This window comes from Myodes glareolus, chromosome 6 (assembly GCF_982192425.1).
Source record: "Myodes glareolus chromosome 6, mMyoGla1.1, whole genome shotgun sequence".
Classification (NCBI taxonomy): Eukaryota; Metazoa; Chordata; class Mammalia; order Rodentia; family Cricetidae; genus Myodes; species Myodes glareolus.
The window spans coordinates 39,133,838-39,204,120 of NC_142031.1; the positions used below are offsets into that span (position 1 = coordinate 39,133,838).

At 46.8% G+C, this 70,283-nt stretch overlaps 3 protein-coding genes, 1 long non-coding RNA gene and 1 pseudogene across 5 annotated transcripts in view; 2 read left to right on the forward strand and 3 right to left on the reverse strand.

Annotated features, from left to right (window-relative positions):
- Nucleotides 1–1,155: 1,155 nt before the first annotated feature.
- LOC146894186 (all-trans-retinol 13,14-reductase) lies at nt 1,156–11,336 on the reverse strand. The gene is given in 12 exon segments (XM_087907125.1): nt 1,156–1,961; nt 2,209–2,368; nt 2,529–2,615; nt 2,617–2,696; nt 2,773–2,882; nt 3,156–3,294; nt 4,285–4,404; nt 6,024–6,221; nt 7,043–7,244; nt 8,202–8,443; nt 8,769–8,951; nt 11,117–11,336. Coding segments are annotated over 12 exon segments (1,833 nt in total). The 5' UTR covers nt 11,286–11,336; the 3' UTR covers nt 1,156–1,818.
- Nucleotides 11,337–11,411: 75 nt separating this feature from the next.
- On the forward strand, nt 11,412–20,742 carry LOC148121709 (ornithine decarboxylase pseudogene; annotated as a pseudogene). The gene is made up of 2 exons (XR_015738091.1): nt 11,412–11,562; nt 14,429–20,742. The product of XR_015738091.1 is annotated as an ornithine decarboxylase pseudogene (transcript).
- Nucleotides 20,743–22,011: 1,269 nt separating this feature from the next.
- On the reverse strand, nt 22,012–31,882 carry LOC146894189 (all-trans-retinol 13,14-reductase-like). The gene is made up of 11 exons (XM_087907126.1): nt 31,690–31,882; nt 29,094–29,276; nt 28,527–28,768; nt 27,331–27,532; nt 26,315–26,512; nt 24,602–24,721; nt 23,465–23,606; nt 23,081–23,190; nt 22,836–23,002; nt 22,517–22,676; nt 22,012–22,269 (listed from the first exon to the last, which is right to left on the reverse strand). Exons 1-11 carry the CDS (start codon nt 31,856–31,858, stop codon nt 22,130–22,132), a joined length of 1,833 nt encoding a protein of 610 aa, XP_087763252.1. The 5' UTR covers nt 31,859–31,882; the 3' UTR covers nt 22,012–22,129.
- A 3,852-nt stretch (nt 31,883–35,734) lies between these two features.
- On the forward strand, nt 35,735–39,194 carry LOC146894191 (uncharacterized). The gene is made up of 3 exons (XR_015737976.1): nt 35,735–35,785; nt 38,075–38,149; nt 39,124–39,194. It is a non-coding gene; the product is annotated as an uncharacterized LOC146894191 (long non-coding RNA).
- A 20,322-nt stretch (nt 39,195–59,516) lies between these two features.
- LOC146894190 (all-trans-retinol 13,14-reductase-like) overlaps nt 59,517–70,283 on the reverse strand; it is an 11,707-nt gene continuing 940 nt past the window's right edge. The window contains exons 2-11 of the mRNA XM_087907139.1: nt 68,403–68,585; nt 67,831–68,072; nt 66,714–66,915; nt 65,698–65,895; nt 62,653–62,772; nt 61,518–61,656; nt 61,136–61,245; nt 60,891–61,057; nt 60,570–60,729; nt 59,517–60,322 (exon numbers count right to left, since the gene is read on the reverse strand). Coding sequence (XP_087763265.1) covers nt 60,180–60,322; nt 60,570–60,729; nt 60,891–61,057; nt 61,136–61,245; nt 61,518–61,656; nt 62,653–62,772; nt 65,698–65,895; nt 66,714–66,915; nt 67,831–68,072; nt 68,403–68,585 — 1,664 coding nt within the window. The 3' untranslated portion in view covers nt 59,517–60,179. The remainder of the gene's footprint in view (nt 60,323–60,569; nt 60,730–60,890; nt 61,058–61,135; nt 61,246–61,517; nt 61,657–62,652; nt 62,773–65,697; nt 65,896–66,713; nt 66,916–67,830; nt 68,073–68,402; nt 68,586–70,283) is intronic.

The following is a 70,283-nucleotide window of genomic DNA, read 5'->3' on the forward strand; positions in this document are numbered from 1 at the left end:
AAACGTGCTAAGGTGTTTTCCATGGAGACGAAGCTCTGTGCTCTGGAGAACTCCCCTGGTGGTGACGCTCACTCTTCTGTCTTCTCCAGGGCCTGGCGTGCTCTGCACATGTTCTGAGCCATTCCAACGAGGAAGGGTTTTACCGGGTCCCCGCTCTGATTAAGTTTCCTCTTAAAGTCTTGCTAGGAAGGTTCAGTTTGGCATTTCCCTAAGACAGCTGTAGAGTCAGGCATGGTGAAGGAAGCCTTTAAACTCAGCACTCAGGAGGCAGAGGCAGGAGGATCTCTGAGTTTGAGGCCAGCCTGGTCTAGAATACCAAGTTCTAGGGAGCCAGCCTTACACAGTGAGAGCATCTCTCAAAAAACAAGGGAAAGCGGCAGAGATGTTGAGGTTTAATCTAAGTCCATCGTGGTGACTCTCAGTTCATTTAGTTCCCTGCTCAGCTGTGACTCTAAGGATTTTAGCTGAGAAAAGCAGGTTTGAGAAACTCCTCAGCATGCAGAATTCAGGAATCTACCATGAAGGGGGCCTCCTCACACTGTAATAGGAATTTAATTCAAACTACCATGTGAAATAAATGACTGAATATTGTAATTATATTTTCATCGTTTTCTTTACCCAATGAGTAGATTGCCACTGTTAGTCATGGTTTGTATTTTCCCATTTTATGTAACTTAACTTAATGGCTTAATTTTTATTTTTTTAAAGCTAACTGTGGTATAATAAGTATTTTCCTGTTTATTTTACTGAGCTACAAGTGCATCTCAGTGTAGTTTCATGTCATTATTGAACAGAAACCAAAATAAACGTCAGATATCAACGCACTGAAACACTGCATGTAGTAATATGATACTTAAATGAACTAAAATTGGTGCCTGTTAGCCTGAGTGAAAGGTTTTGAACTTTCACCCACTTCTCACTGATTCATGAAGGTGGAGAATCCCTATTCTAGACCCCAATGCAGCTTTTTAATAGCAGGAACTCACGAGACAGATCATACAATGCTCACAAGTTTAAAAATATTACATAAGTTGTTGTACTTCAACAATGTATATGAAACACATGAATTGGACGTTTAGTCTGGGAAACCATTCCCCAAGTTTTCTCATGTGTATTCAAATATTACAGAACCTGAGGGAATACGGATTCCAAGCATTTTGGAAAACAATACTCAGTCTTTAATATGTGCCAGCAACTACAAATGTCAACATTAGGCTCAGTACACATTGGGCTTCCTGTATTCAGACCCAACGTCTCCACTCTCATCCCTGCCCTACAGGCTGGCCATTCTGTAGTCAAGATCTCAGCGGGCTGATGTATGGGACATTTTGCTGGTGCAGTGGTGTCTCTTGGTCTGTCTTGGATTGGAATGCTCCTCCTGGCTGCTTCATCAGAGGACAAAGCTTAAGGCCGAGAGCCCCTCGGTTCACTTAGTGAGCTGCCACCCCTAACCCACGCTAGTGACCCTTCCCTTTGACAGAGGGAGCAGCACAATACTAGAGTGGGGAGAGCAGAAAGCTTCAGGCAGAACTGCACCAACCTACTCCAATAGCCAACACCCTCAGGGGTTCTGAGTGTTTGACCCTTGCTCAGTGCTGGGTGTGGGGAAGGCATGGGAGCATTCTTCATCCTGAGACAGCAAGGCTGTGCAGCCCACACTAGGCCTTAAGTAGAAATGCAAGGTGCAGACGAGAACTCGATTTGCAGCAGGTATCAGAAGCAAAGCGGTTTGGAATCTATGCACAAGGAATTACTGCAGAAGGACACCATGAGAAAGAAGTTGGGGAGGTGCCATTCTCTGGCTTAGCTCTGAATGGGCTACTTCATCTTCTTCTTTTGTGCCTGGACCTTCGAGCCAAGAGCCTGCAGATCTGAGTACAGGTTCCTCTTCAGGATGGCACTGCTGCACAGCAAGGCCCCTTGTAGGGCCCCTACCAGCCCACACGTGAAGATATCTTGACCTAGAAAGGGAAAGCAGTGGCCCATGAATGTCCACCCACATGAGAATGGGTAAGCCACGGTTCTTGTGTTCATCCCTCCATTTCAGGGCCACCCAAAGATAGACAGCTTCAGATAGACCCCAGGACTGTAGTCAGCCAAGGTAGCCCAGCTCCCGGAATGGGAGCCGAAGGGGACAGCGGGGTCTGAGGATGGGAACCAAAGATTGTGTGAGGGAAGCCCAGATTCTGGCAAAGGGAGGCAATGTACCTGTCAGGTAGAGGTTGGGGATGGGGGTTTGGGCTCTTAGGGAAGCCATCGTATAAGGATGCAGACGAGCCAGGTCATGGTCAGCCCCATAAGGAGCACCTCGGGGAGCAACCAGATAGTACTGGTTGGTGAGTGGGGATCCTCCAATCACGCTGTCCACCTGAGGAGGCAAAAGGGCAGGGCAAAGGTGAACAAGGGAATTTGACAGGACCTGACCCTTTCTCGGGACTCTGTTACCGCTGCTTTACCCTGAACCTAGGAAAAGACAAACAGTCAAGAGGTGTGTCTTCATCTCCAGCATTGTGAATGTCAGCCCCTACCTTGCCCTCCAGCTGTGGGAACAGTTTCATGACCACGGACATAGAGGCTTCCACGAAGGCGTTTTTGAGGGTCTCATAGTCAGCACCCCCGCTTGCCCTTTGGTTCCTCCTGCCACTCCTCAAACCACTCGAAGGCCATGGGTACCAGCACAGTCATTGAGGATCGATCTGCAGGTATAAGGCCATGTTCCTGCTGCCTGGTCCTGTTCACCCACACCCAGCTCCCCTGGACCTAAAGCCCTACCTGGAAATCGGTCCTCCCAGGTTGGGTCCTTGGTTGATGGGAAGGCAATGAAAAGAAGGGGAATGTGCTCTGGAGCCTTTTCCTTGGGCATAGAAATGTAGCGGTCCATCCTGTAAATGAGGTGGTGTGACTGCCAATCTCTAGGCCGTTTTCCTCTGAAGCCACCAGCAGCACCCAGAAGATGGTTCACTTCCAGAAACTCCCCACGGGGTGGAAGAGACACAGCTTTGGCATCAAAAGCCTTTCTGGAAGTTCACTGGGGACCGTGCACCTGCTCCCTCAACACACATCCTACTGCGACTCCTACAACCATGTCAAGGGTGAAGCCTGGTCCCGAGGGTGGAGGCCCAGAGTCATCAGTCTTCCCGCCCCTCCCATCTTACGCTTTATCAATGTCCGTGTCAAAATAAACATAGTAGTTGGTGGACTGAAGCTTCAGGTCCTCCTTGGTTCCTCTCAGGCAGATGAAAACTGAGAGCATGCTCATGCCAGGCCTTATCATCGCCAGCTGCTTCTTCACATCTGTAGAGGGAGCCAGTGAGCACTGCATTGCAGGAGCTGTGGCCAGACAGCTCCTCCTGCCAGGACAGCCTCAGGATACTCCCTTTCTGACCTGCAGCTTGCTGCTCAGCTGCCAGCATCCACAGAGACCTAGCCATTTTACAGCTCTTTCTACAGGATCCTGGCAGGGGCCTGCTCTTCCTGGCGGTGGCAATCAGTCTCAGATTCTCCTATGTCTGCTCTGCTCCATGCACCATTGTCCATAGGTGCTGCCTCCCACACAGCTAATTCACAGCACCTCTGGACAATCAGACTGTCTCAGTCCTCCCCTTTAGAAACTGTAGGTGCACATGGACTAGTGTTTGTGCGGATGTGCAGGGAGGAGTCAGAGGACAACTTGGTTGTCTTCTTCCACCTGGAGATCTAACTCAGATCACCAGATTTAGCAGCAAGTACTTTTATTTTTGTTTTCCCTTTGCAATAACAGCGGCCCTTGTTACTCCCTGAGGCAGGGTCTCACATAGCTAAGGATGAACTTGAATATTCATCTTCTTGCCTCCACTTGCCTGGTGCAGGTTTAACGCCAAATCCCACACAGCTATCCTGCCTGTTTGTGAGGATCAAACCCAGGGCTTGATGCATGCTAGGCAAGCTCACTAATCAGCTGAGTTTCATCCCCAGCCCTCTCCTGCCCTTTGAGAGTCCTTTCCTATTAGAGTCCCAGTTTCTCAGGCAGGGGAAGGCAAATATACAGGCATTGGATCCTCAGCCTGATTAACAAAGTTTAGACATTTACATAAGACATAACTGGGTCCTCAGAGCTCTGCCATTGCCTCTGTGAAGGGCCCTTCACCTGTGCGGTCCTGGGTTCCCCAAATGTAAATGTGATGGTGCTGGTTACAGAGAGCAGAGATAGACAGCCAGAGGGGTGCCCAACAAGAGGACGAGCATCACTTATACCCAGTTATAAGCTCCAGAGTTGAACACCCGTTCAGAGCACCAGCCTTTTACCTGGCAGACAGCGGACACTCTCTGGCACTAAGTGCTGGTAGGTATTGAACACTCCTGCATTGGAGATGACGACGGGGCAATAGATGTTCACCAGCTCGTGTCCCTTCTTCACACTGACACCTGTAGACACAAGAATATGGCTGAGCTTCTGTGAGCTCCTGAAGAAGAGAAGGATAGGGGTGCAGTGAACCTAGGGGCTCACACATGCCAGACAAGTGCTGTACCAGTGAGTTACATCCCAGCCCTTCAGTGAGTTCTTTTTCCACTGGCACAGAGGCTGCGCTTCAATCTGCTTCTCCATATCTCTTTTAAGTGGTGTAAAATTTATTCACACTGAACCCCAAGTTTGAATTTGCACTATTTAAATAAAATCAGCCTTGGGTCTGGAGGTCAAATTAGTTGACAGAAAGTAATCCCAGAGTCATGGGTGTCTGTAAGATGATAGGCGCATGGAGAGGAGAAGGGAGGGACTAGTGTAGCACTGGTTATTTTGTTTTGACAGAGCAGAAGGACCTTCTCTTTTGGAGAGGCCAGCAGAGAGTAGGCCAGCTAGCGGCTACTCAGCCTCTCTGAGCTAGCACGTTTTCACCCTAGCCTTTGACTCCAGAGTCTCGTTAAAAGTGGACCAATAGAGATTTAATTAAAAGCTTATTTGTCAGCAATGACATAGCCAGTACCTGCGGGAATGGAATTCCCACAGGCCATGGACTGTGGAGCTGGGCCACTGTCAGCGACGGGGACCAGTAACTGTGGAGCCACGTTTGCTGGCTAAAACAGCAGCAGATTAAAGCGCAGCCTGTGTTCCAACAGTAAAACAACTCACCTAAGGGTTGGGATATAACTCAGTGGTACCCCACTTGTCTGGCGTGTGTGAGCCCCTAGGTTGACTGCACCCCAATCCTCCATAAAAAAAATACAGGAAAGCGTGAAATACATTTGTCTCAGAGCTGTACCTGTAGCCATGGCATGGTGACATATGCCTGTAATCCTAGCATTTAGGAGGAAAAAGCAGGACAACCAGGAAAAGGACAGCCTCCACTATATAGCAAATTGAGGACTTCCCTGACCACTTAACCCCCCCTCAAAATATTAGATTCTGTCTATAGCCACACTACAGACAGATGTCTCCTAGGCCCTCCTTTCTCAAACCTAGAAGTTCCTCTGAGCAAAGGAGGCCCCAGGCATCCACACTCAGCCCATCCCTCAAATGCTTCTGTGTTGGCCATCTCTGGCTCTTCTTACCCATTCATAAGGTCTTGCTTATCCTTAGACAAGTGTTCCCATCCCAAGAACACTGGGCCTCCTTTCACTGCTGCCAAGTTCTACATCCACAGTGCTCCGATATCAACCTTCATGAATCACAAGAGTTTCTGTGGTCTGCTGTAGCCTCTGTGTCCATCCTCATCTCTGGCCATTATCACAAAACCCTAATGTCAATACTGACCTGTTGTAACAGTTGTAAATCTTCCTTTATTCTTTGTGGTGGTCAGGGTGCTGCAGCCCACATGTGGAATGCCCTGGACAACTTATAGGGTCAATTCTCTCCTTCTAACATGTAGGCTGTGGGAATCCAACTGAGGTCATCAGGCATAGTGCCTGGAATATTTATCCACTGAGCTGTTCACCAGCCTAGACCTCACAATCTTACCTTGAATGTACAGGCTGATTCACCTATAGAGAGACATCAGGTCCCTTTCATCCCAGTCCAGTGACCCCACAGCTCAGTTCAGGTCTCTTACCACAGGCTCTCCCAGCAGAGTCCAGCAGCACACCCTGCACGGTGGCCCTGGTGAGGACAGCGCCTCCAGCACGCTGAATCAATGGGATGGTATGGAAGGCAATCTCACTGGAACCTCCTCGGGGGTAATATGCGCCTTGTATGTAGTGGTCAACCAGCAGAGCATGCATTGAAAAGGTGGTGTGGCTGGGGGTTGTTCCTACAGAATAAAGAAAGAAAGAAAAGATGTGCATGCGAGAGTGGCCATTTGGCACCATTCTGGAAGAAACAGGGCTTCCTGTGAAGGACCACGAGAGTGCATCCCAGGATCCAATGCTCCTGGCCCAGTGCAGATTTTGGGCTTAGTGGGAAAATAAATACACTCCCTGGAAACACTATCCTGCAGAGACCAAGGAAGTCCCTGACACTGATGGCTACAGGGAACACTCGCCCTTGAGCAGTGTCACCGTCTCAGCCTCACAGCTAAAATGGAAGGATGACTGAAGCAAAGCCAGACTAGCCCACAGAGAGTTCCAGACAGCCTGAACAAAGTCAGAACCTGTCTCAGAGAGGGAGCGATGTGGAGGAGAAAATGCACTGGGGATGTAGCTCAATTAGTAGGGTGCTTTCCTAGCATGCAGGAAGGCATGGGTGTGCTCTCCAGCACCACAAAACCAGGCTTAGCGGCATATAGCTATAATTCTAGCACTAGAGAGGTGGAGGCAGAAGGATCGGGATTTAAGGGCACCCTTCACTACAAGAGTTCAAAGCTTGCCTGGAAGACTCTGCCTCCAAAAAAGAAGAGAAAAGAAAAAGAAGGAGAGAAGAAGAAAAGATAAAGGGAGAAGAAGAAAAAGAAATCTCGAGTTTATAAAAAGGAATTTCTACCAGTTTTCAGTAGGGGGGCAGACTTCTCAGCCCTTATTGACAAACTCCATCAGGCCTGGGTCTATTCTGGCTTGTCAGCCAGGCAGATGGGGAAGAAAGACCAAAAGCTGAGAGACCAGCAGCTTAGAAGAGCCTGGGCCAGTAGCCACCCACCGTAAGTGGGGAAGATGTAGCTGAGAACAGCCTGGAGCTCAGGGGAAGCCCCGAGCTGCTGCAGGACCTCGGCCAGACTCTGGGTAGATGCTCGGCAGAAGGGAGAGAAACGAGTCAGCAGCCCGAACTTGTTGAGGAGCTGAGTCAAGGGCAACGGGAGGAACTTCAGTAGGATGGCATGGGAGGCTCCACGGGCCACCACCTGGGAAAGAAAGGGTAGGGGGAGTCTCTGGAGCCCCTCTAGGCTGACACCACTCCTATAGACGGAAACGCATACTCATGTCTAATTTAAGCTGAGTAGCCATGGTGGCTCAGGCTTGTGATTCCAACAGTTGAGATGGTAAGGCAGGAGAATTGCTTTGAGGTCAAGGGAAACCAGAGCCATACACTGACACCCAAGTCAGGACTGTATAGCAAGACTGTCTTCCTCATCGCAAAACAACAACAATATGGCCCGGGATTTCTTTCCTTCTTCCTACTTAAATGAGAATATATTTGCTCTCCCATATCCTGCTTAAAATATTCCTTTTATACACACACACACACATATATGTGAGAGAGAGAGAGAGAGAGAGAGAGAGAGAGAGAGAGAGAGAGAGTTCAATATATCCCAGTGACAATGACTTCTTAATCCTCCTGCTCCTCCCTCCTTAGTGTTGGCATTATACAGTAGATCACCATGCTCAGTTTACGGGCATTCAGAAATTTAAGTCAGAGTGTCCTACATGCTAATAAGCACGAGCCACAATTCCTAGCACTCAAATTCCTTCCAAATATCCCAGTCCAGAAGCCAGGTGTAATGGCATACACCCAGCAGAGGCAGGTGGATCTCTGTGAGTTCCAGGCCAGCCAGTGCTACACTGTGAAACTCTACCTCAAAAATCACAAAACTACCAAGAGACTGGCTCCTCTTAGAGGACATCTAACTTCCTCAAAGCCTGACTTCCCAGGGGTGCCATCTAGAGGCCAACGTGAGGGCGGCAGCTGAAGAGCCAGGCAGGGCACAGGCATATACAAGTGTACACTGCATTCAGGACAGACATGACCAGTCCTTCCTGCCTGCCTCCCCACCTCAGTTCCTCCCAACCAGGTCCTTCACCAATGAAACAGTCAGTCTTGTTAGGAATGAACTGTGGGTGCTGATTGTGGTTCATGCTACCTTAACTAGCTCCATGTACTTGTCAATGACAGCTTCCTCCTTGGGGAACTTCTCCTTAAGGCCCTGGATGTACTGTTTGCTTCCACTGTACATGGGGAACTCCTTTCGGCCACCGGGCCCTTCTAGTATCATCAGGTCATAAGGAGAGGCCATGGGGGCCCAGTCCAGCTGCCCTTCAGTGATCTGGTCCAAGATAAAACGCCCAATGTTGCCCTCGCGCATGCGTCCAATATAATGAATTCCTGTTGGAAAACAAAAGGAGATACAGAGAGAAGTAAGTTGGTCCCTGGAAATGTGCCAAGTAAGGAGGAGGTTGCCCTGCCTGGCCAAGTTCATGCCCAGAGAGGGCTGCCCACCCGGTCTATGGGAATCTACCAGAACATATAACACCCAGTTCTTGCCAGGCCGGACAGAAGTGGAGATGCCCAGAAAGAAGCTGGGACCTCCAAAACATATAGGTGACCCCAAATTATCCCATTGTGCATACACAGTATCACCCCATAGTACCCATTCCTAGCCTCCCAAAGACAGAGCCAAGCTCCCAACCCTTTACCACACAAGCCTTACCAGTGTCAAATTCAAGGCCATTTTCCCCGAAGGTATGACAACAGCCCCCTGCCTTGGTATGTTGCTCCAGGACAAGGACTCTTTTGCCAGCTTTAGCCAGAATCGCAGCTGAGGCCAGACCCCCAATACCACTGCCAATCACCACGGCATCCAGCTTCTCTGGTACTCGGCTGGCTGAGAATGCTGGAGAAGGGAGGAGACAGAGGGTGGGCTTCTCAGACAAGAGCAGGGAGGCAGAGGAGCCAGAGGGGACCTCTCTAGCTTATACTATGTGAGAAACCTCTAAGGCAAGCTGGGCATGCTGGTGCACTGCTGCGATTCCAGCACTTGGGAGGTGGGTTAGAAGTTCAAGGTCATCCTCAGTTACACAGATGAGCTGCAGGACAGCCTGGGCTCATTAGATCCAGTGTCAAAACAGGACAGAGAGAGAGACAGACCCCTGTCTAGGGCACTTTAACAGAGAACTCTTGAATAATATGGCTCGAAATATATTACCAGAAAAGACTCAGGACCAGGCAGGCAGATTAAACAGTGATGAGATGGGTCATAACCCTACTACGTACCTGGGGATTTTCATAACTTTCAAAGAAAGTAGGAAGCAGCTGACTACTGTAGAAAAAAACGGAAAGAGGGCAAGAGCACAGGCAATGTAATCTAAGTGCAGACATTTCTGTGAATGCGAGCATGGAAAGAAAAGAACACGGGAGGGAGGAGCCTGTGCTGGGGGCTCTGGGAACTGGGCTTCTCTGGAAGAGCAAGGTCTATGAATGCTAATGGAGCTGGGGCAGGCAGGGCTGCTCACGGCTATTACTCTGAGAGTCACAGCACAACCTCACAAAGACCACTGGTGTGGCAGTCACCTGACAGAACCAGCTAGAAAGCTTGTCCAACACAAGACCTGAGTTTGTTTTCTCCTGCTCTCGTCCTTCATTTCCCCTTTCTTTCTTTCCTTTCCGTGACTCGTTGATGTGGGTTTTCTTGAGACAGGGTTTCACTGTGTAAGCCTAAAGGGCCTGAACTCCCTGTGTAGAGATCCACCTGTCTTTCCTCCCCAGCATGGGATTCCAGGAATGTGCCACTAGGTCCAGAAACATCTGTTCATTAAAAATCACTGCCCAGGGCAGATGCAGGGGCGCACACTTCAGCCCAGGCACTCAGAGGTAGAGGAAGAAGACTCTCAGTGAGTGCAATACTAGCCTAGTCTTTACAGAAAGGTCCAGTACAGCCAGAACTTCATAGAGAGACAGTGTCATCACCCTTCTCCCCCAAAATCACTGATCAGGCCATGGTGGCTCACATCTGTAATCCTACCATCTGTAATCTCTTTCTTATGTCAGGAGAATCATTGTTAATTTGAGGCACAGTTGGCCTACATAGCAAGTTCTAAGCTAGCTTGGGCTACAAGAATGAGATCTTCACACCTCCCCAAATCCATAAACAATAACAATAATAATATAACTGGGGGTGATACACTTTAGAAAGTAGACACACAAGGATTAGAAATACATGGTCAGTCCCCAGTAAACATTGAATTGAGCTAGCCTAGGCTAAAGTTTGCAAATAAGAGACACCTGGAGGTCAAACAAGACATACTTGTTTGTTTTTTGAAGGTTTTAGATTTTTGTGTGTTTTGGTTATTTGGTGTTTGTTTAGGCAGGGTCTCACTGTGTAGTCCAGGCTGGAATTGCTAGTTTGCACCACTATGCCCAGCTCTAACACTTCTTTAGAATCTCGAGCGCCGGGCATGTTGGTACCTGCTTGTAATCCCATCATCCAGTAGGCAAAAGCAGAAGGTCTGCTCCGAGTTTGAGCCTGGGCTTCGTGGTGAGTCTGAAGCCAGTTCTGATCCAAAAATGAGACCTTTCACAAAAACCAAAAACCTTGGGAACAAGCAACTCTACTCATGTTTTACAGATGTCGGGTTGATGAGGAGTAGTGTTCTTATCCCGAAGCGGTAGTGAAACTTCCAAAATTTATAATCAAACTTCAATCCTATGAACTGGGACTACACTTTTCGTGTCAAAGCACTTGTTGGGAAAATTTTCTGTTTGCACAGGAGCATAGGAAAAAGTTGGTTCTCGAACCAAGTAGGTGAAAGGTCTCTTACTCTACGTCAGCTGTTATCTGAAGAGCTTCCAATTGGAAGGGCTGGGACTAGGTTATGCCAACATCTTGGCGTGCCAAGGGTAGTGCCCGCACCCAAAACTTCAGGAGCAAAGATACTAAGACGTGGAGATTCGTGTGCAAGTGAGTTTTCCCAGAACTTTCCTAATATCGAGACTGGTCCATGCCTGACATGAGCAGAAGGCCCAAGAGCAGTCCCGGAACCCACAGTCCCTCCAGCTGACCTTGTTTGAGAACCTTCTTCCTAGCCTCCTTGTCGGTCACCAGGGGTTCAGGTGGCCGCTTGACGTCCTCGGCGAAGGGGTTCGGGGAGTTTCCGCTGAAGAGACCCAAGTAAATCCTGCGGAGACCCACCAGCAGCAGCACGGCCAGCACAACCAAGGTGAGCCACATCTTGCAGCCTGAGCTTGGAATAAGGCGACCTCTCAGTCTGAGGTCGGGTTTTATGTCCGAAGCTCCGCCCAACTCGTTTGTCGTTTGAGAAACACCAAGCAAATCCAGTCCAACGAACTTTGACCAATGGCAGCGCAAAGCTAATCAAGATGGTCCATCCTCGCTCTTTGTACGACTTAATTTTCATTGCCTCCTGGGAAATGTAGTCCAGCACGGGCAAGGAAAAGCTTTAAGCCCGCGCGACCTAGCTCCAGAGGAAATGCACTGACCATTACTGGTAGGTTGGCAACGAGTTCGGTCAGCCAGGGGGGTGTGGTCAGGAAGATGTGGGTGAGCGAGACAATGTGGGAAGGAAATGGTCAACACTGAGCCGCACTAGGCTGAAAGTTGCAGGTCTGAGGGCGATCCCGCTGTTGGGTAGAGAAGACCTGGGTTCTGGTGCCAGTTCTGTGATGGATTCGCTGAAACCTCGGAGGCAACTCATTACTTTCCTTCACTTTCCCTTACAGTGAGAAGTTTCTGTCCCCGCGTCCCCACACAGCCTCCGCTGGTCTGCATTTCTTCAAATGAGAGCCCAGTTGAGAGCTGGAAAGCGTTCTCCTGAATCTGTCGCTCACTGCAGAATTCTGGTCCCTGACATTGCCCCTAATCGCAATTACTCGGAGAGGGCCTCTAAGTTCAGAGCCACCAGGGAACAAGCGTCAAGAAAGACCGTCAGGGATCATCATGCCCGTGTGTCCATTTGCATTTAAGGATAAACCAGCTTCTAAATGACCTCTTTAAGTTAGCGCCAGAGGACAGTGTAGCTATCCTACCCTCTTATCGTTGGCCTTTGAGAAGAGTAGGTCCGAGACAAGTACTTGATTTTGAGACTATTTTTTATAGGAAGCCCATTTCCTCAAATACCAACCATCAGGAGGAGGACTTCATAACTGAGAATTTTGTCCCTTTCACAGGCCCCAGCAGTGCTCCTGTCGACCATGTAAATAAAGCAGGGCATGCCTCTGTGATGCTTGCTTTGTTTCCTACATAGTGAGAGGAAAGCCTTCCTGAGCCTGCCCAGCAAAGCTACCTGTGCCCCTGCCAGGTTAGCTGGTGTGTGTGTGTGTGTGTGTGTGTGTGTGTGTGTGATCCTCTATTGTCATCCAGGCCAAGATGGGGGGAAAGGAGAGGTGGATGCTGAGGTTCCAGGGAGAGGAAGCTAGTTCCTGGGGATGCTGCAGGTAAGGGACCACATCCTTCCTAGATCACAGCCCCAAAGCTGTCAGTGATCCCAGTTTGTTCCTGGCAGCCAGTCTTTGAGGAAGGTAGATCAGATTCCTCCAGTCGAGAGCCGACTCTGTGGAGAGGCCTGTCTCCCCGCCTAGTCCTCCGAGCCTGTGAAGTTGGTGGTCAGTTGTGTGAGAACCCTCCACCCACATTTTTCTTCCCTTGGTATTAAGGATGGAATCTAGCGTCCTGCCGCTATGCTACAACCCTGGCCTTTCCACCTGACCCCTTGGTGTGGGTGTCAGCATGCCTGCCATATAGACACAGAAGGCCCAAGGAGGACTGCCAATTGTCCTGTTCTGTCTCTCTGTACCTTGTGCCTTTGAAGCTGGGTCTCTGACAGGACCTGGAACTAGGACCATCAACCGGTAGTCATTACATCTTCATCCCCATGTGCTAGGGAGCCAGACTCAGGTCTTTACTCCCGAAGTGAGCTCTCTTACCCACCGTACCATCTTCCCAGCCCCTTCTTGATTTGCTTTTTAAAATTTTATTTAGTGGGTCGGGAGGGGAGCAAGTGGAACTGTGTTTACCATGGTGCTGGTGTGGAGTCAGAAGACAACTTGTTTCTCTCCTTCTACCACGTGGGTCCCTCTGGGGATTGAACTCAGGTCATTAGGCTTGCTGACAAGCACCTCTACCCACTAAACCATTTCAACTGCCTTTGTTCTGCTTTTTTTTTTTTATTGAGACAAAGTCTTGCTATGTATCCTCAGCTGGCCTGGAACTCTATAAAGATGAGGTGACCCTGAAACTTAAAGTGATTCTCCTGACTCTGCCTCCAGGGGCATACACTACCATATTGAGGGTGATCTCTAATCTACTTTTTTCCATTGTTGGGAATTGAACCCAGGATCTCACACATGATGAACAATTGCTTTTCCTCTGATCTATGTCCCAGGCCTCATGTTTTCTTTTGACCCACATACATCAATCCCTGCCACTAAGGTCTTGGGAACTCTTGTCCACGAGAAGACTGTCTCAGGTTAACACAATCATCTGTAGTGACAGGCGTCCATGATGTCTAGTCCCTTGTGGTTGTGAGGTGACCTTTGTCCTGCCCTAGTCCTGATGACATGAGAGGAAAGGCATAAGAGCAGGGCGAGAGTCCTCAGCTTTCCACAGCGCTGTCCCAGTCCTTGAGAAGCAGAAGCAAGCCTCGGCTACATAGCGAGTCTGAGGCCAGACTGAACCGCATCTCCATGTCCTGTTTGTATATCCACATCCCTATGTTGGGGTGGAGGGGGGGCTCATCAGCTAAGAACATTTGACCTTGCATAGGACCAGGAGACCAGGATTCAGCTCTCAGCACCTGCATGGCAGCTTACAAGCATCTGTAGCTCCATCTCCAGCTGATCCAATACCCTATGGACGTCTGTACATACATAATACACACACACACACACACACACGTGCATGAATAAAAATAATAATTTCTAAAAATTGGGTGTGGTATTGTGGTAACACATTATTGCAATCGCAGCGTTAGGACTGTGAAGACACTGAGATCTCTAAAGCTCACTGACTGGCCAGCCCAGCCTGCTTGTTGTTTTCCAGGCAAATGAGAGATCCCGTCTGAAAACCTAAACTGGGTCAGTCCCTGCAGTGGCCGCCACCTTCTGCCCGCCCTCAGCCAGCAGCTCAGTGCCACCTCGGGTTGGCGTCTGTGGCGGGCTCGAAGAGGCAGGTGGCCAGTCACTCTTCGGGGTTCGGTGGCAGCGGTGTACTGCAGCGTCTCCGTGAGGCTGGCCGTGGACGTCCATGGCTGTGAGACCACTTCCACCGCTCTAAGGAGACAGACGGAATTCCTGGATAGCTCGCCTGGTGAGGAGCTGGCAATAACTTAATTCCATCTCTAGTTTTTTTTTGTGTAGGCACATCAAGAACCATGAACAGCTTTAAGAAGGAAGAGTTTGACTGCCACATCCTCGCCAAGGACATTCTGGACCAAAAAATTAACAAAGTTTCTTCCTCTGATGACAAGGATGCTTTCTATGTCGTGGACCTGGGAGACGTTCTAAAGAAACATCTAAGATGGCTAAAGGTTCTTCCCCGTGTCACTCCCTTTTATGCAGTCAAAAGTAATGACAGCAGAGCCATAGTGAACACCCTAGCGCCATTGGGACAGGTTTTGACTGTGCAAGGAGGATTGAAATCCACTGGTGCGGGGGCTCGGGTGCCTCCAGAGATGATATTCTATGCAAATCCTGGTAAACAATTGTCTCAGATCAAGTCCAGATGATGACTTTTGACAGTGGGGTTGAGCTGATTAAGGTCGCCAGAGCACCTCCAAAGGCAAAGTTGGTTTTGCGGATTGCCCCCGAGGATTCCAAAGCAGTTTGTCACCTCAGCGTTAAGTTTGGTGCAGACTTCTCTTGGAACAGGCAAAAGAACTGAATATTGATGTCATTGGTGTCAGCTTCCATGTGGGGAGTGGGTGTCCTGCTCCTGAGACCACCGTGCAAGCCCTGTCGGATGCCCGCTGTGTCTCTGGCCTGGGAGCAGAAGATGGTTTCGGCATGTATCTGCTGGATAGTGGTGATGGCTTCCCTGGATCTGAGGATACAAAGCTTAAATTTGAAGGGGTCACCAGTGTGATCAACCCAACTCTGGACAAGTACTTCCCCCAGACCCTGGGGTGAGAGTCATAGCCGAGCCAGGCAGATACTATGCTGGCTCACCTTTCACACTGGCAGTCAATATCATTGCCAAAAAAATGATATGAAAGTAACAGACCGGCTCTGACCATGAAGATGAATCAAATGAGCAAACCTTCTTGTATTATGTGAACGACGGAGTGTATGGACCATTTAACCGCATTCTGTATGATCATGCACATATGAAGGCCCTGCTGCCGAAGAGACCCAAGCCAGATGAGAAGTATTACTCGTCCAGCATCTGGGAACCAACGTGTGATGGCCTAGATTGGACCGTCGAGCACTGTAACCTGCCTGACAGGCATGTGGCTGATTGGATGCTCTGTGAGAACATGGGTGCATACACTGTTGCTGCTGCGCCTACTTTCAATGGGTTCCAGAGGCCCTCTATCTACTATGTAATGTTGAGGCCAATGTGGCAACTCATGAAGCAGATCCAGAACTTTGGCTTCCCATCAGAAGTGGAGGAGCAGGATGTTGGCACTCAGCCTATGTCTACTGCACAGGAGAGCAGGATGGACCGTCACCCAGCAGCCTGTGCTTCTGCTAGTATCAATATGTAGATGCCATTCTTGTAGCTCTTACCTGCAAGTTTAGCTTGCATTAAGGGCTTTGGAGGGACCATTTAACTTAATTCCCGCTAGCTTTGGAATGTCTTTGTAAGAGTAGGGTTGGCACAGATTCAATGTAAAAGGCTAGGAGGTGGGTCACACTTACCTGTGTTCCTATGGAAACTGAATATTTGTTTGATATGGAATTTTATCACTTTTCAGACATGATATGAACGTGAGCCCCTCAGCTGCTAAACAGGCATTTGTAGCTTGTACATTTGGCAGAATGGGCCAAACGCTAGTGTTGTAACCCATTTTGGAAATAAACTGTCTTGAGATAGTAGGGCATCAGGGAATGTGTGCAAGTGTCCCTTAAAGAAGGTGCACACTTCCTGCACACACAGGCTGCTGTAGTCACAGCACAGCAGAGAAGGAAAGGGTGGATGGGCCGGGGCCACGCCCTCTACACACAGCATCAGTCTGCTTAGCCAGCCCTGAGTGTGTGCGCCTGGCTGTGAAGTTGGTGCCCCGAGCCTTTTGGTGAGGAATGCCATCCATCGGGTGACCTGATGTCCTGGCTACATCTCAGGCTCTTGGAACCTTGCCTGCAGAAACCCAGAATGTTCCTCAACTCTTGGCTTGGCCTGCATCACTACCTAGTAATGAGTTGGAATTATCATACAGCACTTGACATCCAAACTTCCTGTAATAAATTCAACAGCAACTAAAAGAAAAAAGAAAAAAAAAAAAAGAAAACCTAAACTGAACAGACCCTGAGGTACAAGTGCTGAGCGTGTCCTTTTTTTTTTTTTTTCCTACTAATGTAATCTATACGGATCTACAAAGGGCAGTGGAAACCTGTGTGTCTTTCTGCAGGCCAGCAGAGGGAGCTTGTATTTTAATCCTGTCACATACATGGATGTACACCTGCATTCACAGGAACATGCAAGGATGTGTGCACACATAAGGTGGGCTTGAGATGTAGCTCAGTGGTAGAACACGCACTAGGCATGCATGAAGACCTGGATTTGATTCCCAGGACCACAACTACGCATGCACACACACACATACAGACACAGTCTTTCCCACACATGGTTGCTCATTTTGGTTTAGCAAGGTTTCAATACCTCTTTGCATTTTGAGTTTTTCTTTTCCTTTAGGGAACAGGCCTAGATTCCTAAGCCCCAGAGCTCCTCCTGGGTCTAGCACCTGAACAAAGCCAGAGCTCTTCAGTAAAGTGCAACCACCAGTCAGCCTCACCCCCATAAGCCAGCTAGGTCTCAGTGACGTCATGGCCAGAAACAGACCCCACTAATTAGGTTAGTGCCACTACCGTCTAGACAGTCATAGTCCATCCCCAGACCCCTCCAGTCCCCTGTTTGTCCCATCCAGACCTGCATTGTGGGCAGTAAGCAGTAGACATCTGGCTAAGCATCCTGTTTATTTAGAATAGATTCACAGTTGATAGAAGATTTTAAAGGCTTTTCCTCCTTGAATGGAGGCATAACTGAATGATGGAGCCAGTTTTTTCTTCTTTTCCCTGCCCCACCCCACCGCTGTTTTCCAGAGTGAAGCTTCACAGTCCCCAGGGCTCCATTCAGGACTCACAGAAACCTTCTGCACCTTGGTGATGGCACAAAGGGACTGTTTGCTTACTTGTAGCCTCATGGCTGCCAAGAAGGAAGGCCAAGGTAGAGCACGTGGGTCTGTGGCTCTCCTGGGAGCCTTGGAGTTCAGACCATCAAGTAAACCCTTTCCAGAGTTTATGGACAGGCTGATCTGAACGGTGATCTTGAGGCATGAATGAGAAATCTTACTCTTTTGGGACTGAGAACAAACTACGAGATGGACAGGTAAGTGCTCCTTCTCAGAAAGGAGGTGCTGTTTGGGGGCTGTACTGTTAATGAGACAGACAATATGGAGTTTTAGAAATATTTAGGGGAAATGATCATATATTTTCATCCTTGGAGATCATGGGCTGAAGCTGTAGTTCAGCAGTAAAGCAATTGCCTAGCGTGCCTGCAGCAGTAGGTTCTATTTCCAGGATCAGACAGAAAGACAGTCTCACAGACAGACAGACAGACAGACAGGTAATAGGTCAGTAAGTCAGTCAGAGAGACAGAGATAGGAGATTATTGGGAGGTAGAGAGAAAAGGTTCAGGAACTCTAGGTCATTCTCATCTACAGAATGAGTTCAAGGTCAGCCTGGGCTCCTGTGATTCTGTCTGAAAACCAGAAGTTTCTGTCCCCGTGTAGGTGGCATCTTGTTCCTGGGCGATTTAAAGATTCTTGTTTCATCTTGCTTGGTTTGGGGAATGGGGTTGGAGTCTGAAATTCCCTAAGAAATCAGTATTGCTTGGACTTCCATCAGTTAATTTAGTATTCTCCTCCTTGTCTATCTCTGGCTTTGACTCACTGTCTTACTTAGCTTTTGAAAATTTCTTTATTTATGTATGTATTTATTTAATGTGCTTTGGTGTTTGGTCTGCATGTACGTCTGTGTGAGCATGCCAGATCTTTGAGTTCCAGACAGTTGTGAGCTGCCTTGAGGGTGCTGGAAAAGCAGTCAGGGTTCTTAATCGCTGAGCCATCTCTTCAGCCTCCTTACTTAGTTTTTTTTTTTTTTTTAATTGTTGTGATAAACACCATGACCAAAAGGAACTTGGAGAGAAAGGAGTTTAGTTCACCTTAGAGCTAGCAGCCCATCCCACAGGAAAGTCAGGGAAAGAACCTGGGAGTAGGAACTGAAACAGAACCATAGAGAAGACTAATGCTACTGACTTGCTCTTCAGGCTCCCATTCAGCCTTCAGCCTGCTTTCTTATACCTCCCAGGACATCCTGCCCACAGCGACTGGGCCCTCCCTCAACAATTGTTAGTCCAGAAAGTATCAGTCCGACAGAGTGGCACCCAGGAAGCTTCCCAGGGTTCCACCTCTGCTCTATGCTAAGTAACTCAGCCACTTGTCTCCTTGTCACCAGCAGGAATTTCCCCCTTGTCCTGTCAAGCTCCTCTACCTGGTCTTCAGTTTCTTTAATCATCTGAAAACTCCACACTGCTAACTATAACATTTTTCTTGTCACACATACTCCCACCCACCTTTAAAGAAAAACTGAATATACTCTCCATTAATTTTCAGGAACCCCTGAACTGGTTCTCCTGACATTTTCCAAAACCAGGATTGGGAACACTGATCTTCCCAGAATATGTGCCCTGGTCTGAAGCTTCTGTCTGGAGTAGTATTCCTGACTAGATTCCCTGGCTTCATCATTCAGGCCACATTCCCTGTCTGCCTCTGCCTTCATCATGTCCTCTGTATTCCAGCTTCTCCTGGTGCTCTTGGTTAGTTCCCCTCCTTTCGGCTACTCAGGTCCTTGTGATTTCAAGGACTCAGCTCACAGGTTCATATTCCTTCCTAGATTCCCCAGTGGATCGGCTCTTCCCTCTCCACACTGATAGTTCCTTCTATCTCCCTCATCTTGGATCTCCAGCATGACTATTTCTGATGTCACTGTGATCTCCCCAAGAAAACTAAGCCCTGAGAGACAGCCACTGGTGTCGTATCTGCCTAGTGTGGTGAACACCCCCTCACTCGAGCAGGGACTTCAGGGGTCAAATTTCCTGTTGGAGGTGTATCTGAACCTGGGGCTCATACAGCTCTTCCTGGTCACGGATTGCTGTGATCTTACACTGGTAGACTCTTGCTCTGGAAGGGCAGGAGTTAAGATGGATTTTCAGGAACCATGATGACAAGACAGACACATGACATACTCCCAGGGTCCGCAGAGCTCTCCCTTTGGACTGCTGCCAATGTTTCCTGTGCTGCAGACACGGCGGGATTTCTCTCACTTGAAAAGCTGCACTGGAAGGACATGGCTCCCATCAGAGAAAGTCATTTCAGGTTTTCTAAAGGTAGACTACTTGAAGCATGTTTTTCTAGACTGTGTGGATGGTGCTGGCCCAGCTGTGGCGCCCACACCAGGACTGGACTCACCTATAGGAAGCACAAGGAGTCTCAAGCAGCGCTCCCGTAGACTATGCTGAGTTTGCTTTCCTGCTCAGCTTGCTGGAGGGCAGTTTCCTAATGGGAACCTGCTTGTCATAGATGCTAATAGTTTGTTTTCTGCTATGGATCATAGAAGCCGCTTCTGGACCAAACAGCTAACTAAACGTGCTAAGGTGTTTTCCCTGGAGATGGAGCTCTGTGCTCTGGAGAACTCCCCTGGTGGTGACGCTCACTCTTCTTTCTTCTCCAGGGCCTGGCGTGCTCTGCACATGTTCTGAGCCATTCCAACGAGGAAGGGTTTTACCCGGCCCCCGGCTCTGATTCAGTTTTCTCTTAAAGTCTTGCTAGGAAGGTTCAGTTTGGCATTTCCTTAAGAAAGCTGTAGAGTCAGGCGTGGTGAAGGAAGCCTTTAAACCAGTACTCAGGAGGCAGAGGCAGGAGGATCTCTGAGTTTGAGGCCAGCCTGGTCTAGAATACCAAGTTCCAGGGAGCCAGCTTTACACAGTGAGAGCCTCTCTCAAAAAACAAGGGAAAGTGGCAGAGATGTTGAGGTTTAATCTAAGTCCATCGTGGTGACTCTCAGTTCATTTAGTTCCCTGCTCAGCTGTGACTCTAAGGATTTTAGCTGAGAAAAGCAGGTTTGAGAAACTCCTCAGAATGCAGAACACAGCAAATACCCATGAAGGGGGCCTCCTCACACTGTGATAGGAATTTAATTCAGACTACCATGTTAAGTAAATGACTGAATATTGTAATTATTTTCCTTGTTTTCTTTACCCAATGAGTAGATTGCAACTTAGTCTGTTTTGTATTTTCACCTTTTTGTAACTTAATTGTAATGGCTTAATTTTTTTTAAAGCTTACTGTGGTATAATAAGTATTTTCCAGTTTATTTTACTGAGCTGCAAGTGTATCTCAGTGGAGTTTCATGTCGTTATAGAACAGAAACCAAAATAAACATCAGATATCAATGCACTGAAACACTTCATGTATTAATATGATACTTAAATGAACTAAAATTGGTGCCTGTTCGACTGAGTGAAAGGTTTTAAACTTTCACCCTCTTCCCACTGGTGCAGGAGAATTATCTGTATTCTGTCAATCATGTATTTTAATAAAACGCTGATTGGCCAGGCAGGAAGTAAAGGCGGGTCAACCAGACAGGAAGTAGAGGCGGGGCAATGAGAATAGGATAAGGCTAGGGAGGAGGAAACTCCCCTAGCCACTCCAGTGCAGACCAGGAGGAAAATAGTAAGCTGCCCCCCTGGGAAAGGTACGGAGCCATGTGCTAACATAGATCAGAATAATGGGTTAAGATAAGTCATAAGAACTAATAAGTAGCCTGACCTAATGGGCCAATCAGTTTATAATGTTAAGGAGTCCTGTGTGTGATTTTCTCTTTGGGGCATGCCGGTTGTGGGGTACTGGGCGAGACAGAACCCCAACAAGCTGACCCCTCATGTTACATCCCACTGTTTCATATAGGTGGAGAATCCCTATTCTAGAGCCCAAAGCAGCTTTGTAATAGCAGGAACTCACGTGACAGATCATACAATGCTCACAAGTTTAAAAATATTACATAAATTGTTGTTCCTCATCCAAGCATATGAATTTGACTTTACTCCAGGATCCCATTCACCAAGTTTTCTCATATATATGCAAATATTACAAAATGTGAAGGAATTCTTATTCCAAGCATTTTGGAAAACAATACTCAGCCTTTAATATGTGCCAGCAACTACAAATGTCAACATTAGGTTCAGTGCACATTGGGCTTCCTGTATTCACACCCAATGTCTCCAATCTCATCCCCTTCCTGCCAGGCTGGACACTCTGTAGTCAAGATCTCAGCGGACTGATGTATGGGACATTTTGCTGGTGCAGTGGTGTCTCTTGGTCTGTCTCAGATTGGAATGCTCCTTCTGGCTGCTTCATCAGAGGACAAAGCTGAAGGCCGAGAGCCCCTTGGCTCACTTAGAGAGTGGTCACCCCTAACCCACGCTAGTGACCCTTCCCTTTGACAGAGGGAGCAGCACAATACTAGAGGGGGTAGAGCAAAAAGCTTCAGGCAGAACTGCACCAACCTACTCCAATAGCCAACACCCTCAGGGGTTCTGAGTGTTTGACCCTTGCTCAGTGCTGGGTGTGGGGGAGGCATGGGAGCATTCTTCATCCTGAGAAAGCAAGGCTGTGCAGCCCACACTAGGCCTTAAGTAGAAATGCAAGGTGCAGACGAGAACTCGATTTGCAGCAGGTATCAGAAGCAAAGCGGTTTGGAATCTATGCACAAGGAATTACTGCAGAAGGACACCATGAGAAAGAAGTTGGGGAGGTGCCATTCTCTGGCTTAGCTCTGAATGGGCTACTTCATCTTCTTTTGTGCCTGGACCTTTGAGCCAAGAGCCTGCAGATCTGAGTACAGGTTCCTCTTCAGGATGGCACTGCTGCACAGCAAGGCCCCTTGTAGGGCCCCTACCAGCCCACACGTGAAGATATCTTGGCCTAGAAATCAAAAGCAGTGGCCCATGAATGTCTACCCACAGGAGGATGGGCAAGCCACTGTTCTTGTGTACATCCCTCCATTTCAGGGCCACCCAAAGAGAGACAGTTTCAGATAGACCCCAGGACTGTAGTCAGCCAAGGTATTCCAGTTCCTGGTATGGGAGCCGAAGGGGACAGTGGGATCTGAGGATGGGAACCAAAGATTGTGTCAGGGAAGCCCAGATTCTGGCAAAGGGAGGCAATGTACCTGTCAGGTAGAGGTTGGGGATGGGGGTTTGGGCTCTTAGGGAAGCCATCATATAAGGATGCAGACGAGCCAGATCATGGTTAGCTCCACAGGGAGCACCACGGGGAGCAGCCAGATAGTACTGGTTGGTGAGTGGGGATCCTCCAATCACGCTGTCCACCTGAGGAGGCAAAAGGGCAGGGCAAAGGTGAACAAGGGAATTTGACAGGGCCTGACCCTCCCTCTGAACTCTGTTACCTCTGCTTTACCTCTGATCCCAGGAAAAGACAAAAGTCAAGGGGTGTGTTTTCATCTCCATAATTGTGAAGTCAGCCCCTACCTTGCCCTCCAGCTGCGGGAACAGTTTCATGACCACGGACATAGAGGCTTCCACAAAGGCATTTTTGAGGGTCTCATAGTCAGCACCCCGCTTGCCCTGTGGCTCGTCCTGCCATTCCTCAAACCACTCGAAGGCCATGGGTACCAGCACAGTCATTGAGGATCGATCTGCAGGTATAAGGTCATGTTCCTGCTGCCTGGCCTTGCCCTGACCCACACCCAGCTCCCCTGGACCTAGAGCCCTACCTGGAAATCGGTCCTCCCAGGTTGGGTCCTTGGTTGATGGGAAGGCAATGAAAAGAAAGGGAATGTGTTCTGGAGCCTTTTCCTTGGGCATAGAGATGTAGCAGTCCATCCTGTAAATGAGATGGTGTGACTGCCAATCTCTAGGCCGTTTTCCTCTGAAGCCACCAGCAGCACCCAGAAGATGGTTCACTTCCAGAAACTTCCCACGGGGTGGAAGAGACACAGCTTTTGTATCAAAAGCCTTTCTGGAAGTTCACTGGGGACCGTGCACCTGCTCCCTCAACACACATCCTACTGCGACTCCTAGAACCATGTCAAGGGTGGAAGCCTGGTCCCGAGGGTGGAGGCCCAGAGCCATCAGACTTCCCACCCCTCCCATCTTACGCTCTGTCCATGTCCGTGTCAAAATAAACATAGTAGTTGGTGGACTGAAGCTTCAGGTCCTCCTTGGTTCCTCTCAGGCAGATGAATAGTGATAGTATGCTCATGATCCCAGGCCTTAACATTGCCAGCTGCTTCTTCACATCTGTAGAGGGAGCCAGTGAGGACTGCTTTGCAGCAATGTGTGACCAGACAGGTCCTCCTGCCAGAATAACCTCAGGATACTCCCATTCTGATCTGCAGCTTGCTGCTCACCTGCCAGCATCCACAGAGACCTAGCCATTTTACAGCTTTTTCTACAGGATCCTGGCAGGGACCTGCCCTTCCTGGTGGTGGCAATCAGCCTCAGATTCTTTCCTCCTCTGTCAGCTCTGCTCCATGCACCATTGGCCATAGGTGCCAGCTCCCACAGAGCTAATTCACAGCACCTCTGGACAATCAGACTGTCTCAGTCCTCCCCTTTAGAAACTGTAGGTGCACATGGACTAGTGTTTGTGCGGATGTGCAGGGAGGAGTCAGAGGACAACTTGGTTGTCTTCTTCCACCTGGAGATCTAACTCAGATCACCAGATTAGCAGCAAGTACTTTGATTTTTGTTTTCCCTTTGCAATAACAGCGGCCCTTGTTACTCCCTGAGGCAGGGTCTCACATAGGTAAGGATGAACTTGAATATTTCGTCTTCCTGCCTCCACTTGCCTGGTGCAGGCTTAACGCCAAATCCCACACAGCTATCCTGCCTGTTTGTGAGGATCAAACCCAGGGCTTGATGCATGCTAGGCAAGTTACTAATCAGCTGAGTTTCATCCCCAGTCCTCTTCTGCCCTTCGAGAGTCCTTTCCTATTAGAGTCCCAGTTTCTCAGGCAGGGTTAAGCAAATATACTTTACTTTGGATCTTCAGCCTGATTAACAAAGGTTAGACATTTACATCAGACATAACTGGGTCCTCAGAGCTCTGCCATTGCCTTGTGAAGGGCCCTTCACCTGTGCGGTCCTGGGTTCCCCAAATGTAAATGTGATGGTGCTGGTTACAGAGAGCAGAGACAGACAGCCAGAGGGGTGCCCAACAAGAGGATGAGCATCACTTATACCGAGTTATAAGCTCCAGAGTTGAACACCAGTTCAGAGGACCAGCCTTTTACCTGGCAGACAGCGGACACTCTCTGGCACTAAGTGCTGGTAGGTATTAAACACTCCTGCATTGGAGATGACGATGGGGCAATAGATGTTCACCAGCTCGTGTCCCTTCTTCACACTGACACCTGTAGACACAAGAATATGGCTGAGCTTCTGTGAGCTCCTGAAGAAGAGAAGGATAGGGGTGCAGTGAACCTAGGGGCTCACACACACCAGACAAGCGCTGTACCACTGAGTTATATCCCAGCCCTTCAGTGAGTTCTTTTTCTACTGGCACAGAAGCTGTGCTTAATCTCCTTCTCCATATCTCTTTTAAATGGTGTGGAAAATTTGATCACATTGTGAACCCCGATTTTGCATTCCCAGTAACTAAATAAATTCAAGGTTGTGTGTGGAGGCCAAATTAGTTGACAGAAAGTAATCCCAGAGTCATGGGTGTCTCTAGGATGATAGGTGCATGGAGAGGAGAAGGGAGGGACTTAGCTTAGCATTGCTTCTTTTATTTATACAGAGTAGAAGGACCTTCTCTTTTGGAGAGGCCAGCAGAGAGAAGGCCAGCTAGCTGCTGCTCAGCCTCTCTGAGCTAGTACATTTTCACCCTAGCCTTTGACACCAGAGTCTCATTAAAATTCAGCAATGACATAGCCAGTGCCTGCAGGAACAGAATTCCCACAGGCCATTGACTGAGGAGCTGGGCTACTGTCAGAGAAGTGGACCAATATCTATGGAGCCACATTTGCTGCCTAAAACAGCAGCATTTTAAAGTGCAGCCTCTGTGTCAACAGTAAAATAACTTACCTAAGGGCTGGGATCTAACTCAGTGGTACCCCACTTGTCTAGCGTATGTGAGCCCCTAGGTTCACTGCACCCCTATCCTTCATAAAAACAAAATCCAGGAAAGTGTGAAATACATTTCTCTCAGAGCTGTAGCTGTAGCCATGGCATGGTGACATATGCCTGTAATCCTAGCATTTAGGAGGAAGAAGCAGGACAACCAGGGGCTAAAAGGGCAGCCTCCACTGTATAGCTAATTGAGGACTACCCTGACCACTTAACACCGTGCCTCAAAATCTTAGTTCTGTCTATAGCCACACTATAGACAGATATCTCCTAGGTCCTCCTTTCTCAAACCTAGAAGTTTCTCTGAGCAAAGGAGGCCCCAGGCATTCACACTCAGCCCTTCCCTCAAATGCTTCTGTGTTGGCCATCTCTGGCTCTTCTTACCCATCCATAAGGTCTTGCTTATCCTTAGCCAAGTGTTCCCATCTCAAGAACACTGGGCCTCCTTCACTGCTGACAAGTTCTATGTCCACAGTGTTCCCATAATCAACCTTCAGTAATCGCAAGAGTTTCTGTGGTCTGCTGTAGCCTCTGTGTCCAACCTCAATCTCTGGCCATTCTCACAAAAACTTTCTGTCAATCATGACCTGTTGTAACAGTTGTAAATCTTCCTTTATTCTGTGTGGTGGTCAGGGTACTGCGGCCCACATGTGGAGCTCAGAGCACAACTTACAGAGCCAATTCTCTCCTTCTAACATGTAGACTGTGGGAAATCAACCGAGGTCATCAGGCATAGTGGCTGGAATATTTATCAACTGTCTCACCAGCCTAGACCCCAGGATCTTACCCTCAATGGACAGGCTGATTCACCTATAGAGAGACATCAGGTCCCTTTAACCCCAACCCAGTGACCCCACAGCTCAGTGCAGGTCTCTTACCACAGGATCTCCCAGCAGAGTCCAGCAGCACACCCTGCACGGTGGCCCTGGTGAGGACAGCGCCCCCGGCACGCTGAATCAATGGGATGGTATGGAAGGCAATCTCACTGGAACCTCCTCGGGGGTAATATGCACCTTGTATGTAGTGGTCAATTGTCAGAGCATGCATTGAAAAGGTGGTGTGGCTGAGGGTTACTCCTACAGAATGAAAGGAAAGAAAATATGAGTGCTCAAGAGTGGTCACTTGGCACCATTCTGGAAGAAACAGGGCTTCCTGTGAAGGACCATATGAGTGCACCCCAGGATCCAGTGCTCCTGGCCCAGTGCAGATTTTGAGCTTAGTAGGAATATAAATACACTCCCTGGAAACACTATCCTGCAGAGACCAAGGAAGTCACTGACACTGATGGCTACAGAGAACACTCGCCCTTGAGCAGTGTCACCGACTCAGCCTCACAGCTAAAATGGAAGGATGAGTGAAGCAAAGCCAGACGAGCCCACAGAGAGTTCCAGACCAGCGTGAACAAAGTCAGAACCTGTCTCAGAGGGTGAGTGATGTGAAGGAGAAAATGCACTGAGGATGTAGTTCAATTAGCAAGGTGCTTTCCTAGCATGCAGGAAGGCCTGGGTGTGCTCTCCAGCACCACAAAACCAGGCTTGGCAGCATATAGCTATAATCCTAGCACTGGGAGGTGGAGGCAGAAGGATCGGGATTTAAGGGCACCCTTCACTACAAGAGTTCAAAGCTTGCCTGGAAGACTCTGCCTCCAAAAAGGAAGAGAAAAGAAAAAGAAGAAGAGAAGAGAAAAAGATAAAGGGGAGAAGAGAAAAAGAAATCTCGAGTTTATAAAAAAGAATTTCTACTAGTGTCCAGCAGGGAACAGACTTCTCAACCCTTATCGACAAACACCAGCAGGCCTGGGTCTATTCTGGCTTGTCAGCCAGGCAGATGGGGAAGAAAGACCAAAAGCTGAGAGACCAGCAGCTTAGAAGAGCCTGGGCCAGTCGCCACCCACCGTAAGTGGGGAAGATGTAGCTGAGAACAGCCTGGAGCTCAGGGGAAGCCCCGAGCTGCTGCAGGACCTCGGCCAGGCTCTGGGTAGATGCTCGGCAGAAGGGAGAGAAACGAGTCAGCAGCCCGAACTTGTTGAGGAGCTGAGTCAAGGGCAACGGGAGGAACTTCAGTAGGATGGCATGGGAGGCTCCACGGGCCACCACCTGGGGAAGAAAGGGTAGGGGGAGTCTTTGGATCCCCTGTAGGCTGGACACCTCTCTTACAGCTGGCACTGACTGCAGGACTGGAAATGCTTACTCATGTCTGAATTTTTGGACATGTAAAAAAATGTAAGCTGAGCAGGCTTGGTGGCTCAGGATTGTTATCCCAACCGCTGAGATTCTAAGGCAGGAGAATTTCTCTGAGTTCAATGAAAACCAGAGCTATACACTGACAGCCAAGTCAGGACTTTATAGCAAGACTGTCTTCCTCATCGCAACACAACAACAACCACAACATGACGACAACAACAAGAACATGGCCCCGGATTTTTCTCCTTCTTCCCACTATGAGTCTGTACTTGCTCTTCCTTCTCCAGTTCAAAAAATAACTGTAGTTTTATATATATATATATATATATATATATATATATATATATATATATATATACAGTCTCAGATATCCCAGTGACCTTGAACTACAAATGACTCTGCTCATACCTCCTGAGTGCTAAGATTACCATCTTGTTTAGTTCATGCGGTGCTCAGGAACTTATTTAGAGTTTTGTACATGCGAAGCATGAGCCACATCTCCTGCCCTCAAATTCCTTCCAAATACCCCAGTCCAGAAGCCAGCTGTGATGGCATATACCCAGCAGAGGCAGGTGGATCTCTGTGAGTTCCAGGCCAGCCAGCGCTACACTAGGGACTCTATGTCAAAAATTACGAAACTACCAAGAGACTGGCTCCTCTCAGAGGACATCTAACTTCCTCAAAGCCTGACTTCCCAGAGGTGCCGCCTAGAGGCCAGCGAGAGGGCGGCAGCTGAAGAGTCAGGCAGGGCACAGGTATATACAAGTGTACACTGCATGTAGGACAGACACGACCAGTCCTTCCTGCCTGCCTCTCCACCTCAGTTCCTCCCAACCAGGTCCTTCACCAATGAAACAGTCAGTCTTGTTAGGAATGAACTGTGGGTGCTGATTGTGGTTCATGCTACCTTAACTAGCTCCATGTACTTGTCAATGACAGCTTCCTCCTTGGGGAACTTCTCCTTAAGGCCCTGGATGTACTGTTTGCTCCCACTGTACATGGGGAACTCTTTTCGGCCACCGGGCCCTTCTAGTATCATCAGGTCATAAGGAGAGGCCATGGGTGCCCAGTCCAGCTGTCCTTCAGTGATCTGGTCCAAGATAAAACGCCCAATGTTGCCCTCGCGCATGCGTCCAACATAATGGATTCCTGTTGGGAAACAAAAGGAGATACAGAGAGAAGGAAATTGGTCTCTGGAAATGTGCCAAGTAGGGAGGAGGTTGCCCTGCTTGGCCAAGTTCATGCCCGGAGAGGGCTGCCCACCCGGTCTATGAGAATCTACCAGAACATATAACACCCAATTCTTGCCAGGCCAGAAAGAAATGGAGATGACCAGAAAGAAGCTGGGACCTCCAAAACATATAGGTGACCCCAAATTATCCCAATGTGCATACCCAATATCACCCATTAGTACCCGTTCCTAGCCTCCCAAAGACAGAGCCAAGCTCCCAACCCTTTACCACACAAGCCTTACCAGTGTCAAATTCAAGGCCATTTTCTCTGAAGGTATGACAGCAGCCCCCTGCCTTGGTATGTTGCTCCAGGACAAGGACTCTTTTGCCAGCTTTAGCCAGAATCGCAGCTGAGGCCAGCCCGCCAATGCCACTGCCAATCACCACGGCATCCAGCCTCTCTGGTACTCGGCTGGCTGAGAATGCTGGAGAGGGGAGGAGACAGAGGGTGGGCTTCTCAGACAAGAGCAGGGAGGCAGAGGAGCCAGAGGGGACCTCTCTAGCTTATACTATGTGAGAAACCTCTAAGGCAAGCTGGGCATGCTGGTGCACTGCTGCGATTCCAGCACTTGGGAGGTGGGTTAGGAGTTCAAGGTCATCCTCAGTTACACAGATGAGCTGCAGGACAGCCTGGGCTCATTAGACCCAGTGTCAAAACAGGACAGAGAGAGAGACAGACCCCTGTCTAGGGCCTTTAGCAGAGAACTCTTGATTAATATGGCTCAAAATATATTACCAGAAAAGACTCAGGACCAGGCAGGCAGATTAAACAGTGATGAGATGGGTCATAACCCTACTACGTACCTGGGGATTTTCATAACTTTCAAAGAAAGTAGGAAGCAACTGACTACTGTAGAAAAAACCGGAAAGAGGGCAAGAGCACAGGCAGTGTAATCTAAGTGCAGACATTTCTGTGAATGCGAGCACGGAAAGAAAAGAACACGGGGAGGGAGGAACCTGTGCTGGGGGCTCTGGGAACTGGGCTTCTCTGGAAGAGCAAGGTCTATGAATGCCAATGGAGCTGGGGCTGGCAGGGCTGCTCACGGCTGTTACTCTGAGAGTCACAGTACAACCTCACAAAGGCCACTGGTGTGGCAGTCACCTGACCTAGAAAGCTTGTCCAACACAAGACCTGAGTTTGTTGTTTTCTCCTGCTCTCGTCCTTCATTTCCCCTTTCTTTCTTTCCTTTCCGTGACTCGTTGATGTGGGTTTTCTGGAGACAGGGTTTCAGTGTGTAGCCCTAAAGGGCCTGAACTCCCTGTGTAGAGATCCACCTGTCTTTCCTCCCCAGCATGGGATTCCAGGAATGTGCCACTAGGTCCAGAAACATCTGTTCATTAAAAATCACTGCCCAGGGCACATGTAGCGGCTCTCAACTTTAGTCCCGGCACTCAGAGGAAGAGGAAGAAGAGTCTCAGTGATTCAAGGCCAGCCTGGTCTATATAGAAAGCTTCAGTACAGCCTGGGCTACATTGAGAGACAGTGTTCCCCCGAAGAAATTCATTGCTCAGGCCATGGTGGCTCATGTTGTGATCCAGCTGCCCTCACTCCCCCTGACTGACAGTGGAACTTCCTCGTGGTCTGTAATTGACAAGGACGTTTGTGTTCTTTCTGGCCGGTGGGGCTCCTCCACAGAAGGAGCAGAGGTATAAAAGGTTGCTGGGGAAAATACAGGTTGCTGTTCCTCCACCTGAAGAGAAGTTTCCATTTCTCAATCCCCCCCTCCCCTGCCGCCAGTCTCGGCTATCCAGGCTGCGCTGGCTGCAGCAGGCTCACACCTGTAACCCCACCATTTGTAATCTCTTTCTATGGCAGGAGAATCATTGTTAATTTTAGGTTGGCCTACATAGCAAGGTCTAAATTAGCTTGGGCAACAAGTATGAGATCTTTGCCCCTCCCCAAATGCACAAACAATAACAATAATAAAATACCTGGATTAGTACACCTTAGGAAGTAGACACTCAAGGATTAGGAATACATGGTCAGTCCCCAGGAAATACTGAATTCAGGTAGCCTATGCTAAAGTTTACAAGCAAGAGTCCCCTGGAGGTGAGACAAGAGATCCTTGTTGTTTTTTTTTGAGTGTTTTCATTTGAATGTTTTGATTATTTGGTGTTTGTTTAGACAGGGTCTCCCTGTGTAGTCCAGGCTGGAATTGCTAGTTTGCACCACTATGCGCAGCCCCAACACTTCTTTAGAATCTCAAAGGCTGGGCGTGTTGTTACCTGCTTGTAATCCCATCATCCTGTAGGCAGAAGCAGAAGGGCTGCTCCAAGTTTGAGCCTGGGCTTCATGGTGAGTGTGAAGCCAGTTCTGATCCAAAAGTGAGACCTCTCACAAAAATCCAAAACCTTGGGAGCAAGCAAATCTACTCATGTTTTACAGATGTCGGGATGAATGGAGTGTATTGTTCTTATCCCAAAGCAGTAGTGAAACGCTGCAGGTTTATAAAGCTTCAGTCCTATGAACTGGTACTACACTTTGCTTGTCAAACCACTTGTTGGGAAATTTTTCTGTTCTACTTCCCATAACCCGAGTTTGCACAGAGGCTTATGAAAATTTGGTTCTAGAACCAAGTAGGTGAAAGGTCTCTTACTCTACGTCAGCTGTTATCTGAAGAGATTCTAACCGGAAGGGTTTGGACAAGGTTATGCCAACATCTTGGTGTGTCAAGGGTAGTGCCCGCACCCAAAACTTCAGGAGCAAAGAATATTAAGACGTGGAGCTTCGTATGCACGTGAGTTTTCCCAGCACTTTTCAAATGATAGGCAGGTCCGTGTCCTGCATTAGCAGAAGGCCGGAGAGCAGTCCTGGAACCCACAGTCCCTCCAGCTGACCTTGTTTGAGAACCTTCTTCCTAGCCTCCTTGTCGGTCACCAGGGGTTCAGGTGGCCGCTTGACGTCCTCGGCGAAGGGGTTCGGGGAGTTTCCACGGAAGAGACCCACATAAGCCCAGCGGAGACCCGCCAGCAGCAGTGTGGCCAGCAGCAGCAAGGTGAGCCACATCTTGCAGCCTGAGCTTGGAATAAGGCGAACTCTCTGTCTGAACTCGGCTTTTAAGTCTGAAGCTCCGCTCCAGTTGTTTGTCGTTTGAGAAACACCAAGCAAATCCAGTCCAACGAACTTTGACCAATGGCAGCGCAAAGCTAATCAAGATGGTCCATCCTCGCTCTTTGTGCTCTTTGTCCAATGCAGTTTCAATTGCCTGCAGGGAAACTTAGTTCCTGCTCAGGCCAGGAGTCACTTAGCACCTGAGCGATGAGGCTCCATGGGCTGTGCGGTGACCCTTACTGGTAGGTTGGGAATGTGTCTGGTGAGCCAGAGAACGTGTGGTGAGGAAGATGCGAGTGAGGAAGACAATGAGGGATGGAAATGGTCACCGCTGGTCCGAACTAGGCTGCAAGTTGCAGGTCTGAGGGCGATCCCGCTGGGGGGCAGAGAAGACCTGGGTTCTGGTGCCAGTTCTGTGATGGATTCGCTGAAACCTCAGAGGCAACTCACAGCTTTCCTCTACTTTCCCTTACAGACACTGAGAAAATTTCAGTACCCGTGTCCCCACACAGCCTCTGCTAGTCTGCATTTCTTCACATGAGAGCCCTGTTGAGAGCTGGAAAGCACTCTCCTGAATCTGTCGCTCACTGCAGAATTCTGGTCCCTGACATTGCCCCTAATTGCAATTACTCGGAGAGGGCCTCTACGTTCAGAGCTGCCAGGGAACAAGCGTCAAGAAAGACCGTCAGGGATCATCATGCCCGTGTGTCCATTTGCATTTAAGGATAAACCAGCTTCTAAATGACCTCTTTAAGTTAGCAGCAGAGGACACTGTAGCTATTCTACCCTCTTATCGTTGGCCTTTGAGAAGAATAGGCCCGAGATAAGTACTTGATTTGAGACTGTTTTTATAGGAAGCCCATTTCCTCAAATACCAACCATCAGGAGGAGGACTTCATAACTGAGAATTTTGTCCCTTTCACAGGCCCCAGCAGTGCTCCTGTCGACCATGTAAATAAAGCAGGGCATGCCTCTGTGATGCTTGCTTTGTTTCCTACATAGTGAGAGGAAAGCCTTCCTGAGCCTGCCCAGCAAAGCTACCTGTGCCCCTGCCAGGTTAGCTGGTGTGTGTGTGTGTGTGTGTGTGTGTGTGTGTGTGTGTGTGTGTGTGATCCTCTATTGTCATCCAGGCCAAGATGGGGGGAAAGGAGAGGTGGATGCTGAGGTTCCAGGGAGAGGAAGCTAGTTCCTGGGGATGCTGCAGGTAAGGGACCACATCCTTCCTAGATCACAGCCCCAAAGCTGTCAGTGATCCCAGTTTGTTCCTGGCAGCCAGTCTTTGAGGAAGGTAGATCAGATTCCTCCAGTCGAGAGCCGACTCTGTGGTGAGGCCTGTCTCCCCGCCTAGTCCTCCGAGCCTGTGAAGTTGGTGGTCAGTTGTGTGAGAACCCTCCACCCACATTTTTCTTCCCTTGGTATTAAGGGTGGAATCTAGCGTCCTGCCGCTATGCTACAACCCTGGCCTTTCCACCTGACTCCTTGGTGTGGGTGTCAGCATGCCTGCCATATAGACACAGAAGGCCCAAGGAGGACTGTCAATTGACCTATTCTGTCTCTCTCTGTGCCTTGTGCCTTTGAAGCTAGGGCTCTGACAGGACCTGGAACTAGGACCATCAACCGGTAGTCATTACATCTTCATCCCCATGTGCTAGGGAGCCAGACTCAGGACTTTACCCCCGAAGCGAGCTCTCTTACCCACCGAGCCGTCTTCCCAGCCTCTTCTTGTTTTGCTTTTTAAAATTTTATTTAGTGGGTCGGGAGGAGGGCAAGTGGAACTGTGTTTGCCATGGTGCCTGTGTGGAGTCAGAAGACAACCTGTTTCTCTCCTTCTACCATGTGGGTCCCTCTGGGGATTGAACTCTGGTCATGAAAATTGCTGGTAAGCACCTCTACCCACTAAGCCATTTCACCTGCCCTTATTTTGTTTTTATTGAGACAAAGTCTTGCTATGTATCCTCAGCTGGTCTGGAACTCTATGTAAATGAGGTGGCCCTGAAACTTAAAGTGATTCTCCTGACTCTGCCTCCAGGGGCATACACTACCCTTTTGAGGGTGATCTCTGATCTACATATTTTTTGCCATTGTTGGGAATTGAACCCAAGATCTCACACATGATGAGCAATTGCTTTTCCTCTGATCTATGTCCCAGGCCTCATGTTTTTCTGTTGACCCACACACATCAATCCCTGCAACTAAGGTCTTGGGAACTCTTGTCCACGAGAAGACTGTCTCAGGTTGACACAATCATCTGTTGTGACAGGCATCCATGATGTCTAGTCCCTCGTGATTGTGATGTGACCTTTGTCCTGCCCTAGTCCTGACGACATGAGAGGAAAGGCATAAGAGCAGGGCGAGAGTTCTCAGCTTTCCAGAGCGTTGTTCCAGCCCTTGAGAAGCAGAAGCAAGCCTTGGCTACATAGCGAGTCTGAGGCCAGACTGAACTGCATCTCCACATTCTGTTTGTGTATCCACATCCCTACATCAGTGAGAGAGAGAGAGAGAGAGAGAGAGAGAGAGAGAGAGAAGGAGGGAGGAAGGGAGGGAGGGAGAGGCTCATCAGCTAAGAATATTTGTTGCCCTTGCAGAGGACCAGAATTCCGCTCTCAGCACCTGCATGGCAGCTTACAAGCATCTGTAGCTCCATCTCCAGCTGATCCAATACCCTAAGGACATCTGTACATACATGATAGACACACACACCTGCATGAATGAAAATAATAATATCTAAAAATTGAGTGTGGTAGTTTTGTAGCACATATATATAGTCAGAGTGTTAAGACCATGGAGACACTCAGATCTTTAAAGCTCACTGACTGGCCTGCCCAGCCTGCTTGTTGGATTCCAGGAAAATGAGAGATCCCGTCTCAAAAAACTAAGCTGAACAGACCCTGGGTTGTAACAACATCTTTAGTTGTCTTCCTCACCCTCTCACACACAGAGATGTACACTTGCACACACAGGAGCATGCAAGCTCTTATGTACACATAAGGTGAGCTGGAGATGTAGCTTATTGGTAGAACATTCACTTGGCATGCTTGAAGTGTAAGCAAATGCTGGATTTGCTTGCCGGCACCACAACTGTACACACACACACACACACACACACACACACACACAAACACACTTGAACATTTTGGCTGAGCAAGGTTACGATATCATCTGGTATTTTGAGTTTCTTTCCCTCTGGAAACAGGCCTAGATTCCTAAGCCCCAGAGCTCCTCCTGGGTCTAGCACCTGAACAAAGCCAGAGCTCTTCAGTAAAGTGCAACCACCAGTCAGCCTCACCCCCATCAGCCAGCTAGGTCTCAGTGACATCATGGCCAGAAACAGACCACACTAATTAGGTTAGTGCCACTGCTGTCTAGACAGTCATAGTCCATTCCCAGACCCCTCCAGTCCCCTGTTTGTCCGATTCAGACCTGCGTTGTGGGCTGTAAGCAGTAGACATCTGGCTAAGCATCCTGTTTATTTAGAATAGATTCACAGTTGATAGAAGATTTTAAAGGCTTTTCCTCCTTGAATGGAGATATAACTGAATGATGGAGCCAGTTTTTTCGTCTTTTCCCCGCCCCACACCACCACTGTTTTCCAGAGGGAAGTTTCACAGTCCCCAGGGCTCCATTCAGGACTCACAGAAACCTTCTGCACCTTGGTGATGGCACAAAGGGACTGTTTGCTTACTTGTAGCCTGCATGGCTGCCAAGAAGGAAGGCCGAGGTAGAGCATATGGGCCTGTGGCTCTCCTGGGAGCCTTGGAGCTCAGACCATCGAGTCAAACCCTTTCCAGAGCCTGAGTACAAGGCTAGTTTGAACAGTGATCTTGAGGCATGAATGTGAAATCTTACTCTTTTGGGACTGAGAACAAACTACAAGATGGACAGGTGAGTGCTCCTGCTTGGAGAAGGAGGTGCTGTTTGGGGGCTGTACTGTTAACGAGACAGACAATGTGGAGTTTTAGAAATATTTAGGGGAAATGATCATATATCTTCATTCTTGGAGGTCATGGGCTGAAGCTGTAGTTCTGCAGTAAAACAATTGTCTAGCGTGCCTGCAGCAGTAGGCTTTATTTCCAGGATCAGACAGAAAGACAGTCACATAGACAGACAGACAGACAGAGACAGGTGTTTCTAGCCACCATGGTGGGATATCTGTGATGTTAACACTTGAGAGATAGAGACAAAAGAATCAGGAAATCTAGGTCATTCTCAGTTAAAGAATGAGTTCAAGGTCAGCCATGGCTCCCGTGATTCTGTCTGAAAACCAGAAGAATCTGTGCACGTGTAGGTGGTATCTTGTTTCCTGGGTCATTTGAAGATTCTTGTTTCCTCTTTCTTCGGTTGGGGAATGGAGTTAGTGTCTGAAATTCCCTAAGAAATCAGTATTGTTTGGACTTCCATCAGTTAATTTAGTATTCTCTTCCTTGTCAATCACTGGCTTTGGCTCACTGTCTTACTTAGCTTTTGAATAGCATTAGAACACCTTTCTTGCAATTTTCTCTTTGTTATAACTTGAGTCTGTGGTTCTTGATTGTAAATTTGTTAGATGACAGTGTCTGTTGTGAGGTTGAAAGGTTAGACATACCTGAATGTTATTGTAACCCTTGATCATCTAACTAAAAAAAATTATCACATTTTTTGATATTTGATTACCTAACCACTGAAATATTATCTCACAATAGTTCATATGCCATTTATTCATATGTATTAGTTAGGGTTCTCTAGAGGACAGAACTGATTGTGTGTGTGTGTGTGTGTGTGTGTGTGTGTGTGTGTCTGTTCGAGTGACTTACAGGCTGTGATCCTACTAACCTAACAGAAAGTTCAAGAACCTGGCAGTTGTTTAGTCCATGAGTCTGGATGTCTCAGCTGGTCTTCAGAACACACCAGAATCCTGAGGTAATAGCCTCTAATGCCACCAAAAGGGTGGACTTGCCAACGAGAGTGAGGGCCAGCAGGCAAAGCCAGAGCCTCTGTTTTTGTGTCCTTTATGTAGGCTGCCAGGAGCAGGTGTGGGCCCAGAGTTAAGGTGCCTCCTTCTGCTTCAGATGGTCAAGAAAAATCCCCCACGGTCTGTCCAGCAGCTTAGATTTGTTAATTCTACGTGTAGTCAAGCTGACAACCAAGAATAGCCATCACAGCTATGATTTTTAAATGCTTGGGTCTAACGTGGTAGGAGGATTGGCCCTAATCTGTGCTTGTGATGTGAGTGGGAACCAGTTATACAAGGACTTTGTCTCTGATATTTGGTTTTGATTCTTTTGTTATTCTTGGTTTCTTTCTTTCTTTCTTTCTTTCTTTCTTTCTTTCTTTCTTTCTTTCTTTTTTTTTTGAAACAGTTTCTCTGTGTAGCTCTGGCTGTCCTGGAACTCACTCTGTAGACCAGGCTGGCCTCAATCTCTCTGCCTACCTCTGCCTCCCAAGTGCTGGGATTAAGGGTGCATGCCAGGGCTACTTAGCTGTTATGTTTTAAAAGGCTATCAGGTTAAGGGTTTTCTGAGTGAAAGGGCTGGGCAAAGTGCCTAAATGAACTTCACTGATGCAAATTCCAAGACTTGCAACAGTAGAGAGACTTGGGGGCTGGTGAGATGGCTCAGCAGGAAAGGCGCTTGCGGCCAAAGCTAAAGACCTGAGCTCTGTCCCCAGACTGACATAGTGGGAGGAGAGACCCAACTCCTACAAATTGCCCTCTGGCCTGCACACGCATGCTTTGGCACGCATGGCCCAATATGTATATATGTACAAGACATACATCAAGTGATTTCTTAAATTACATTAAGTAATCCTATTATAGTTTTGTCCTCCCCTCTTCTACCCTTTTCCTCCCTTCCTTTCTCTTTTGGTGGGTACCCTAGCCATATTCATGATACACAGTGTTAGACCTACAGTACTACATGTCCAATGCTACATGCTTCTCTTCAGATCATGTGAACCCAGCGTCTCAAGCAAAAGCCTGCAGCACCACCCCCTCTGGGAGGTGAGGGTAGAGATAGGCTCTTCTGTTCTCCTGCCTCGACCTCCCAAGTACACCACCATGTCTAAATGGTTTTTCTATAGATTTCTCCAAAGTTCATGTCTTTCTTATTCTAGGAAAAGGTGAGGAATTTAAATCGTGGTCTGTGGGAGAGTCCTGCAGGAAGTTGACCCTGGTCTGTCTGTCTGTCTGTCTTGCAGGTGGAAAGTGTCTCTGCTGGGCACTCCTCATTGTACAAGGACAGTGGCGCACTTGTGGCTTTCAGAGGAGTTCCGGTATATATCACCCGCTCTTGCGTGCCTCTGCTGCCAACCTAGGCTTTTGTGTACTGGGGACACAGGAGGGCATAGACTCCAGGCTTGGGCAAGCACAAACCTGACACATTGTGTCTGTCTGAGAAGATCATAGCCCCCAGAGGATGAGCACCGCATGCACTAGGGATGCCAAAGGCACCCCACTGTTCCAAAGGAGCTGTGTGCCTCTGTGTTTATTAGCATTCAACAAGGACATGCGTTTGTCCCGCGCATTAACAAACTGCAACTGCACAGTCGGCGTTCTCCAGAAGCTAAACTTTCAGAATAACTTTTGGCTGGAGGAGGTGGTGCAGGCCTGTAAGCCCGAGCACATCAGAGTCTGAGACAGGAAGACAAGAGTTCAAGGCCTGCCTGCACAATATAGCTGTACTCTGTCTTCAACAAAACAAGACTGAATTTAGAACTGGGGTATAGTTCAGTGTAGAATGAGTGTTTAGTGTGCACTCGGCTCTGAGCTCACGTGAGCGTACACATGCACACGCAGTTAGGACTGAGGTAATCCACAGAAAAGTTGTTGTCATGCCCACATGAGGACCTGGGTCTGATGCCTGGAACACACATAAAAGGCTGGGCATGGCGGCATGTGCTTATAATCCTAGTGTTGTGGGGCAGAGGCGGGCAGACCTTGGGGCTCAATGGGCAGCTAGTCTAGCCAAAGCGGGGAGCCCATGGACCAGTGAGAGACCCTGTTGCAAAAAGTAAAGTGGAAGTCTCCTGAGAAACTAAACCGAAGTTCACCTCTGGCCTATGTACACACACACACACACACACACACACACACACACACACTTTTAATCAGTCCATCAGAGAAGACTATATTCGTCCTGCCTCTCATTTCCAGAATGTTTCATATACAGTGGGTGGGAAGAGCTGTGTGTGTGTGTGGGGGGGGACAGGAAGTCAACCCTCACTCTGAAGGTCGCCTGTCCCTACAGATCTCAGAGCTGAAGAACCATGGCATTCTCCAGTCCCTGACCACAGAAACCAGTGGATAGCAACCAGGTGGGAAGGACTCTAAGGACCCCCAGGGTTTTGGGGGACCCAGGTCAAAGTCACCAAGAATCTGCTTTCCCTCGTCTGAACCACCCTTGCTCCAGCCCTCTCAGAATTTGGTTTGTATCATGCATTCCCCAACAAAAATTAGAAACAGTGTTGGGTTAGGAGCCAGTTTATCTGTTGGCGGTTTGCTATGTGCTTCCGGGCAAGCCGTGTAATATCAGCTTACAGGGAAGAATTTAAATAACATTTTCTGTTTATGGGGGAGTGCAGGCCAGAGCATGACTTCTTGGAATCAGTCCTCTTCTCCCAGTGTTCAGATCCAAGGCTGAACTCAGGTTACCAACCTTGGAGGCGTGAGCCATCTCACCAACACAGCAGTGAAAATGTAAACACCTCTCATCCTCAAGAACAGTCTGAAAATGAGATGGTACAGAGTCAGGCATGGTGGTCCTCGCCTTTAATGCCAGCATTCAGGAGACAGCAGCAGGTTTGATCTCTATGAGTTCAAGGCCAGCCTGGTCTACAAAATGAGTTCTAGGACAGCTAGGACTGTTTTACAGAGAAACTCTTCCCTCCACCACCAAAAAAAGTACTGCTCTTGGCTAATTTCCATTTGCAGGATGACTAAATCAGTGCTGTTTAGCTGATGGATAAATGGGAGAGGCAAAATAAAGGAGTCAATTTAATAATAAAAGAAAGGAAAAGAGAAATATGATATGCATGTGTTATCCTAGATATATTTGCTTCACACACACACACATACACACACACACACACACACACATGCACATACACGCACACACACTCACTCCTGTGGGTCCCTATGTCATGTCAGGATCATCTTCTGGCTCCATGAGGACAAGGACAGTGCATACATGGTCTGTCCATCTCTCTCCAGATTTTAGGCACCAACTGGATAAGACTAGCTGAGACCTTGAACTTTTTGTTGCATAAGTGTTGCCATGGCAGATTCCCTTGCCCTCTCGCCTGAGTTTTTCTTCTGCCTCACAGATGTGGTTAAATCACTTGTAGGTGAGAGATCATTGGGTGAAAGACAGGTCTATCAATGATAAAGGTGCTCGGAGGCCAGGGTTGAAGGCTGTGTCCAGCCCCACCACTTTTCCCTTTGTTCCACACTCCTTGCTTGTTTTTGCTTTCTGTTCTTTTGAGACAAGGTCTTGTGTAGGCCTGTCTTTCCTAGAGCAGGACTACAGTCAGAGCTACAGCTCTGTCACTGGCTTGGAATTAACACCTCTTCTCAGGTGATCTACGTAATTACAAAAGAAAAGGAGCAGCTATCCTGAGCCTTTGTTCCGGTAGAGACAGCCTGTCTGGAAGGGTACATGTCTGCTCTAGATTCTAACCATGGCCAGAGAACTTGGCTGTCACACCATGTAGTAATATGGGCCCACAATCCACTCTCTCTTATTAATTTTAATACAATCTGTGCTTCTGCAATAGTGCAGACAATCACGCCTGGCTTGGATAAAGACCTCCCTATTTACCCAAATTACCATTATTTTGAAATCTAGTTTATGGAAGAGAGATACTTTGGGGCACTGTGTCTCAGAGCCATACTTTCTTGTCAGGATAAATTATAATGCTTTAGGAATAATCATTCTCCCTAAAGTTATAGTCTCCTATTTAAAGGAGAAAAGAATCGCCTGAGTTGAAAATGTTTCTTCCGCTATTTTAGAGCACCTCTTAAATCTTTTACATTGTATCAAAATCTAAAATTTTTTAACATATGCATTAACTCCAAACATTTACAGGGGGTGTCAAACTTTTCGCAGCAGTTGACAGGTCAATATCATATTCTCAGCATTGTAGGTCAATACCAACTTCTCCAAATTTCTTCAGGTCAGTACCATGATTCTCAAAATCATTGGTCAATACCAACTTTTTTCAACATCTTATATGCAGTTACAAATATCAGGTCAATACTGATAAAAGTACCATGGCATTGCTGTTATCAAATACCAGTTTCAGTCTCTGAGCAACTGTTACATCCTTAGGCTGCCTCTTTCTTAACTGAATCAGGTTTCAGTCATTTCTTATTTTGAGTCTTCTTTCCCTGAGGGGAAAGCTTAGGTCTTAGTTCTCAGGTCCAATATTTTAACCAAAATGAGTTCTGTGTTCCAGACACTAAAAGAGTCAAATGTTCAGTCTGCATCTTAGTTTCAAGCAAGTAGGATTCAAACCTCAACAAGTTGCAGCCATAGTAGTCACCTCAGCAGGGTCTCTTTGTCTGGAACCTCGGGAGGCTGAATGGCATCCTGCAGTAGAGAGTGGTGGCAACAACAGCAGGTCCCTAATCAGCCATTCCTTTCTGTGGGGGCTGGGAAAGCCAGCTCACAGATTCCTCCTAGGTCACCTCTTATTTTGTTTCTCTTGCTGGGCCATTATCAGCTATGATGTCATCCAGGTCGGGTATTCTGCTGAATGCCTTGAACCAGTTGCTCTGGAAGCCATCTTGCTTTAGCTTCTTCCTGGCAAAAAACACAGATATGCCCTCGACCCCAAATTAATATGGAGTCTGTCGCTCTCCATATTCCAATGCAAGGGTCTCTCCACCTTGCTTTAGCAAAGGTGGTCTTTGTATATAATGCCACAATGTGTCCGCTGCTGGTCACTTTTGGACATCCATATTTAGAAAATTTAGCATAAACAGTGCATGATTTAAGGTGTTATATTGTGTCTGAGGATACAACTCTCCTGCTTTTATCTTTTGGAGTTGTGTTTTCAAGGACCCGTGGACACGTTCCACAATTCCTTGTCCTTGAGGATTATAGAGAACGCCAGTCTCATGTACGATATTCCATTGGATGCCAAATCGTTGAATTGCTCTGTTACCATATCTGAACCCATTGTCCATCTTTATTACTTTTGGGGTTCTTATACATGAAAAGCATTTCAAGCACTAAGTTATTACACACTTGGCAGCTTCCCTAGTTTGTGCAGTGGCCATCATGAATATGTATTGATTGTCACATGCACATATCTCAATTTTCCAAATTAGGTAACATAAGTAACATCCATTTTCCATATATAATTAAGAAACAGTCCTCGGGGATTTACCCCTAAATGAGGCACAGGTAGATATTGTGGGCATCTCTCACATTGCTTAACAATTTGGCAAGCAGCTTCCCTGGTCAATTGAAATTGCTTAAACTTTAACTGTTTTGATGGTGCAAAGCATGTGACTACTGAGCAAGTTCAATCTTAGATAGAGCAATTATTTTTTAAAATTCATCAGCTAAAACATTACCTTCAGCTATTGAGCCAGGATGATTTGAATGCGCTCTGATATGTCCCACAAAACACGGTAACTTTCTATGTTGTATTGTCTAGTGAATCTGCTGAAACAATATCTTAACTTGTTTATTTCTAGACCCTATATAAGGGACTGTTTCCAATATTTCCAAAGCCTTATAAATATACCAGCTGTCAGTATATAGATTAAAAGCCTCATTTGCGAAATTTTTAAGCACTAAAGATACAGCTTGCAGCTCATCTATTTGAGCTGATGCTGGTTCTGTCTGCACAGCATGTCCTTTACCATTGACTACATAAGTAGCCTTCCCATTAGGTGAGCCATCAGTGAAAATTAACAAAGCATCCTTTATGGGATCTTTTGCCACAGTTTTAGGAAATGAATGAATGCAGTTGTGTAAACTGCTGTCTGTAGTGAGGGGCTGCGGATCTGCAGGCAGGCCTGCTTTTCGTCCCGCCCGGCTCCCGCAGGGCTAGCTTAGTCCCAGAAATAACAACACACAAATTGTATTCATTTAAGCACTGCCTGGCCCATTATCTCTAGAGAGTTAGTTACTGACTAACTCTCATATCTTGATATTAACCCATTTCTAATAATCTGTATGGCACCACGAGGTGTGGCTTACCGGGAAAGATTCAGCATGTCTGACCTGGTGGCTGGCTCCATGGCATCTGCCTCACAGCCCTCTTCCCAGCATTCTGTTCTGTTTACTCCACCTACCTAATTTTCTGTCCTATTAAAGGGCCAAGGCAGTCTCTTTATTGACCAATGAAAATAACACAATAGACAGATAACCCTCCTCCATCATTTCCCCTTTTTCTGTTTAAACAAAAAAGAAAGGCTTTCATTTTAACATAGTAAAATTACACATAGCAAAACAGTTATCAAGCAAGAATTACAGTCACAATATTTATAACTATATCTTTATCATAATAATGGAAAACTATAACTATGACTATTCATTCTTCAACTCCATCAAAGACTCCAGAAGGACATATTACCTAAGTAAACAAGAAGTAAGCAACTTCCAAAACTCTAGAAATGACAGAGACATCTCGCTGCCTGGACAGTCACCCAAAGTTCCTCTGTATCGTTGGGGCATCCATTTTTGGCCTTCAGGCCCATAATATCCAGAGACATTTCCATGAAGCAGGAAATTTCAAAGGCTGTTCAGTCACTATCTGTTGTGTCCTACAGAATGTCTCACAGATTCTTTCATGAATCAGGAACCCGAAAGATCATCTCACCTTTAGGCAAGTTCAGCAGTCCTCTCTCTGCGGGTTCTGTGTCCAGTTTATACAACAGTTCAGGCAAGAGCAGTTTCTTGCCCAAATGGCTATCAAACTCCATAAGGAGCCTCTTCGATGCCCATCTTCCTCTTGAAGTAGATTGGTGCTGCCAGGAGCAGACGTGTCTCATTGTCATGAAAAGTCCTAAGTTATTAAAACATTAAATGCCATGTTCTGTAGTCTTTGAAAGATATGAATGTGTATCTGAAATATATCTATGCACTTCTAGAAAATCAGACTAACATTACTACAAGCTTGACTATTATCGATGATTATCCATTAACAACCTATATTTTTAATTATACATTGCATTCTTAAATGAACTACACAATCAAAATCAGAAATATATACACATAAAACAAAATTGACCTTAAAATCCATAACAAAGCAAATTATTCATATCTATACTATATCCCCCTTTAAATGTAAAAGAACATTTATAAACAATATCTGGGAATATGGACGTAGTTATTTCTCTCCAAACTTCTTCCTGCTGAATAGGGGCGCTGTTAATCAGGTCTTTCACAGTAAACCTGTTTGCTAGCTTCGTCTCAGTTGATAGTTGAATGAAGTAATTTTTTGAGGGTGTTCACAACCTTTCAGGAGGGCGTGGTCTATCATACCATATTGGGATAGAAGCAATCCACAGGGTCTCATCCTCTGTGAAAACAATAGAAGAACCTCCTTTCCAAAGTATCATATCCTTAGATCCAAATTCAAAAGTCAAGGTATTTTGAACATATCTATCTTGGATTAGTTCAGCAGCATTTATAAACAAATATCTTTTAGCAGCTGTTGCTCCTTCCTCAGCATTCAGACAATTCAAAGAGAGCATAATAGCATACAGTATCAAGATTCTCTGTTTATTTTCCATCTTTATGTGGCTTTACTTTAATCTCTATTTCTTATATTTTTACTTTTACTTTTTGAGACAGGTTCTCTGTTTATCTTTGTCCTGGAATAACTCTGTAGACCAGGCTGTCCTTGAACTCACAGAGATCCCTGTCTCTGCCTCCCCAGTGCTGGGATTAAAGGTGTGTGCTACCATACCTTGAGGTCACAGAGGTCAATCTCTACCTCTGTCCCTTGAAGTCACAGAGGTTAATATCCCTCTGCCTCCCAGGCATTGGGATTAAAGGTGTGTACCACCACACCCTATTTCTCCCTTTCTTTCTTTACTTTAAGAACTTTAACTTTTAGCCTGTATATATTTTTAACACAATGTAAACCATTTAGAGGTTTTGTTTGTCTTTGAATCTCTTTTTACTGTATAACTCTCTTTTTCTAACCACATGAGTCTAAAACCGTGGCTTTGACGGCTAGATCCAATCCATTTCTTAGCTTTCCAGACTCATGGTAGAGGTACCACTGGAGCCATTTTTACTGCCACAACTCTATGGCGTTTCAAGGTCCCTGCCAGCAAGCAAGCTGGAGCACTCTGCTCACAGACCACACTCAGTCAGACTGCCTGCTTGAAAGAGTCAGAGATTTCCCTGACAGGACAGTCCAGAAAGCTGGCATTTTAAAACAGCGCAGCTTTTTTCCTGCTACGGCTGAAAACCGAAAAGCATGCGTTAAGCTTTTGATCAACACCATTTAAGTGTTTCGTGGCAGGACCTCTTAATGAGCTGCAGGCTTTTGCAGCTAAAGCTGAGTCAGGAAGCCTGTCTTAGATGAGAGTGCTTGCTTGTCTCTAGCAAGCAGAGCAGACCCGAGAAATTGTTGCTACCAAGAAACCACACACAATGCTGTCATTTTGTTCTAGAATTACTTGCCAAGCTGTCTCAGGCTTTATGTGGATACAGTTGTCCACACGTTGGCGCCATATGTAGTGAGGGGCTGCGGAGCTGCGGGCAGGCCTGCTTTTCGTCCTGCCCGGCTCCCGTAGGGCTAGCTTAGTCCCAGAAATAACAACACACAAATTGTATTCATTTAAGCACTGCCTGGCCCATTATCTCTAGAGAGTTAGTTACTGACTAACTCTCATATCTTGATATTAACCCATTTCTAATAATCTGTAGCACCACGAGGTGTGGCTTACTGGGAAAGATTCAGCATGTCTGACCTGGTGGCTGGCTCCATGGCGTCTGCCTCACAGCCCTCTTCCCAGCATTCTGTTCTGTTTACTCCACCTACCTAATTTTCTGTCCTATTAAAGGGCCAAGGCAGTCTCTTTATTGACCAATGAAAATAACACAATGCACAGATAACCCTCCTCCATCAGCTGTCAGCTGGGAAAAGATTATCAATCTGACCTTGAAACTGAGCAAATGCAATTGCCCAACAATCATTATTTTGGAATAACAATTCAATTTGCTACTTAGTGTAAGCAACATTGATCACAGCTGGTTCCTTGCCAAAATATTTCCTAGATTCCTCCTGATCTTCTGTCCTAAGCATGCTACTGCTTCAAAATAAGGATTTAATACTTTAACTGGTGATACAGGAAGGTGCAAACACAGAAGTGGTCCATTTTGCCATAAAACTGCTATAGGAATTGCTCTTGTAGATGAAATACATGTGTGCCTTGTTTGGTTGTAAACAGTACAACATAACCCGTTGTTCTCGTATAGCTTGCTCTATCTGTGAGAGAATCTGTCTGGCAGCTTCTTAAAACTGTGTGCTAAAATTTGGATCACTATCTCCTTTAAGAACTTTCCTTAGAGGCTCAAGGTTTCCTGTAGGAAACCTTAGATAAGGCCTCAGCCACTATATATTTCCTAACAACCTTTGAAAGTCATTAAGAGTTTTTAAATCATCCTTCCTAATTTTGTCTTCTGAGGCTTAATTTCTTTGGGGTATAACATATGACCTAAATATTGAAAAGGTGGGTGCCTCTGTACTTTCTCAGGAGCAATAATTAGTCCTGCATGGCTTAGGCTCTGTTGTAATAATCCATATGCCTCTAGTAAAGTATTCTCATCCCTGTGAGCAAGCAGGATATCATCCATATAATGAGTAACATAAACCTGTGGAAACTGATCTCTAACCCTTTGTATAGCCTGAGCCATGAACTTCTGGCATAAGGTGGAACTATTTGCCATGCCCTGAAGTAAGACATTCTATTGGTATCTCTTCATTGGCTCTCTGAAATGAACTGAGGGAATACTAAAAGCAAGTCTTTGGCAATCTTGTGATGCCAAAGGGATGGTATAAAAACAATCTTTTAAGTCTCAAATAATTTTATGGGTGCCCTTTGGTAGCACTGTAGGAGAAGCAATACCTGGTGTAACACTCCCATTGACTGCACGGTTGAATTAACCTCCCTTAAATCCTAAATCAATCTCCATTTTCCTGATTTCGTTTTAATAATAAACAATTGGAGAGTTCCGTGGTGAATTAGATGTTGAAATATGCCCATTATCCAGCCGTTCCTGCACTAACTGCTGGGTAGCTTGTAATTTTTCTTGTGTTAGAGGTCACTGATTTACCCATAGTGTAGGTTTTTCAGTGATCTCTCCTAAAAAATACCCTAATCCTGCTCTAGGAGGTCTACCTTGTGGTCTGATAGGATTGATCTTTCCCTTATTATTCTTACCTAGACCTTGATTAGGTTATAATCCTTGTTGAAACATCTGGTTAGTAACAGCTGTGCTGGGGGAATATAAATATACCCCCATTCTGGACATAATATCTCGGCCCCATAAATTCACGGTAAATAAGAAATAATACATGGCCGAAAAGTTCCTTCATGGCCTTCCCCATCTTTCCAATGTAGTTCATTACTACTCTGCTCAGGATTTCTAGTCAGACCAGTTCCTTGTAGTTGTGTAATGGTCTCCGTTTTGGGCCACTCAAAAGGCCACTGGCTGGCAGTTATAACTGAAATATCTGTGACAGTATCTAGAAGGCCAGAAAATCTTCTTCCATTTATAAACAAAGTGAGTTCTGGTCTCTGAGGACCTATGGCTCTGTGCATTCATTCAATCTGGACACCCTCTGCCGAGATTCTTGGTTTCAGCCCGCACTGGCGCGGCATCTGGAGGTCCCACTGAGATATCGATATATCAGAAAATGAGGTACAGTGGACCGGGTCGTCCCTTAAGCTGGCTGGGACGTATTGGGGAGATATATAAAAAAAATTAATTAAGGAATGGGAAATATCCAGGACAAATCAGAGTTAAAGTTTCAATTAAAGAGATTATTGAATGAGCAGGGAAATGCTGTAAAAACTAAGACTCTAGAAGATTTTCTTAAAACTATAGAGACATGGAGTCCCTGGTTCGTCACCAGTGGAGCCCTCATTATTTCTGAGTGGGAAGAGGTCCGTGGGGATCTTCAAAAAACTTTGAGAAAGGAGGGGCCTGAAGTCCTGCCAATCGCCATGTTCTCCCTTTGGAGACTGATCAGGGATGCTTTGCTTACAGAGAAAGTCCAGGGTAAGCAGACTTTGGAAGCCACAAAAGAGGTGTTATCTGAGATCCAAGATAGTGAGACTAAGACTTCCCTGTGTTCTGATATTGCCTCCTACACGGAGCCCAAAGCACTCTCTCAGCCTGCTAAGGCGAGGCCCGATAAGGTAGAGGAGAGAAAGATTTAAAGGAAGTGAAAACCTCCAGACACAGGGGAGGGAAATGAACCCCTGGACAGAGTTTTCTCTCAGAGCTTAGGGGCTTGTCCCAAGCAAAATTCTTCGGCGCAAACATGCCTCTATTTGTCTTTGTCTGATTTTGAAGAGAGCTTGGGGGAATCAACAGGCTCAGAAGAAGAAACTTTAGAGGGAGAAATCACAGCACTGCAGTGGGAATTTTGCAAGGCCTGTTTAAAGGAAAAGACAAAAGGGACCTCTGGGGAGCAGGACAAAGCCCCTCCCTATTCTCTTTCTGATGTGGTGTGGTCAGGACCACTCTGGCCCCTCCCACTCAGTTGGGCTTGGAGGAAACCCCCTGGAGAGGAGTTAAGTGCTACCCAGTGATTGTCCCTGTTATGGAAATTCCAGATCCCAACAATCCAGGGCAGGTTTTTTTTTGTCCTCAGGAACCTCTGGCCTTTAAAGACTTAAAACAATTAAAGGAATCTGCCAGCCTTTACAGCACTCAAGCCCCATTTACTTTATCTCTTATGGAGTCTTTTTGGACTCTTAATCTCACCCCAAGTGATTGGCAGCAACTCTGCCACGTTGGGCTTAGTGGGGGAGACTTCCTTATATGGAGAGGAGAGTTTCTGGATAAATGTACCCAGACTGCCGCTCAGAATGCACTTCATGGGCAACTCCAAAGAAACACTGACATGCTGGCAGGGATAGGTGCTTTTGGGACCATCCAGCAACAAATTCAGTACGATCTGGCAGAGATTATTGGGAGATGTTCAGTAGATCCGTTCCTCCCTTTCCATTCCTACAGGAGCTCTTAAGCCCCTTTATGACATGCTCCCTGGGGACTCGTCCCCTGCCTCCCCCAGGATCATGACTCCAGCAGCAAAAGAAGCCCTATATGCCTTGCTTAAAGCTCTTGAGCGAGCACATCTCTGCCACCTTGATTATGCCCGCCGTTTTTATTTCATGGTCTTTTCTTCACACTACCGGCATTTTTTACCTACTGGCATTTTTTGGCAAGGGGGACCCATTTATTGGCTACATTTACCCATCTCCCCTAAGAAAGTGGTGCCCCATTTTATGAAATGATGCTACAGTTCCTATGGAAGGTATATGATTTTAGTTTACAAGTTTTTGGCAGGATCCCAAATAAACTTCTAATTCCTTATCAAAAAGAGGAAATAACAAGGCTACAGAGGGTTCAAGATGGATGGACCTTGTTCATCGCAACCACTGGAGCCATTTTTGATAACCATTATCCTGATTCCCATTTAATTTCCTTTTTTAAGAATCATCCTGCTATCTTTCCAATAATTATTAAAACCTCCCCCCTTAAGGGAGTGCGCTCAGTGTTCACTGATGGTTCTTCCAAGGGCTATGCAGTGCTGGTCTCTGATTCAATTAAAGAAAAGCAGCCCCTAGGTCCAATTTCTGCCCAAGCTGCAGAACTCACAGCTTGCCTTATGGCCTTTTCTCTTTTCAAGGATCAACCCTTCAATTTGTATACTGATAGTATATATGTGGCAAGGATTGTTGGGGCATTGGAAACCTCACCACACATATTACCTACCTCTCAGGTTTTCCACCTTTTGGTTCAGCTGCAAAGTCTTATATGCCAAAGAGTGTTTCCTACCTTTGTTGGCCACATTCAGGCCCATACTAATCTGCCAGGGCCTTTGGCACAGAGAAATAAGCTTGCTGATTCCCTCACCTGCCCAATGGTGTTGTTCCTTTCTAAGGAACAACGAGCCCGTCATCTTCATGAAAAGTATCATTTAAATGCCTCTTCTCTAAAGTTTCACTCTGGCTGTTCTCTAGCCACGGCTACTCAAATCACGTCCCAATGTCCAGCTTGTGCTCCATTTCATAATGCCCCCAACGAAGGTGTTAATCCTCGAGGCCTCCGTCCTAACCACCTTTGACAGATGGATGTTACTCATTTGTCCCAAGCTGGCAGACTTAAATTTTTACATGTCTCTGTAGACACTTATTCCAAGGTAATTTATGCCTCCCTACATTCAGGAGAAAAGATTAAGGACGTTATTGCTCATTGTCTACAGGCTTTTGCCTATATAGGCATCCCAGACTTTCTCAAAACAGACAACGGACTGGCTTATACCAGCCAACGGTTTGCAAAATTTTGCCAAGAACAGCAAATTACACATACCTTTGGAATTCCACATAATCCCACAGGACAGGCCATAGTGGAGTGCATGCATGCTACCCTTAAACAGTTTTTTTTTTGTAAAATAAAGAAGGGAGAGTATATCACCTCCCCAAATACCCAATTATCTACAATTTTATACATTTTAAATTTTTTAACAGTAGATAAACAAGGTCTATCAGCAATGGAGAAACATTGGCAGAAACCTTCCCAATGTCTGGGTTGGGTTAAATGGAAGGATAGTATCACGGAGCAATGGCAATCACCCACACCCATGTTGGCCAGGGTGAGGGGAGCCATTTGTGTCTTCCCTTCAGGAACCAAAAAAACCATCTGGGTGCCGGAGCGGAATGTTTGGCCAGTGGAGCCAGGCCCTACTGGCCCTGACAATGTGGATTCAAGTGAAGAACATTGAGGGAGGCCTGAGATGGGCACTGGTGAGGAATCCACCCATACTGATGCCAGTAAGTAAAGTAAGCTCTATTTTTTCCATCCTTTTATTCCACCAATTATACGCTGGGGGTTCCTGCAGCAAATACAGCATTAGAGAGATCTTCATTGGGTAATTTAACATTTGATATATCCCATGCCCTCTGCTTCCGGAGGATTAGCACTATTTCAGCGATACCTAGTGTCTCCCTTTCTGGACCATGCGTGCTCCTTAGTAATTATTCTCTGGGAGACTTTTCTTCTAATTCTTCTGGGCATCCCTGTTTTGGATTGAGAGATATCTTTTACCCAATACATTTTAAAAGAAATGTTTTTGGACTTCTGACCCCTCTGAGACCAGCTCCCTTATGTTGGAAGACGCCACAATCCTTTAAATTATACTTACCATTGCCTTGGGGAAATTGTGCTCTTAAGGAACCATGGAAATTGTAGGGATTTAACTATTTATGGTGGTTTGGTCACTGACCTACCTTTAAAAACTCCTTGAGAGGGGCCTTTGATTATTCCTATAGAAATCCAAACATAGCAGGAGTTTCACCTACGTTCATGGGTATGTTTCTCTGTGGTCCTCGTGCATGTACAGATATTAGGCCTTTAGCCCTTCAAAGGGGCTACAGCCTGATGGAACACATCAGACATCTTTGAAACCTCCCTCCAGATTAATTATGCAGCCGGAATGAATTTCTCTATTGTCAGCCTAGCTTGTGTTCTGCCTCCCTTTATGTTTGTCTCCTTTAATGGGTCGGTCGGGGAGGATGGTGTCCTTTTAATTGTTCTTCCAGCTCCTGCTTTTTGAGCAACTGCTGGTCCCCGACGGATGAGTCCGTGCTGATGGTGAGAATTCCTGCCCTGGTTCCCCTGGTGGTGGAAGACCCACATGATGGACGAGAGCTTATTTTGTATAGAGAAAGAAGAGACTCTGGGATCACCGCCGCAGTCATGGTAGCTATTGCAGCCACAGCCGCCACCATTGTGGGAATCACCGTGTCCCAGAGTGCAGCTACTGCAGAGACTGTTAACACTCTTGCTGCCCGTGTTACCCAGGCCTTAGAAACTCAAAATACCATTAACTCACATATTCAATTGGGGATGTGAAATTTAAATCAGCAAACAGCCTTATTACAGGAACAGATTAATGTGTTGTGGATGGTGCAACAAGCCTCTTGTTCTCATTTTTATCATTCTGCCTGTGTGACCCTTATGGAAGTGAAAATTATGTCCTTCGAGCTGCAACGCCTTAATGCTTACCTTAGGGGGCCTTGGAATGATTCCTTTGTAAACTTTACCCACTCTTTGGTACATCAAATTATTGCAATTAATGAAACTCCTGTTAAACCTGTATCTGCTGAGGGATGGTGGAATACCATGGCCCAGATTGGAGGTTGGGCACAGCGATGGGAAGGTGCCTTATCCCTGGGGATCTTGGGACTAGTAGGGGTGGCAGTAGGCCTGCTCCTCTTAAAACAAGTCCTAAACATCTTCACCCTAACTGAGCTTATCCACCATCAGGTGTTACTCAGTCTGGCCCATGACTCTCTCGGAAGTCATGAGGTGTGGCTGCAGATGCTGAAAAAATGAGGGTCTCCAAGGGCGGGCAACCTGCGAGGAGACCCCCCCCCCCACCTAAGACAGGGCATCGGGGCCCTATGACAGGTAAGGGAAAGTACTTCCCTTGCAGGACATAAGACAGGACCCCCATTATAAAATAAAGTAGGGGGAATTGTGGGAACAGCAGCCCCGGGTCACGATACCCCTGCACCCATTTGAGGTGCTTATCTGCAAAGAAAACATAATAAATTCCCTCTGCTCCTGGAGTTGGGGAAGGAATTTTGAGTGCATGGTGACCGTTCCTTGATCCCTGCTGGGGTCAGGTGACAGTCCCTTCGCAGCCCCTTCCTCCTTTGGTGCCATGGTATAAAAGCTAGCGTCAGCAGAACATTAAAGAAGCTGTTCCACCTCAACCTTGTGCTGTGTGCATTCATTCAATCCGGACACCCTCTGCCGAGATTCTTGGTTCCAGCCCGCGCTGGCATGGCATTAGATGGAATCTCAGAGTTGTTTTGATTTGCATTTCTCTGATGACTAAGGATGTTGAACATTTCTTTAAATGTCTTTCAGTCATTTTAGATTCCTCCATTGAGAGTTCTTTGTTTAGGTCTGTACTCCATTTTTTTTTTTATTGGATTATGTGTTCTTTTGGTGTTCAATTTCTTGAGTTCTTTATATATTTTGGAGATCAGACCTCTGTCTGATGTGGGGTTAGTGAAGATCTTTTCCCATTCTGTAGGCTGTCGCTTTATCTTGTTGACCATGTTCTTTTCTTTACAGAAACTTTTCAGTTTCAGGAGGTCCCATTTATTAATTGTTTCTCTCCGTGTCTGTGCTGCTGGGGTTATATTTAGGAAGTCATTCCCTGTGCCAATGCGTTCAAGTGTACTTTCCACTTTCTCTTCTATAAGGTTCAGTGTGGCTGGCTTTATGTTGAAGTCTTTGATCCCTTTGGACTTGAGTTTTGTGCATGGTGATAGGTATGGGCCTATTTTCATTCTTCTTCATGTTGATATCCAATTATGCCAGCACCACTTGTTAAATATGCTTTCTTTTTTCCATTTGATATTTTTTGCTTCTTTATCAAATATCAGGTGTTCAAAGATGTGTGGATTGATATCTTGGTCTTCTATTCTGTTCCATTGGTCCTAGTGTCTGTTCTTATGCCAATACCAGGCTGTTTTTAGTACTGTAGCTCTGTAGTAGAGTTTGAAGTCAGGGATTATGATGTTCTTTTATTGCCCAGGATTGTTTTGGCTCTCCTAGGTCTTCTGCTTTTCCAAATGAAGTTGAGTACCGTTCTTTTGAGGTCTTTGAAGAATTTTGCTGGGATTTTGATGGGCATTGCATTGAATCTATAGATTGCTTTTGATACTGTCCCATTTTATTATCTGAGTGCTCACTACTCATGAATCCATGTGTGGTGAAATTTTTTCGTGTGTTCCTCACATTCTCCTCCTTAATTCTGGTCTCTTCTCCAGCATTTCTTGGGGTTTAACAGTCAGTTCCACATAGCAGGCGCAACTATGTCAGTGCCCGATGCCCCAATATAAAGTGTTTTTCTCTCTTAGGACTGGCGTGGAGGCGCGGGAATAATTGAGACATAATTCACACAGCAATATAGGAAGGAAGTCTCAGGCTTCATTCAAATCCTAAAGATCACCTGCATTTATTATCCAATCACATTTGATCCCCCAAGGTAAACTAAGGTGGAAGTTCATTAACATTCTGTTTCTGGGGTAGCAGGACTACAGTCACATCTACAGCTCTGTCTATAGCTTGGAATTAATACCTCTTCTCAGGAGATCTACATAATTACAAAGAAAAGGAGCAACATATCCGAGTTTTTGTTAGGGTAGCGACAGCCTGTCTGGAAGGGCAAGTGACTGCTCTGGATTCTAACCATGGCCAGAGAACTTGGTTGTCACACCATGTAGAAAGATGGGCATTCAAGAAGGTTAAGTAATTTGGCCAAAAAAAAAAAAAAATACAGCAAGTAAGCAGCAGCAGTGAATGATCTCCTCTTATGGTCATTTTCTCCTCAGTTTTCATTAGCTTTCAGGGTGTTTTATTTAATCTGCATGTTTGTTCTGTCAATCAGTTTTTCATTAGTACAACAAAGTGCCAGAGGCTAGGTAATATTCTGTGGAATGGGGCACATGCCTGTATCTCCAGCACTTGGGAAGTCGAGGGAGGTAGAAAGGTCAGAAGTTTGAGGTTATTCTTGGCTAGATTGTGAGTTCAAGACCACCCAGGGCTACATGAGACCCTACCTAAGGTCCAAGGTTCAGTGAAGTTCAGAAGGGGCTCTATCTGGTGTCTTACCTGCTGTTGGAGTCCCAAATTGGTGCAGGCTATCACATGACAAAAGTCATGTGACAGTGTCTCCTCTAGTTCCCATCCTTCCTGTTTTGTTTTGAGATAGCGTCTAAGTAGACCAGGTTGGCCTCAAACTTACAGAGATCTGTCTCCTTCTTCCTCTACCTACCAAGTGCTGCTATTAAAGATGTGTGACGTCATGCCTGGCAATTTTTAAACTATATGAATTGCAATTTTCATATAAGTCAAACCAAATTCTTTTGGAGAGGACAAAAGATATACCCAAGTACCAGATCCTATTTGCACAAGGTCATTGAAAGTCATCAATACTCATGATTTAAGAAAAGTTGATTCGATGGCAGACTGAGCAATGACCTGTTTAGTATTCTTTTCAATCTTTTTGTTATTAAAACTTTTTTCTCATTACTATTATTATTTTTAAGACATGGTCTTACCATAGCTCAGACTAGCCCTAGACTCACAGCAGTCTTTCTGAGGGCTGGGTTTGCAGACACAAACCACCATGCCCGGCTTCAGGTTGGTATTCTATAAGCCCAGCATTTTGTATTTTATGATTCTGGTTGGCACAGTGTCTGCTTTCTAATATGTGAGATTACAGCACTGAGTTTGAACTGGACTACAGAGGGATATTCTGTCTCAACAACAACCATAACAATATCTAAACAAAACCTCACACCATCTTGTGAATAGCAAGTTGGTGATCACAGGGGTGGTTTCTGTTGGGAAGGATCCTGTGCAGTGGAAATGACATTGCAGTGGCCTGTATGCTTTACAGGGTCACAGTGGGAAGTTGCTTGCTCATTTTTCCTTTTATTTTTGTGCAATCCTTCCTTCCTTTCTTCCTTCCTTCCTTTCCTTTTTCTTTTCCTTTCTTTAAATTTTATTTCTTGAAACAAGGTGAATCCAGGTTGGCCGTGCATAAACTCACAGATATCTGCCTGCCTCTTCTTCCCAAGTGCTGGGATTTAAGGCTTGTACCACCATGCCTGGCTCACCTTTGCATTAGCCAGACTCTATAATCCCCAGAATTAAAATATTTTTGCCTTTCTTCAACTATTCTCTGAAAAAAACTGACACACCTGACTTATCTTTTTTATTTGTTTGTTTTGGTTTTTCAAAGCTGGGTTTCTCTGTGTAGCTTTGTTGCCTGTCCTGTAACTATCTCTTGTAGACCTGCCTGGCCTGAAACTCTTAGAGATCCACCTGCCTCTGCCTCCCAAGTGCTGGGATTAAAGGCATGTGCCACCACTGCCTGGCATTGTTTTTTTTTTTAATGTTGACACTGGAAGAGAAATCTCAGTGCTTAATAGTGCTTGCTGCTGTTTCAGAGAATTAGAGTTCAGTTCTAAGCACCATGGTCAGGAGGCTCAGAACTACCTGAGGTGCTAACTGCAAGGAACCCAACATCCTCTTTTCGCATTACTGCCACCTGCAGGCACATGTGCATGCACACACATAGATATACACATAGATAAATAATAAACAAATAGCCTATTTTTGTTTTTCAGTATTAGATAGGATCTCCTGTATCCCCAACTGCCTTCTGATTCTCCACCTCTCACGTGCTAAGATTCCAGGCACACATCATCATATTTGGTGTGTGCAATGTTAGGGACTGAACCAAGGGCTTTCTGCGTGTTAGGAAAGCACTCTAGCACAAGAGACACATCGCAAACACAAAATGACTTTTAAGATTGCTCCTTCAGCTTTCTCTGGACAACGCTATTTTCCTTTGCCCTCTGCTCCTGTGCTGAGGCCTCCCTGGGGATCCCTGTAGAAGACAACCTGTTTCTCTCCTTCTACCATGTGGGTCCCTCTGGGGATTGAACTCAGGTCATGAGAATTGCTGGTAAGCACCTCTACCCACTAAGCCATTTCACCTGCCCTTATTTTGTTTTTATTGAGACAAAGTCTTGCTATGTATCCTCAGCTGGCCTGGAACTCTATGTAGATGAGGTGGCCCTGAAACTTAAAGTGATTCTCCTGACTCTGCCTCCAGGGGCATACACTACCCTATTGAGGGTGATCTCTGATCTACATATTTTTGCCATCGTTGGGAAATGAACCCAGGATCTCACACATGATGAGCAATTGCTTTTTCTCTGATCTATGTCCCAGGCCTCATGTTTTTCTGTTGACCCACACACATCAATCCCTGCACTAAGGCCTTGGGAACTCTTGTCCACGAGAAGACTGTCTCAGGTTGACACAATCATCTGATGTGACAGGCGTCCATGATGTCTAGTCCCTCGTGATTGTGATGTGACCTTTGTCCTGCCCTAGTCCTGACGACATGAGAGGAAAGGCATAAGAGCAGGGCGAGAGTTCTCAGCTTTCCACAGCATTGTCCCAGCCCTTGAGAAACAGAAGCAAGCCTTGGCTACATAGCGAGTCTGAGGCCAGACTGAACTGCATCTCCACATTCTGTTTGTGTATCCACATCCCTACATCAGTGAGAGGGGGAGAGAGAGAGAGAGAGAGAGAGAGAGAGAGAGAGAGAGAGAGAGAGAGATGCTCATCAGCTAAGAACATTTGTTGACCTTGCATAGGACCAGGAGACCAGGATTCAGCTCTCAGCACCTGTATGGCAGCTTACAAGCATCTGTAGCTTGAGTTCCGGCTGATCCAATACCCTATGGACATCTGTACAAACATGATAGACAGACACACCTGCATGAATAAAAATGATAATTTCTAACAATTGGGTGTGGTATTGTGGTAACACATTATTATAATCCCAGGGTTAGGACCGTGGAGACACTCAGATCTATAAAACTCACTGACTGACCAGCGCAACCTGTCTGTTGGATTCTAGGCAAATAAGAGATTCCACCTGAAAACCTAAACTGGGTCAGTCCCTGCAGCAGCCGCCACCTTCGGCCTGCCCTCAGACAGCAGCTCAGTGCCACCTCGGGCAGGTGTCTGTGGTGGGCTCAAAGATGGCCGGCAAGTGCTGGGAACTAAACCTGCATCTGCTGGAAAAGTAGTCAGGGTTCTTTATCACTGAGTCATCTCTTCAGCCTCCTTACTTAGTTATTTTTTTTAATTGTTGTGATAAACACCATGACCAAAAGAAGAGGAAGGAGTTTAGTTCAATTTAGAGATCACAGCCCATTCCAGAGAAAAGTCAGGGAAGGAACCTGAGGCAGGAACTGAAACAGAACCATAGAGAACACTAATGCTGACTTGCTCTTCAGGCTCCCATTCAGCCTTCAGCCTGCTTTCTTATACCTCCCAGGACATCCTGCCCACAGCGACTGGGCCCTCCCTCAACAATTGTTAGTCCAGAAAGTATCAGTCAGACAGAGTGGCACCCAGGAAGCTTCCCAGGGTTCCACCTCTGCTCTATGCTAAGTAATCAGCCACTTGTCTCCTTGTCACCCAGCAGGAATTTCCCCCTTGTCCTATCAAGCTCCTCTACCTGGTCTTCAGTTTCTTTAATCATCTGAAAACTCCACACTGCTAACTATAACATTTTTCTTGTCACACATACTCCTACCCACCAATAAAAGAAACGGAATATACTCTCCATTAATTTTCAGGAACCACCTGACCTGGTTCTCCTGACCTTTTCTAATACCAGGACTGGGAACATTGATCTTCCCAGAATGTGTGCCCTGGTCTGAAGCTTCTGTCTGGAGTAGTATTCCCGACTAGATTCCCTGGCTTCATCATTCAGGCCACACTCCCTGTCTGCCATTCCAACGAGGAAGGGTTTTACAGGGTCCCCGCTCTGATTAAGTTTCCTCTTAAAGTCTTGCTAGGAAGGTTCAGTTTGGCATTTCCTTAAGACAGCTGTAGAGTCAGGCGTGGTGGAGGAAGCCTTAAAACCCAGCACTCAGAAGGCAGAGGCAGGAGGATCTCTGAGTTTGAGACCAGCCTGGTATGGAATAGCAAATTCCAGGGAGCCAGCCTTACACAGTGAGAGCCTCTCTCAAAAAACAAGGGAAAGCGGCAGAGATGTTGAGGTTTAATCTAAGTCCATCATGGTGACTCTCAGTTCATTTAGTTCCCTGCTCAGCTGTGACTCTAAGAATTTTAGCTGAGAAAAGCAGGTTTGAGAAATTCCTCAGCATGCAGAACACAGAAAACACCCATGAAGGGGGCCTCCTCACACTGTGATAGGAATTTAATTCAGACAATCACGTTAAGTAAATGACTGAATATTGTAATTATTTTCCTTGTTTTCTCTACCCAATGAGTAGATTGCCACTGCTAGTCTGTTTTGTATTTTCACCTTTTTGTAACTTAATTGTAATGGCTTAATTTTGTTTTATTTTTAAGCTTACTGTGGTATAATAAGTATTTTCCAGTTTATTATACTGAGCTGCAAGTGCATTTCAATAGAGTTTCATGTCGTTTTAGAACAGAAACCAAAATAAACATCAGATATCAACGCACTGAAAAACTGCATGTATTAATACCATACTTAAAGGAACTAAAATTGGTGCCTGTTAGCCTGAGTGAAAGATTTTAAACTTTCAGCCTTTTCCCACTGTTTCATATAGGTGGAGAATCCCTATTCTAGAGCCCAAAGCAGGTTTATAATAGCAGGAACTCACATGACAAATCATACAATGCTCACAAGTTTAAAAATATTGCTTAAATTGTTGTTCCTCATCCAAGTATATGAAACAAATGAATTTGACTTTACTCCAGGATCCCATTCACCAAGTTTTCTCATATATATGCAAATATTACAGAACCTGAAGAAATACGGATTCCAAGCATTTTGGAAAACAATACTCAGCCTTTAATATGTGCCAGCAACTACAAATGTCAACATTAGGCTCAGTGCACATTGGGCTTCCTGTATTCACACCCTACGTCTCCACTCTTATCCCCTCCCTGCCAGGCTGGCCATTCTGTAGTCAAGATCTCCGCGGGAAGACGTATGGGTGATTTTGCTGGTGCAGTGGTGTCTCTTGGTCTGTCTCAGATTGGAATGCTCCTCCTGGCTGCTTCATCAGAGGACAAAGCTGAAGGCCTAGAGCCCCTTGGCTCACTTAGAGAGCTGCCACCCCTAACCCACGCTAGTGACCCTGCCCTTTGACAAAGGGGGGCAGCACAATACTAGAGGGGGAGAGCAAAAAGCTCTAGGCAGAACTGCACCAACAACTCCAATAGCCAACACCCTCAGGGGTTCTGAGTGTTTGACCTTTGCTCAGTGCTGGGTGTGGGGAAGGCATGGGAGCATTCTTCATCCTGAGACAGCAAGGCTGTGCAGCCCACACTAGGCCTTAAGTAGAAATGCAAGGTGCAGACGAGAACTCGATTTGCAGCAGGTATCAGAAGCAAAGCAGTTTGGAATCTATGCACAAGGAATTACTGCAGAAGGACACCATGAGAAAGAAGTTGGGGAGGTGCCATTCTCTGGCTTAGCTCTGAATGGGCTACTTCATCTTCTTCTTTTGTGCCTGGACCTTCGAGCCAAGAGCCTGCAGATCTGAGTACAGGTTCCTCTTCAGGATGGCACTGCTGCACAGCAAGGCCCCTTGTAGGGCCCCTACCAGCCCACACGTGAAGATATCTTGGCCTAGAAAGCAAAAGCAGTGGCCCATGAATGTCTACCCACATGAGGATGGGCAAGCAACTGTTCTTGTGTACATCCCTCCATTTCAGGGTCACCCAAAAAGAGACAGCTTCAGATAGACCCCAGGACTGTAGTCAGCCAAGGTAGCCCAGCTCCCGGAATGGGAGCCGAAGGGGACAGTGGGGTCGGAGGATGGGAACCAAAGATTGTGTGAGGGAAGCCCAGATTCTGGCAAAGGGAGGCAATGTACCTGTCAGGTAGAGGTTGGGGATGGGGGTTTGGGCTCTTAGGGAAGCCATCGTATAAGGATGCAGACGAGCCAGGTCATGGTCAGCCCCATAGGTTGCACCTCGGGGAGCAGCCAGATAGTACTGGTTGGTGAGTGGGGTTCCTCCAATCACGCTGTCCACCTGAGGAGGCAAAAGGGCAGGGCAAAGGTGAACAAGGGAATTTGACAGGGCCTGACCCTCCCTCTGAACTCTGTTACCTCTGCTTTACCTCTGAACCCAGGAAAAGACAAACAGTCAAGGGGTGTGTCTTCATCTCCAGCATTGTGAATGTCAGCCCCTACCTTGCCCTCCAGCTGTGGGAACAGTTTCATGACCACGGACATAGAGGCTTCCACAAAGGCGTTTTTGAGGGTCTTGTAGTCAGCACCCCGCTTGCCCTGTTGTTCCTCCTGCCACTCCTCAAACCACTGAAAGGCCATGGGTACCAGCACAGTCATTGAGGATCGATCTGCAGGTATAAGGCCATGTTCCTACTGTATGGTCCTGTCTTCACCCACATCCAGCTCCCCTGGACCTAGAGCCCTACCTGGAAATCGGTCCTCCCAGGTTGGGTCCTTGGTTGATGGGAAGGCAATGAAAAGAAAGGGAATGTGTTCTGGAGCCTTTTCTTTGGGCATAGAGATGTAGCGGTTCATCCTGTAAATGAGGTGGTGTGACTGCCAATCTCTAGGCCGTTTTCCTCTGAAGCCACCAGCAGCACCCAGAAGATGGTTCACTTCCAGAAACTTCCCACGGGTGGAACATATACAACTTTGGTATCAAAAGCCTTTCTGGAAGTTCACTGGGGACCATGCACCTGCTCCCTCAACACACATCCTACTGCGACTCCTAGAACCATGTCAAGGGTGAAGCCTGGTCCCGAGGGTGGAGGCCCAGAGTCATCAGTCTTCCCGCCCCTCCCATCTTACGCTCTGTCCATGTCCTTATCAAAATAAACATAGTAGTTGGTGGACTGAAGCTTCAGGTCCTCCTTGGTTCCTCTCAGGCAGATGAAAAGTGATAGTACGCTTATGCCAGGTCTTATCATTGCCAGCTGCTTCTTCACATCTGTAGAGGGAGCCAGTGAGGACTGCATTGCAGGAGCTGTGGCCAGACAGCTCCTCCTGCCAGGACAGCCTCAGGATACTCCCTTTCCAACCTGCAGCTTGCTGCTCAGCTGCCAGCATCCACAGAGACCTAGCCATTTTACAGCTCTTTCTACAGGATCCTGGTAGGGACCTGCTCTTCCTGGCGGTGGCAATCAGCCTCAGATTCTTTCCTCCTCTACCAGCTCAGCTCCATGCACCATTGGCCATAGGTGCTGGCTCCCACAGAGCTAATTCACAGCACCTCTGGACAATCAGACTGTCTCAGTCCTCCCCTTTAGAAACTGTAGATGCACATGGACAAGTGTGTGTCCAGTTCTGCGGGGAGGAGTCGACTAACAATTTGGTTGTCTTCTATTTGGGGATCTAACTCAGATCATCAGACTTAGCAACAAAAATACTTTTCTTTTGTTTTACCCTTTGAGACATATCAATGACCCTTGCTGTTTGATGAGGGAGGGTCTCACATAACCAAGGATGACCTTGAATTTTTCATCTTCCTGCCTCCCCTTACCTGGTGCAGGTTTACTGCCAAATCTCCCACAGCTATCTTGCCTGCTTATGAGGATCAAACCCAGGCTTGATGCATGCTAGGCAAGCTCACTAATCAGCTGAGTTTCATCCCCAGTCCCCTTCTGCCCTTCGAGAGTCCTTTTCTATTAGAGTCCCAGTTTCTCAGGCAGGGGAAGGCAAATATACTTTACTTTGGATCTTCAGCCTGATTAACAAAGGTTAGACATTTACATCAGACATAACTGGGTCCTCAGAGCTCTGCCATTGCCTTGTGAAGGGCCCTTCACCTGTGTGGTCCTGGGTTCCCCAAACGTAAATGTGATGGTGCTGGTTACAGAGAGCAGAGACATCCAGCCAGAGGGGTGCCCAACAAGAGGACGAGCATCACTTATACCGAGTTATAAGCTCCAGAGTTGAACACCAGTTCAGAGGACCAGTCTTTTACCTGGCAGACAGCGGACACTCTCTGGCACTAAGTGCTGGTAGGTATTGAACACTCCTGCATTGGAGATGACGATGGGGCAATAGATGTTCACCAGCTCGTGTCCCTTCTTCACACTGACACCTGTAGACACAAGAATATGGCTGAGCTTCTGTGAACTTCTGAAGAAGAGAAGGATAGGGGTGCAGTGAACCTAGGGGCTCACACAAGCCAGACAAGTGCTGTACCAGTGAGTTATATCCCAGCCCTTCAGTGAGTTCTTTTTCTACTGGCACAGAGGCTGCGCTTCAATCTGCTTCTCCATATCTCTTTTAAGTGGTGTGGAAAATTTGATCACACTGTGAATCCCGATTTTGCATTCGCATTAACTAAATAAACTCAAGGTTGTGTGTGGAGGCCGAATTAGTTAACAGAAAGTAAACCCAGAGTCATGGGTGTCTGTAAGATGATAGGCACATGGAGAGGAGAAGGAGGGACTTAGCTGAGCATTGCTTCTTTTGTTTTGCAGAGCAGAAGGACCTTGTCCTTTGGAGAGGTCAGCACAGAGGTCAGCTAGCTGCTCCTCAGCCTCTCTGAGCTAGCACATTTTTACTATAGCGTTTGACTTCAGAGTATGATATAGATATGAATAATTTTCATTGGTTTGGATTTTAAGGTCGATTTTGTTATATGTATATGCATTTCTGCTCTTGATTGAGGTATTGTGATTGTGTAGTTCATTAAAAAATGTAATGTATAATTAGGAAATATAGGTTATTTTGGATAATCATCTATAATCAAGTTTGTAGTCATATTTGTTTTACTTTCTAGATGTGCATAGATATATTTCAGATAGGCATTCTTCATATCTTTCAAAGACTACAGAATATGGCATTTAATGTTTTAATAACTTAGGGCTTTTCCTGACAATGAGACACGTTTGCTCCTGACAGCACTAATCTACTTCAAGAGGAAGATGGGCATCGAAGAGGCTCCTTATGGAGTTGGTTAGCCATTTGGGCAAAAAACTTCTCTTGCCTGAACTCATGCATAAACTGGACACAAAGAACCTGCAGAGAGAGGACTGCTGAACTTGCCTAAAGGTAAGATGGTCTTTCGGGGTTCCTGATTCATGAAAGAGTTTGTGAGACATTCTGCAGGACACAGCAGATAGTGACTGAATTGTCTTTAAAATTTCCTGCTTCATGGAAATGTCTTTGGATACTATGGGCCTGAAGGCCGAAGATGGATGACACAACGGTACAAAAAAACTTTGGGTGACTGTTCAGGCAGGGAGATTTCTCTGTCATTTCTAGAGATTGGAAGTTGCTTATTTCTTGTTTACTTAGGTAGTATTATATCCTTCTGGAGTCTTTGATGGAGTTGAAGAATACATAGATAGTTATAGTTTTCCTTAGTTATGATAAACGATAAAATAGATATAGATATAGATATTATAACTGTAATTCTTGTTTTATAACTGTTTTGCTATATGTAATTTTACTGTGTTAAAATGAAAGCCTTTCTTTTTTGTTTAAACAGAAAAAGGGGAAATGATGTAGGAGGGTCTTCAATCAATCTGTTGCTTTCATTGGTTAATTAATAATAAAACTGCTTGGCCTGATAGGTCAGAACATAGGTAGGCGGGAAAGACAGAACAGAATCATGGGAGAAAGAAAGCAGAGGCAGGCATTGCCATGGAACCAGCCACCATGTCAGACATGCTGAATTTTTCCTGGTAGGCCACCACCTTAATAATGTGGTGCTATACAGATTATTAGAAATGGGTTAATCAAGATGTGAGAGTTAGACAATAAGAGGCTACAGATAATGGGTCAGGCAGTGTTTAAATGAATACAGTTTTGTGTAATTATTTCAGAGGTAAGCTACCCGGGATCCAAGTGGGAACGCAGACCACTGCTCCTTCTACACCAGAGTCTCATTGAAAGCAGAGCGATACAGATTTAATTAAAAGCTTATTTGTCAGCAATGACATAGCCAGTACCTGCGGGAACGGAATTCCCACAGGCCGTGGACTGAGGAGCTGGGCTGCTGTCAGGGAAGTGAACCAGTAACTGTGGAGCCACGTTTGCTGGCTAAAACAACATCAGATTAAAGCAGAGCCTCTGTGCCAACAGAAAAATAACTCACTTAAGGACTGGGATATAACTCAGTGGCACCCCACTGGTTTTGCGTATGTGAGCCCCTATGTTCAGTGCACCCCTACCTTTCATAAAACAAATAAAATGCAGGAAAGCATGAAATATATCACTCTCAGAGCTTTAATGGTGGCACAATGGCATATGCCTGTAAGCCTAGCATTTAGGAGGAAGAAGCAGAACAACCAGGGGCTAAAAGGGCAGCCTCCACTATACAGCAAATTGAGGACTAACCTGGACCACTTAAGACCCTGCCTCAAAATATAAGTTCTATAGCCACACTATAGACAGATGTCTCCTAGGCCCTCCTTTCTCAAACCTAGAAGTTCCTCTGAGCAAAGGAGGCCCCAGGCATCCACACTCAGCCCATCCCTCAAATGCTTCTGTGTTGACTGTCTCTAGCTCTTCTTACCCATTCATAAGGTCTTGCTTATCCAGAGTCAAGTGTTCCCATCCCAAGAACACTGAGCCTCCTTTCACTGCTGACAAGTTCTACTTCCTCAGTGCTCCCATATCAACCTTCATGAATCACAAGAGTTTCTGTGGTCTGCTGTAGCCTCTGTGTCCAACCTCATCTCTGGCCATTCTCACAAAACCTTTCTGTCACTCGTGACCTGTTGTAACAGTTTTAAATCTAATTTTATTCTTTGTGGTGGTCAGGGTGCTGCAGCCCACATGTGGAATGCCGAGGACAACATACAATGTCAATTCTCTTCTTTCAACATGTAAGCTGTGGGAATCTAACCGAGGTCATCAGGCATAGTGGCTGGAATATTTATCCACTGCGCTGTCTCACCAGCTTAGACCCCAGGATCTTACCCTGAATGTACAGGCTGGTTCACCTATAAAGACACATCAGGTCCCTTTCACCCCAGCCCAGTGACCCCACAGCTCAGTGCAGTGCTCTTACCACAGGCTCTCCCAGCAGAGTCCAGCAGCACACCCTGCACGGTGGCCCTGGTGAGGACAGCGCCCCCGGCACGCTGAATCAATGGGATGGTATGGAAGGCAATCTCACTGGAACCTCCTCGGGGGTAATATGCCCCTTGCATGTAGTGGTCAACTGTCAGAGCATGCATTGAAAACGTGGTGTGACTGGGGGTTACTCCTACAGAATAAAGAAAGAAAGAAAAGATGAGCACTCAAGAGTGGTCACTTGGCACTATAATGGAAGAAACATGGCTTCCTGTAAAGGACCATGTGAGTGCATCCCAGGAGCCAATGCTCCTGGCCCAGTGCAGATTTTGAGCTTAGTAGGAAAATAAATACACTCCCTGGAAACACTATCTGCAGAAACCAAGGAAGACCCTGACACTGATGGCTACAGAGAACACTCGCCCTTGAGCAGTGTCACCGTCTCAGCCTCAAAGCTAAAATGGAAGGATGAGTGAAGCAAAGCCAGACGAGCCCACAGAGAGTTCCAGACAGCCTGAACAAAGTCAGAACCTGTCTCAGAGGGTGAGCGATGTGGAGGAGAAAATGCACTGGGGATGTAGCTCAATTAGCAGGGTGCTTTCCTAGTATGCAGGAAGGCCTGGGTGTGCTCTCCAGCACCACAAAACCAGGCTTAGCAGCATATAGCTATAATTCTAGCACTGGGAGGTGGAGGCAGAAGGATCAGGATTTAAGGGCACCCTTCACTATAAGAGTTCAAAGCTTGCCTGGAAACCCTGCCTCCAAAAAGGAAGAGAAAAGTATAAGAGGGAGAGAAGATAAGAAGATAAAAGGGAGAAGAGAAAAAGAAATCTCGAGTTTATAAAAAAAGAATTTCTACTAGTGTCCAGCAGGGAACAGACTTCTCAACCCTTATCGACAAACTCCATCAGGCCTGGGTCTATTCTGGCTTGTCAGCTAGGCAGATGGGGAAGAAAGACCAAAAGCTGAGAGACCAGCAGCTTAGAAGAGCCTGGGCCAGTCGCCACCCACCGTAAGTGGGGAAGATGTAGCTGAGAACAGCCTGGAGCTCAGGGGAAGCCCCGAGCTGCTGCAGGACCTCGGCCAGGCTCTGGGTAGATGCTCGGCAGAAGGGAGAGAAACGAGTCAGCAGCCCGAACTTGTTGAGGAGCTGAGTCAAGGGCAACGGGAGGAACTTCAGTAGGATGGCATGGGAGGCTCCACGGGCCACCATCTGGGGAAGAAAAGGTAGGGTGAGTCTCTGGAGCCCCTGTAGGCTGACACCACTCCTATAGATGGAAACGCATACTCATGTCTAATTTAAGCTGAGTAGCCATGGTGGCTCAGGCTTGTGATCCCAACAGCTGAGATGCTGATGCAGAAGAATAGCTATGAGTTCAAGGGAAACCAGAGCCATACACTGACACCCAAGCTAGAACTGTATAGCAAGACTGTCTTCCTCATCGCAACACAACACAACAACAACAAAAACAGCAATGACGACAACAACAACAACATTCCCACTATGAGTCTGTACTTGCCCTTCCTTCTCCACTTCAAAAAATAACTGTAGTTTTTTATTATATATATATATAGAGAGAGTCCCAGATATCCCCGTGACCTTGAACTACAAATGACTCTGCTCATGCCTCCTGAGTGCTAAGATTACCATCTTGCTTAGTTTATGCGGTGCTCAGGAACTTATTTAGAGTTTTGTACATGCGAAGCATGAGCCACATCTCCTGCCCTCAAATTCCTTCCAAATACCCCGGTCCAGAAGCCAGCTGTGATGGCATATACCCAGCAGAGGCAGGTGGATCTCTGTGAGTTCCAGGCCAGCCAGCGCTACACTGTGAAACTCTACGTCAAAAATCACAAAACTACCAAGAGTCTGGCTCCTCTCAGAGGACATCTAACTTCCCCAAAGCCTGACTTTCCAGGGGTGCCATCTAGAGGCCAGCGTGAGGGCGGCAGCTGAAGAGCCAGGCAAGGCACAGGCATATACAAGTGTACACTGCATTCAGGACAGACATGACCAGTCCTTCCTGCCTGCCTCCCCACTTCAGTTCCTCCCAACTAGGTCCTTCACCAATGAAACAGTCAGTCTTGTTAGGAATGAACTGTGGGTGCTGATTGTGGTTCATGCTACCTTAACTAGCTCCATGTACTTGTCAATGACAGCTTCCTCCGTGGGGAACTTCTCCTTAAGACCCTGGATGTACTGTTTCCTCCCACTGTACATGGGAAATTCCTTTCGGCCATCAGTCCCTTCTAGTATCATCAGATCATAAGGAGAAGCCGTGGGTGCCCAGTCCAGCTGCCCTTCAGTGATCTGGTCCAATATAAAACGCCCAATGTTGCCCTCACGCATGCGTCCAATATAATGGATTCCTGTTGGGAAACAAAAGGAGATGCAGAGAGGAGCAAATTGGTCCCTGGAAATGTGCCAAGTAAGGAAGAGGTTGCCCTGCCTGGCCAAGTTCATGCCCGGAGCGGGCTGCCCACCCGGTCTATGAGCATCTACCAGAACATATAACACCCAATTCTTGCCAGGCCAGGCAGAAATGGAGATGACCAGAAAAAACATGTGGGAGGGACCTCTAAAACATACAGGTGACCCCAAATTATCCCATTTGCATAACCAATATCACCCCACAGTACCCGTTCCTAGCCTCCCCAACACAAAGTCAAACTCCCAACCCTTTCCCACACAAGCCTTACCAGTGTCAAATTCAAGGCCATTTTCCCTGAAGGTATGACAGCAGCCCCCTGCCTTGGTATGTTGCTCCAGGACAAGGACTCTTTTGCCAGCTTTAGCCAGAATCGCAGCCGAGGCCAGACCCCCAATGCCACTGCCAATCACCACGGCATCCAGCCTCTCTGGTACTCGGCTGGCTGAGAATGCTGGAGAAGGGAGAAGACAGAGGGTGGGCTTCTCAGACAAGAGCAGGGAGGCAGAGGAGCCAGAGGGGATCTCTCTAGCTTATACTATGTGAGAAACCTCTAAGGCAAGCTGGGCAGGCTGGTGCACTGCTGGGATGCCAGCACTTGGGAGGTGGGTTAGGAGTTCAAGGTCATCCTCAGTTACACAGATGAGCTGCAGGACAGCCTGGGCTATTAGACCCAGTGTCAAAAAAGGACAGAGAGAGAGACAGACCCCTGTCTAGGGCCTTTAGCAGAGAACTCTTGAATAATATGGCTCGAAATATATTACCAGAAAAGACTCAGGACCAGGCAGGCAGATTAAACAGTGATGAGATGGGTCATAACCCTACTACATACCTGGGGATTTTCATAACTTTCAAAGAAAGTAGGAAGCAGCTGACTACTGTAGAAAAAAACCGGAAAGAGGGCAAGAGCACAGGCAGTGTAACCTAAGTGCAGACATTTCTGTGAATGTGAGCACGGAAAGAAAAGAACACGGGGAGGGAGGAGCCTGTGCTGGGGGCTCTGGGAACTGGGCTTCTCTGGAAGAGCAAGGTCTATGAATGCCAATGGAGCTGGGGCTGGCAGGGCTGCTCACGGCTATTACTCTGAGAGTCACACAGCACAACCTCACAAAGACCACTGGTGTGGCAGTCACCTGACAGAACCAGCTAGAAAGCTTGTCCAACACAAGACCTGAGTTTGTTTTTTCTCCTGCTCTCGTCCTTCATTTCCCCTTTCTTCCTTTCCCTTCCGTGACTCGTTGATGTGGGTTTTCTGGAGACAGGGTTTCAGTGTGTAGCCCTAAAGGGCCTGAACTCCCTGTGTAGAGATCCACCTGTCTTTCCTCCCCAGCATGGGATTCCAGGAATGTGCCACTAGGTCCAGAAACATCTGTTCATTAAAAATCACTGCCCAGGGCAGATGCAGTGGCTCTCAACTTTAGTCCCGGCACTCAGAGGAAGAGGAAGAAGAGTCTCAGTGATTCAAGGCCAGCCTGGTCTATATAGAAAGTTTCAGTACAGCCTGGGCTACATTGAGAGACAGTGTTCCCCTGAAGAAATTCATTGCTCAGGCCATGGTGGCTCATGTTGTGATCCAGCTGCCCTCACTCCCCCTGACTGACAGCAGAACTTCCTCGTGGTCTGTAATTGACAAGGATGTTTGTGTTCTTTCTGGCCAGTGGGTCTCCTCCACAGAGGGAGTAGAGGTATAAAAGGTTGCTGGGGAAAATAAAGGTTGCTGTTCCTCCGCCTGAAGAGAAGTTTCCATTTCTCAATCCCCCCCCCCCCCCCCCCCCCCGCTCCCCTGCCGCCAGTCTCCGCTATCCAGGCTGTGCTGGCTGCAGCAGGCTCACACCTGTAACCCCACCATTTGTAATCTGTTTCTATGGCAGGAGAATCATTGTTAATTTTAGGTTGGCCTACATAGCAAGGTCTAAATTAGCTTGGGCAACAAGTATGAGATCTTTGCCCCTCCCCAAGTGCACAAACAATAACAATAATAAAATACCTGGATTAGTACACCTTAGGAAGTAGACACTCAAGGATTAGGAATACATGGTCAGTCCCCAGGAAATACTGAATTCAAGTAGCCTATGCTAAAATTTATAAGCAAGAGTCCCCTGGAGGTGAGACAAGAGATCCTTGTTTGTTTTTTGAATGTTTTGCATTTGAA

Coding starts and splice junctions, on each gene's coding strand:
- LOC146894189 (XM_087907126.1), bottom strand. CDS start 31,858: ATGTGGCTCACCTTGCTGCTGCTGGCCACACTGCTGCTGGCGGGTCTC. Junction 24,722..26,314: donor CTCTGCTGGGAGATCCTGTG/GTAAGAGACCTG, acceptor TTGTGTCTACAG/GTGTCAGTGTGAAGAAGGGA. Junction 22,270..22,516: donor CCCCAACCTCTACCTGACAG/GTACATTGCCTC, acceptor TTTGATTTCTAG/GCCAAGATATCTTCACGTGT.